Source organism: Chinchilla lanigera, unplaced genomic scaffold, assembly GCF_000276665.1.
Source record: "Chinchilla lanigera isolate Chin_1 unplaced genomic scaffold, ChiLan1.0 scaffold00068, whole genome shotgun sequence".
NCBI lineage: Eukaryota > Metazoa > Chordata > Mammalia > Rodentia > Chinchillidae > Chinchilla > Chinchilla lanigera.
In genome coordinates, this window is record NW_004955469.1 from 3,290,804 (window position 1) to 3,362,892 (window position 72,089).

Genomic DNA, 72,089 nt, shown 5'->3' on the forward strand with positions numbered 1-72,089 from the left:
CAAAAGGTCTTTTCTGGTATCTGTCATCTCAAAAAAAGAAAGTCCTCAGATTGGACCAGAACAACTGGAAGGTGGGCCTCAGTTGATAACAGAAACCACTGGGTCTTACTGTCTCTGAACATGAGTTTAGGGGAGCCTGGGTTTCCATAAGGATACTTTCAGGTAAGAAGGAAACTGTTGGGATGCCTTTGGAGAACATACCTTTCCCCCATACCCTTCTCCAGTTCCCACTGTCCCTTCTTTGCTTCCTGGCCATCGAGAGGTGAGCAACTTTGTTCCACCATGCATTCCCTGCAGTGGTCTTGCCTCAGGCCCACAACAATGGAGCTGAGTAATCATGATCTGAAACCTGCAAAACCATGAGCCAAAAGTTGTTATTCCTTCTTTAAGTTGATTTTCTCAGGTATTTTGTTATAGTGGTAGAAAGGTAAATAACATACAAGGTGACTTGTGTCCATTGTGGGCCTGAGGATATGCAGAGTCCTTCCAAAGACAGTATGTAAGATTGAAGACTATACAATAAGAGCACATGTAGGTCATTTGGTCCAACCCTGTCCTTTTGCAGATGAGGAACTGAAATCCATAGAGCTTATGAACTTGCCTATATTACTGCAGAACCACTAGCTGAGGAGAGCTTGGTAGACCTGGGATGGAGCACAGAGAAAGGAAAACATATGGCCCAGAAAGCCATTTAATGTCCCTCCTGAGCAAGTAGCCGAGGTAGTCAATACCCTGGAATCATAAAGAGCTAAGTTAGTGTTCACAACCTGTCTAAACTCCTCTTGAATATTCTCTGCATTGAAGAGGTATGCTCTTTGTTCTACAGTTTACCTGCTTCATGAGAAATTTCCTTGGCAGTAGAGAGCTTCGCACTTGTGCCACTCAGCAGAAATAGTAATGACTTTTGGAGCTTTTGGTTGTTTTTGATTTTCTTCTGTGTAGGATCACCTTTTACCTGAAGTTCTAGCTCATTCACAATCTCTCTGCAGTAGAAGGCATCATTCTAATCTATAATACTGGTGGTGAATGATAGCAAAAGTTTTAGGACCCTAGAGTTAGATTGAATGAAATCAACTAAAAATCTATACCAGGTCATTGACTATGGTAAAACATACCTCAATGGCTTGACCAGGTTGGGAAGTCATAGGTGAGTTGGAAAGAGAAGCCAGGGTTATTTACTGTGACAGAAATGTCCTAGAAGTAAGGGGGTTGAAAGTTAAGCTGTCATAAGTCAGCAGTGTATATCCAATCATAGCACTGTGCTTGGACAATAGATTTTCAACTTTAACTTTATTCCCATCTGCTTTCTCATTTTATGGTGATGGCCCATCCTGGTAGATACCACCCATGCTTTATTTTCCCCATAATAATTTTTTATGGGACTTTACTCATGGAGATCATCAGAAAAATGGTCTACGATACAGAAATTGACAAAAGATATTGACATGTGCCCTCTTCATGAAGCACTGGATTTTTCTCGTAAACACATGCAGGATTGTCTTATTGTGAAGAGGTGAGCTCCTTTGAGTAATTTCCTATGAACTTTCTGCAGAAGTAGAAGTTCATTTATAAAAAAACTGATCATAATGCATATGATTATTATTTATAGCAGTGGAAATAAATTTTGCCTAGTAGAGAATAAATTGATTTCTGTACTATAGAAAATAAAATCCCAAGCATTAATATTTTTGAGCTTTGGAATATTAGCCAGTTTTATATCTATTATCAAATTCACTTCAGCATTTCAGAGATATTTAAAGATAGCTCAGATATGCGAAATCCATATGTTTGTCATATATATCAGAATTTATAAAAAGTTTTCCTTGTTGCTAAGTGGTCTTAATACATGTAAATAGTGAGGAATTTATTTGATTACTACAAGTACTATTTCTTAAAAGTCATTAGACATTTTTGTTCACTAAAATGCTTTTACCCTTTCTGGCTTAGCATTGTAGGACAAGGTGTGCTTATAAATCTATTGAAGCAATTTGTCCAGATTCATGTGTTCAGAGAGGCTGGACCTGAGTACTGATGGAAGTAGCATTATTATGGGAACAGACAAAACACCACTTCCTTCTGTGGCTATGCCTATGTGGAACTCTATAAACCCCATTAGAGTTTTTATTAGAAAGTATAAAAATTAAGAGCCATCAGGATGGAAGAATAGTATACAAAAAGTATTGTAAGTTAATGAGTACTAGGATGATCAAAAGTGAAAAAAGAATTTATTGTTTGGGCAAAAATTCTGAAGAGCAATGGATTGTAAAGCTCGATAAGTGAAGGTCTTTGAAATTTATTCTGCCAGAAAGTGAGATGATATGGGTGACGTGGAAATAGAGGAATGGTTTAGGAAGATTGTATGACAGTGGTGCATCAGAATGAGTGGGTTTGGAGATGGCTGGCTCGGGGAGGGGAAGGAAAAGGAGCCATGAAAATTTCTAGATGAAAGGGAACCAAGGATGTAGGAGATATTTCAAAAGCTTAGTGACTTTTGGAATACAAAGTGAAAAAGTGTGTGCTACTACAGATGACTCAAAAGTATGAGCCTCAGGAGCTTAGAACAGTGGATGGTGATGGCGTTGGAAGGGAAGACAGACAAAATTTTGTTTTCAGGGATTTTTAGCTTTAAGGCAGATCTTACAATATAATCTTTTATATTGTGGTTGTTTTTAATTTTCAAGGAATTACCCCCTAATTTGCCTTACTTGATAGTCATAATAATCTGTGAGGCAGGTGTGATAATTAAATAACTATTATTCTTATAGAAGAAGAAACTGAAGCTGGGGGAGGCTAAATGATTAAAAGATTTATTCAAGCTTCAGAAAGGTGGTTCAGCTGAGACTGATTGTATTTTGTCAAAGAAGTGGGAAAATACTATACAAGCATCACAGAGATTCAGGGCAATGGGTGCATGCTCCATTGGCAAAGTGAAAGGGTTTCGTGTTTATGAAGAGGAAGGGTCTTGTGGAGATGGTCATTCCTCTTCTACGTGTGTGACATGGGTCCTATGGACATGAAATCATTAAACATTATAGATTCAAGTATCTGGAACTTGACTCTTTGGTGTTAAACCAGGTCAGAAGTAGAGTTCTACCTTAGTAAAAGTAGAGACTATAAAATATAATGTACTGGCCAGTCTCTATTCAGATTATTTTTGGGTGTTTTCTGGTATATACTGTCAGGAGTTCTCCTTTCCTGTTAATGTGGGGAGATTCATTTGCCTAAGTGAGATGAGGAGTGATAGCCAGCACAAGACACAAAAATAGAGATGTATGTGAGAAAGGTATGGAAAGACTTTCCTGGGTGCTGGACCCTCCTCTACCTTCCATATGGTTCCCAGAGATGAGAAGGGATGCTTCTGTTATGGCCATCACTTGTTTGGTACCTTCCAAAAATACTGTTCCCCTCTGTGTGGGCATCTGCACAGGTGGCTTAAGCTTGCCTAGAACACCATGATTGTATCCCAAGAGCAAATGACCCAAGAAAGAGGACCAGGTAGCTGTATCACTTTGTATGACCTAGCCTTGGAGGTCACAAAGCATCATTTCCGCCACAGGCACAGGCCTATTCCAATCTAAGGGTAGAGAATTCTAGGGTTTACCTGATAAAGCACAAGATGCTCAGTAACACTTGAATTTCAGGTAAACAATAAATGTGTTTTTAAATATTAAAATGTCATACAGGATATCTGGATCATACATAGACTAACAAGTTTTTAGAGCTTCCTCAATTTTGTTTTATAGACCTGACAACTTTATTATAGCCTTTGTCTACTGATGGGAGAAAGGTCAAAGTTGCATGATAGTAATAGTATATAGAATTCCAGTATTCTTGTGCCCATGTTTGGAAAATACCCTGCACACCAGTTCCCACTATGTACAACAATTTTTAAGCCTCCCACATTCAAAATATACTCATTCCCAGGACCACTCAAGTCTCATCTTTTAAGACTTGAAATTCAGGATCTCATCCTCTGGATCAAACGCAGGTATAAATGCAGCTCCTTGACATGCTACCATTTTTCAGGTACAGCTCTTTGAATATTATCCCTTTTAGTCTGAAGACCTATGCAGAGAAAAGATGAAATTTTCTGTGCCTTACACATTTGACATACAACGTGAGACAGAGAGGAGACTGTATGTAACTTGTCCAAACATTCTAGGCAAATGTTGCAAGTTCTTTGATTAAGTCACTGTCTTGTTGACTCGGAGTCAATGTCTAGGACTCCACTGTCTCTGGATTCTTGGTTCTTCTGTCTAAGTCTCCTTTCCTTTTTGGTAAGAAATGGCCTGTGTTCAGATTCAAATGATTTTCTAAGCCTGTTTCCTGCCTGTAGTAATTTGGTAATACAGAGGCCTCTTTTCATTTTGTACCATCTATTATTTCAGTCTAAATTGATAAATTCCTTTGAATATGTCATGAGCTTTCTGTGTCAATTTATAATCTTCCCCATTAGACAAAAGTCACAATTAATATCTTTAGATGAGCCTTTCAGCATGGGTCTTAGAGGCACACTATGTGTATCTGTCCCTCTTGATGGTATTAATTCTGATCATTTGATTAAAGTGTTGCCAAATTTTACAATTGTATAATTATTGTTTTTTCTCCTTTTAAACTAATAAGCATCTTGTCTGTAAAAGCATGCAAATATCCTATTCCTTACCAAAATTGGTCCTGGAGTTTACTGTCCATTGATGCTTATTTACTATGGTGGGTTTAAAATATTGATATTCTAACTGTCAGGACTTGCTTGGTCCCTGTTGGTTCCTGACACTCTACTGTAAACAGGAGACTGCTTTCTCTCTTTTCTATTTATTTAAATATTATTGTAATGGATGCATGGAATCTGATATTTTAGTGGTTTAGAGTTGCTGTAGTTAATTATTTGGTTACTCAGCCTGCCTACAATTTACTAGTGAGATGTGGAGAAGGATATTTTATAGTTTACCTTTCAATGTATTACCTGTGTGGGACTTTGAGCCTGACCAAGCCATATGATTGTTTGATTCTGGTGGAAGTCTAGTAAAAGCATTAGTGTAAAAGGAAATTAAAGCAGGACCTTAGTCCCTGTGAAAAGTGTCTGGAACAACACTAGATGCTTTGCTGAGACATGCCTGAAGGAATGATAACATGACGGCTAACTAAGTTAAAGTTTGGTTCCTGTGATAAGCTGTATTGCCCTCAATAATCTTGTTAATGATTTCTCCCATTTCCCCTGTTTCTGCTTTTTGTGTACATCCCAATAAAAGGCTAAAAAAATTGTAACTGAGGCTTTAGTCCTAAAGGCTATAGCCCCTTGATCCCATAACTTTGTCTCTCTTGTTTTTCTTTTCATCTGCCGCACCTTGTCACTCCACACAGAAACCGACATATAACTGACAGTGAGAGTCCCTTCTAGCTGGTTCCTGTGTCCTTATGACATGCTTCCATAATATTTTCAGCACTTTATCAGTTTCTGGTTTACAAATTGTTTCAGGTTTATCTTGTACTGCTCAGTGGGGAGTGGTATTGGAGACCAAGGATAGATGCCACAGCATATGCATTGCTACTGAGGTATCTTTGGTCCTTAGTCCTTCCAGTGGTCAGAGCTAGGAGATATGTATATCCAGAGACATTTACAGATACATATTTTACAAATAAATTGGATAATTCTGATTTCAATGACCACAACTGATTTTGGCCTTTCTGTATTTTGCATTTGTAACTCTCTTCCTCCACATTAAGAATCCTAATTTTCAGCATGATTGACATATTTACTTACATAATGCATTTAGGGTAGTTCCAGAATGGCATTGCCCTTACCACTTCAGCAAGCAAACCTACTTCAAAGAGTTAAGTACTTTTTTACTCTTGGTTCCCTCTTCCCACAGCCTTTAGGAATACAGTGTGACGCTGACTTAGTTATATAGATTGATTCTTTGTCTTCTGTTTTCCCTTTCAACATGCTTTTGGTATTCATTTAAACTATAATGAAGTTCATATATTCTGTTCTTAGGGCCCTCCTCCTGTTTTTATTCTTATTGATTTATTTTTATTCTTGAATCTGTACAATAATGATATGCTTTCAAAAGTCACAAAGTTTTACTCCTCATATCCTTTACATTCCATTTCCCCAACTCTTGTTTTCTGATTAATTCACCTAGTATTTTTTTTTTTGTAATGAGTAGTGGCACGTGTGTTTTCTTAGTTCCCTTGTATCCTTTCACAAAGCTGTGGAACATTCTTCTCAGTCTCTGTCCCTGTCCTTGTCCCATTCCTCCTCTCCTCTCCATTCCTTCCCTCCCCTCCCCTTCCTTCCCTACTCCTCTGCTCTCCTCTCCTCTCCTCTCCTCTCTTCTCCTCTCCTCTCTTCTCCTCCCCTTTCCTTTCCTCCCCTCCTCCTCCGTCCATTCCTTCCATTCTCTTTCTTCTCATCTGTCTGTCTGTCTGTCTTTCTGAAAACATATATTCTCAATATACCATATCATCTTCATTTTGTACAGTTGTGTAAGACTCTATTTTGTAAGTGCCCTATAATTTACTTCCCCAGTTGTCTATGCTTGGACAGATAGGTAGTTTAAAGCAGTTTGTGATTACAAATGATGCTGAGTAGTTTTGTGCATGTGAATTTGTGTATTTTTGTAGATTTCTGGGTAGAGGGGTAAGTACATATATAGTCATGTGAGATGTTGCCAAATTCCCCTCCCTATGGGATTTTTCCTGTTTTGCAGTTGCACCAACCACGTATGAAAGTGCTGCCTCCTTCCCTCACTTTGCTAGCAGTGTATTATCATGTTTTTAATGTTTACCAGTCTATTCAGTGAGAAATGTATCAGCACAATTTTAATTTGCATTTATTATAAGTGAAGTTAATATCTTTTTATATGCTTTAAGATAATCCTTAATATATCTTTTTTGTGAACTGCCCATGTTTTTGCCCATTTTTCTAAGGATTTTTTTATTCTCCAATTTTGAAATTTTTCAAATTAGGCATATTAGCCCTTTACCTGTTATGCCTGTTACAAATATTTTCTCCCAGATTTTTTGCCTCTGAATTTCTGGCTTTTTTTTTGGTTTTTCTCCTGTACCGGGAACCGAACTCACGACCTTGCACTTGCCAGGCAGGCGCTTTTGCCGCTGAGCTAAATCCCCAGCCCCATTTCTGGCTATTGTTAGAAAATATTTCCTTATGATGAAGTTTAAGTAGACTTCACTCATTTTTTTAATGCTTGTGATTTCATTTAGCTGACTTTGGTACTTATCTAATTCCAAAGTATTTTTGTTTTCTTTTTCTTCTGAAGGTTCCTGAGTTTTTGTTATCTTACCTATTCATTTTTTTAAAAAATCATGGTGGTGATGTGTGGAGCAGTTTGTCTGTGGTAATCATCATACAATGTGTATTAAATCATCATGGTGTACACTTTGAATATATTCAGTCTTTGCTAATTCAATATTTTAAAGAAAAAATTATGTGAAATAAAATAAAATGAACTAAAAACAAATAAAAGTATTTTGTCTGGCAACTTTAGTGGCATTTATAAATAGGGTCAGTCAGATTACAGTATTTTATGTACCTTGCTGCTAAAGACAGAAACAACTGAGCTCCCTGTGGTACCCTTGGGAAGAAAAATTGTCCAGCCATTCAGATTCCTAAGCCCATTCTCTACTCCATGTCAGTTCTTTTGGAAATTTGGCTTTGGCTGCTCATACTTTTTTCTTTTGAAGCTATTGAAAATGAAAATATACTACAAAATCACCCAACCTGTTAACTCACTAGTGTTACTAAAACCTGATCAGTAAGGCTCATCCTTGCTCTAGTCTCAGTATATGTCCCTGCCTTACAAATTTATCCATAACACTAGCAGGTGGTTTCTCCTTATATCTTTCCCCCTGGTTTTCCTATTTTTTAGTGGAAAAAGTGAGCCATGATATGTAAAAACCAGATTTTTCAAGGACAAAAGAGATTTAATTTCATGTTCTGAAATGACCCATGTGAATGTTTCCTAAAAAACTTCTCTTTATATTAGTGTAAGATGCAATATAGATTACTTAATTAAATCTGTGTTGTTATAAAGAAAGGCCTAAGTAAAAAAAGCTTTACTTGAAAATATGGTACTTAAGTTGTTTGTGTGAATAAGAAATATTAAAACAATTTGAGATTTCCAGACTAGGACTAGAGATGCTCATTTACTATGAAAATGAAATGTAAAAATCTTATTGATCAGTTAGAAATATTTAAATAATCCTTATTATTAATGTATACATGCATTATATTAGGAGGTCATGAACCTTAATAAGGTCCCCATACTGCTTTCTCTGTTGGCTATGACTGACAAGGCATGATGGACCATTTACTGTACATAGGGCTCTTTTTTTTTTTTTTTTTTTTTTTTTTTTTTGGTTTTTCTCCGGTACCGGGAACCGAACTCACGACCTTGTGCTTGCCAGGCAGGCGCTTTTGCCGCTGAGCTAAATCCCCAGCCCCCATAGGGCTCTTACATGACCAAAAAGTGTCAACTTTTAATAATAAAACTTTATCAGCAATATGACAGGTGAAAAACTCAGATTTTTGGAAAATCCCTCATTCTAGTCTCAATATACGTTCCTGAGCCCAATCTAGGGCAATTGTTGTTCCTGCCACTTGGAACTTTAAAGTCAGCTTCACAGACATTACTTTGAGCAGGTCTGTTCATCAGGGGACTTTATGTAGGCTCCAGCCAAGAAAAACTTAGTTTCCTACCAACTTATTTTGCATCTTCTACTCACTGGACTTTATGGAAATTTTCTATGCTTTGGATTTTGTAAAATGTGTTAGATGAACTGTGGTTAAAGGAGAACACTGATACTTTTATTAGATCAAACATGGTCTCTACTGAAGGTACAGTTTGAAAATTATTGTAATTTTTAATGTTTAAATGTGAAAAACTGAAAATGTCACTATGTTTTTAAAAAGGATAGGGGGAAGATGTTTGCACAAATCCTCCTAGAATTCACAATCTGTAACTGTGTTACTCCATTTCTTTTTTAATTCGCTTCCAGATCTCCAGCAGCTGCATGAGTCTTTGTTGCTATTACTGAGCAGTGTTTACTCAGTCCATGTCTGTGGACTGAAAGAATAGTCAGATAGTAGCAAACAGTATGTGAGGACATCTTGGCAAGCCTCTTGTAAGCTCTGTGGTTATTTAGAGGATAGTCAGTTATCATAAAATTTCTAATTTAAATAGATTTTAATATGGAACAATCACCATTTAAGTTTTTGGTTCTCAGGTGAGAAAGTTATCATTTTCATAGTTGGCTAAAATGTAGAAAGCATAGGCAGTAAAGCTAGGTTATTTTAGAATTAATTCTAAGAATTTGAAATATGTGAGATTCTAAATTATGAGTTGTAATCAAAGGAAACTAAGCATATCGAAAGTCCATGATTTCTGTTATGAGATATCTATGGAAACTTTGGATTCCCTTTCTTTTCTCTGGCTCACAGAGGGTTTTAGATTGCACTCATGGATGTGATTCCTGTCTGAACTCCCAACAGTCTTTTGGGCTGAGTGGCTCAGAAAGATTCTATCCCTTTGAGGGGGGAGAAATCTGAGTATGAGAAGGATTAGTTTATCTTTTAAGGTTTTATAGCATTTTTGCCTTGGTGTGGACTGAAGCATAGACCTTTGGACTCATCACTGATTCACTTAGTGCTCTTTTTCATTATAATATCACAAGTCAATAAAACCCAGCATAAGGAAAAAGAAAAGGAAAAACATCAGTTTTATATGTTGTTACAAATGATAGGCTTATATTAAGAATACTGTAAAATGTAGTAAATTTGGTGAACACTAGGGGGGGAATGGCCTGATGTTTAAAAATACAGATATAAAGTGAAAATGAACTTTGTGGAATAATAAAGCTTTAAGTGGGAATAAATGCATTTGTAAATGACCACATACTGGTTAATGAGTATACTTTCATCTCTTTCTAGAGACTATCAGCATATGCTCCCATGTGCAAAGAAATTACTAATTATTATTTCAAACACTTCGAGTTCTCTTAAGGAAGGTTTCAGTCTTCCTTATTCCAAGGAAATTGATAGCAGTGCTCTAGCTCCCCATTGAGGATTTCTGGTTACTGGGAAATTGCAGAAGGCTGTCTGCTTCCCACAAGAAGGGCTTTCCTTGTAGAGTAGAGAAAGGAGATACTGAGAATGAGGGAGGCATAAGTTGGACTAGGAAGGCATATGGTTGGCTGCCATTATTGTATAAAAACCTCATGGTGTAGAACCTGGCCTATTCCCATCATCCACTGGGGAGTAGGAGCACTTTCTAAGGTCCAAATCTAGCATTGTGTTTTTATTTGTTGTGCCTGAGAGAAAATAAGTAAGTGAAGTTTCCCAGACTGCAAATGTCTGTGCTTCTGCCTGTTGCCAGCCATGCCAGGGCTCATGCAACTTGATCTGTTGGACAAAATCACACATTCTTTTTTCTTGGGCCTTAAGAAATGACTCTAGCATTCAGTTATTTCATCTTTAGTTTCACTTGGGCATATATATGCACAAATACATAAAGTATATCTGTGAAAAGTCAAATATAACAGTAATTAAATCAATTAAAAAATTTGGAGCCATGAAGGAGGGGAGACCCCACCTGCCACCCCTCTGCCATTCAGGGAGCCACTGGGGGAACCTCAGTGAGCCACCAGAGAGGGGAAAGACCCTGCCTATTGCCCCTTCACAATCACAGGAGCCTCTGTCCAGAGGAATCCCGGTGCCTGGTCCATCCCCCTACACCATGGGATGGGCAGCCAGTGCAAGAAGTGCCTGGGACTTGGCAACAAGCTCATCTGGAGGACCCCAGGATAAATCCACTCTAAAAAGAGGAAACACTTTCCATATAAACTCCTAATTTATGATTGGTTATGTTATATAACTATAGACTTTGCTCCTATGGCCTAAAGTACAAAATTAATAGTTATCACAGTTTGTTGATTTCTAAATTGTGCTTGATGCTATCATTAGTGCTAATTGTATTACTGGAGCTAGGATGTCATATCTGTTGTAATCAGTTGCTCTCCTTTCTGTAACAATGTTGGGAAGCTCTGGGGTAATAACCTCACCTTATCCTAAACCAAAAGACTAGGGACAGAGCCAAAAAGAAACCAACATTCCATTCCCAATTAATTGGGAAGATAGGATCTTGGGACAGACACAAACTGGGAATCTCCAACACACAGAAGATATCCCTGAAGAACATACTTTTCCTAGAGAGGCCTTAGCAGTGACATAGCTACCTACTACTAAAACTCACATAGATAATCACCGAAAACAAAATAAACATTTTTTTAAAATAGAAAATGTCAAGGTAAAGAAGCAAAATGCAATTTCAGAACTCTAGCCCACCCAGAACAAGTTCAGAAGACATCAACATACAAGAAACTGAAAGTCACACATGTGAAATTTCTGAAATGATAGCAAATAAAGCAAGGAAACAACTTCAGTAGGCTATAGAGGAAATCAGATCAGAAATAATCTCTCAGTTAAAAAAAAAACCCAAGAAATGAAAACCATAATAAAAGAATTGCTCAGCATATCTAACAGAGACATAGATAAAAAGAGGAGCATAGGAAAATGATGGAAACTTTGAGCAATATAGGAAAAAATTAGAATTCATGAAACAGATTCAAAGAGATATCCAAGAAATTAAAAATTCCATTGAATCTGACAAAACTGCTTGAATGAAACTGAAGACAGACTTTCAGACCTTGAAGACAAGATTGCAGCTAGTGATCATGAAAGGTAAGATCTCTTAAAAATAACAAGAAACCAGGAAATAACAATTCAACAGCTGCAAGATGATGCAAAGAAAAACAACATAAGACTGATAGGTGTCAACAGAAAAGCTGGAGTCAACACATATGCCGTCAAAGACTACTCGCAGAAGTAATAGCAGAGAATTGCCCGTGCATGGGAAAAGAATCTGACATGCAGAGAAGTGAGGCATACAGAGCTCCAATTAGCCATGACCAAAATAAATGTACACCCAGACATACAATAATCAAGTTCCCAGAAATTCAGCAGAAGAACAGAACATTAAAAGCTTTTAAAGAAAAAAACCAGATCACCTATAAAGGAAATCCTATCAGAATCATGGCAGACTTCTCAACACAAACCATCAAGTCAAGAAGAGCCTGGAGTGAGATATTTCAGTCCTGAAAGAAAACAACTTCCAGCCCAGATTGGTGTACCCTGCAAAGCTATTTTTCAAAATTGATGGAGAAATATGATACTTCCTAAAGAAAGATCAATTGAAGAAGTCCATGACCACCAAACCAACCCTACAAAGAGTTCTGAAAGATACTGTATGAAGAGATAAAAATGACCACAATCTTAAAAACAACGATAGAAAAGAACCACCAAGCAAGGTAAGCAATTAAACAGAGGGGGAAAGTATAGAATCAACAGTGGGAAAATAACATGACAAAGTAAGTCAGTATGTATCAATAATAACCATTAATGTAAAAGGCAAAAGATTTATAGGATCTGAAGAGAAACCAGAGTATAATAACCATTAATGTAAATGGCCTAACAGACTGGCAAAGTGGATCAAGAAACAAAACCCAGCAATGTGCTGTATACAAGAAATGCATTTAACTCAAAAGGATTCATAGACTGAAAGTCAAGGGATGGAAAAAAATACTGTATGGGACAGGAATCCAGAAAAAAGCAGAGGTAGTTATCCTGTTAGCAGACAACATGAGCTTCAAACCAATAATGATGAAAAGGTATAAAGAAGGTCACTACACTCTTGTGAGGGGAATTCTGCAAGAGGAAAAGAACAGTCATAAATATATATGCACCAAATGTAGGAGCACACAATTATATAAGACAAATTTTAACAGACATGAAAAATGAAATAAGCAGCAACACAATCATAACAGGGAACTTCAGTACCCCATTGTCACAAAGAGATAGATCAACTAGACAAAAAGCAGCAAAGAAATAACAGAACTAAATCAAACATGTGAACAAATGGACTTAGTAGACTTTTACAGAGTATTCCACCCAGCAACATTAGAATACACATTCTTCTCAGCTGCACATGAGACCTTTTCCAATATAGACTATATACTAGCACATAGAACATGCTTAAGTGAATGCAAAGGAATTGAAATTATCTCATGCATACTATCAGACCATAGTCCAATGAAATTCGAAATTAATGACAAAAGAAATCACAAAAACTCCATAAACACATGGATATTCAATAACACCCTCCTGAACAACCAATGGGTTATAGGTGAAATTCAAGAAAAAATTAAACATTATTTACAATCAAATTAAAATGCAGATACAACCTACTGGAACCTGTGAGATGCAATGAAAGCAATTCTAAGAGGGAAACTTACAGCAGTGGATTCCCGCATTAGGAAAACCAAATGAACATAAATAAATGCTGCACCTCAAGCTTTTAGAAAAAGAAGAGCAAGTCAAGCCCAAAGCCCAAAGAAGGGAGAAAATTATAAAGATCAGAGCAGAAATTAACACAATTGAGACTAAGAAAACAATACAAAGAATAAATGAATCAAAAAGATGCTTCTTTGAAAAAATAAATAAAATTGATAAATCCCTAGCTAACTTTATAAAAAAAAAAAACGGAAAGAAAAAATGCAAATCCATGCAATAAGGAATGAAAAGGATGAAACCCCTACAGATCCTGTAGAAATTCAGAAGACCATCAATACTTACTCTGAAAATCTTTAGTCTCATAGTATGGAAAACACAGAGGAAGTGGACAGATTCCTAGATACATGTGAATTACCAAAGGTGAATCAAGAAGGTATGAAAATCTTAAGTAACCCAATATCAGTCAACAAAATTGAAACATAATAAAAAACTCACCAACAAAGTAATGCCCAGGTCCTGATGGATTCACAGCTGAATTCTACAAGAACTTTAGAGAAGACTGAACGCCAATTCTTCTCAAACTCTTTAATGAAATAGAAAGGAAAGCAGTTCTCCCTAACTCATTCCTGGAAGTAAGTGTTACCCTAATAGCAAAACCAGAGAAAGACTCAACCAAAAGAGAACTATAGGCCAATCTCCCTAATGAACATAGATGCAAAAATGCTCAGTAAAGGACTGGCTAATAGAATACAGTAAATTATCAAGAAGATAACACACCACTTAACCCAGATATTCCCCTTCTAGGTATTTTCCCAGAAGAACTAAAACATCATACTACAGCGATATATGTGCACCCATGTTTATAGCAGCTCAATTTGTAATAGCTAAATCTTGGAGAGAACTCAAATGCCCATCAACTGAGGAATGGATAAAAAAGATGCAGCATTTTTATACAATGAAGTAGTACTCAGCTATAAAGAATGATAAACTTTCTTTTGTGAAGATTTCCGTGATCTTCCACTCTTACTTCTACTTTCAAAACAGAGTCACGCTCCTTTTTCTTAGTGTGCCCTCAGAGCACAGTGCTTCCTTACAGGTTACAATTTAACATTTACACACGCGTGTACATGCACACAAATGTACATTTTAAAGATATTTTGAGCTTTTCAAAGCCAGATTATGTCTTCTTCTCACATGTAGAGCACTGGTTTTAGAAAGCAAGTGATTTATCACATGAACAAATGCAACAGACCCAGAAGAACAATAGGGTTGTGGGTTGTGTTTATGGAAGAGAATGCTAAATGTGTCCCAAATTCAAAGGAGTTTTGTTTTGCCCTGACTCTGTAAGTGGAGATTAACTGCAAATATGCTGAAGTAGGCAGAGTCAGTAGCAGGCATGGAATTGCAGATATTCTGCTATGCAAGATGAGGTCACTGTAATGCTAGACTCTTAAGCTTTGTAAAGCTTTTGGTGACACTATGCTATTTTCTTAACGGAGAAACCACAAGTAAAGGAGATATAGTTGATACCTCAAAAAGGTGAGCTTTCATATCTATCTATCTACTCCTGTGATGAAGAGGTTTAACTTCTTAAATTTGTTCATTCCAATGCTCAACAAATCTTACCTCACACTTGCTCTTTGCCAACCTGTGGCAGGCTCTGAGGACATAACTAAGGTGGGGGACAGTGAGTTGTCCTCACCAAGCATGCTGGTGGGCATAGTGAGTTGCTTTTCCCTTGCCTCTTGTGCTCTTTGTACACGCTTCTTGGAAGGTCCCACATACGTTTGTGATTCCACCTGTACTGCAAACCCTGGTGACTTTATCACTGCTACATCAATATCTAGCATCATGTAGTCGTCTCCTTGTGGATCTCTCTCAAACACTTTAAATGCAACGTGCCCACCACTTACCCCATTGCCTTTCTTTGAGGTCTATTTTTCTTTTGCTGGTTTTAGTAAACATCATTACCAGACACTTATATTTCAAATTCTGGAACTGGCAACTGCAGTCAGCATTTGTTGAGTGCCTATCTTGGAGCTTGGACAGAGAGAATATTTTGATGTACATTTTCTGATCTTTGGCATTTTCTTCTTCATACCAACCCTTCACCCTCATCTCCCCAGATCCAACCTCCTCTCAGTCTGATCAGTTTGGTTCTCACAAAGACTGCTATTCCCTTTTCTCTCATAGATAATAGCAGATAAAAATTTTTCTAAACCTCTTACATTTACTTTTAGGATATCTTTCTTTCTTTCATCTCTATAAAGTATTTTTTAAAGTCTCTGATGCTTCCTCTTTCCTACAGAATAAAGTCTCAGCTTGCTATCCAAAGTCCTGTGTTATTTGTCTCTTACCCATTTGCATAGCTTATTTCCTTTTATGCCTTCTCTTACCCTATGACATCAATCTTCAATAACACAGACTGACCTAAAAAATGAAATGAAACAAAACAAAACAGGCCCCATTATCTCGACTATGCTATCTTGCTTGAGGTATTGATATCCTTAGTGGCCTTTTCTCCTGATCTATACTGTTTGAAATCCCGCTCAGCCTTAAAAATCCAGTTCCATCCCCTACCTTCCAATTTCCCCACATGTCCTAGGACTGTGTACTATAATGTTCACAGCCACTCAGGAGTTTAGTGAAGTGCTAAAAGAAGCAGGCTCTTGCTAGCATCTGTCTTTTGATTCTTCTTCTAATTTCAAATAGGACAGTGGATGATTCATCATCATCCCCATGATCTTGGCTTATTATAACCTAATTCTGTGGATGGAGAACATCCCAAACCAGTTACACCTACAGGAGATCTGCCACTTGATCTAGTTAAAAAGAAAAAAGTTATTTGAGACACATAAATGTCTGTTGTAAACCAAACCAAACCTTGTGGTCAGTATGATAAGACCATTGTGGGAGTTTAAGAGGAAAGGGCAGCAAGGATAACTAGGCTAAAGAGGATTTTGTTGGCGAGAGTACTGGAATGGAATGACTATTCTGGTGATAACATCAAAGAAGGTCCCTGAGTACATTTATGCCATCTGTTGGGGGTACCTTAGGTAATCGTCCCACTTTGCTGAGGTGGTATGAAATAAAATAATCTGGCAATGATTATTGTACAAACACATGATAGCCTGAAGGCAGGAATGTCTGTAGGTAGTGTTAGAACTTCACTCGCTGTCAGATGAGCTGTAATTTGAAAGTCAACAAGATGAGAAGACAGAAAGTAGGGCATAATTTAGGCCAAAATAACAACAAACTTTACATTTTGATAATTATAGCTTACCTCTAGGATTCTATGGAAGATTATTTTGAAACTCTGATTTCCTAGTAAAGCAATGCACACTAAAGGAGTACTAACATTTGAAGTCATTCATAAAATGAGAAATAAAACGGTCCAGTACACTGATACCATTGTTTCTCGTGTGATACAGCTCCTGCTTGTTTCCTCCTCTGGGCTCACAGATGGTGTGAGGCATTTGTCAATCACACACTTCTTCTGACTGTATTTAATTGTATTTTCTCTTGTAGACTGAGCGTTCCTTACTGATCATCACACTGTTTCTCAAATGTTTTACATTTTGCCCAACAATGAGATTCCAAGTTTTGTTTTTCCTTCTGTAGACTCACCTTTATTTAATGAGCAAAGAGTAGAGAGAACATGGGGAAAGACTATAAGCTGTTTTAGTCAGAGTCTTCCCAGGCCGGAAAGGGTCTGTAGAAGTCACAGAAGTGAAGCTCAATGGCCCTCTCTAAAGAAGTGAGCATCTGCTGAAGATCTTTCCAAGGAAGAAAGACCTGTGCTGTTGCCCTAAGTCAGACTGCATAAGGGATTGCTTGTGAGGGCCCAGAACTGCACCAACTCATCAGCTCCAGAGGCCATGTGGCAGAGGGCAGTGAGACCAGCCTTCCTCAAATGTAGAGGGGGCCTGGATTCTTTGGATGAGTGGTTGGGTTGGCTGACTTGGGGAAAGGAGAGCTGTACATGAAGGCGGAGCTGAGGTGCACTGCAGAGTGTCCATACCCACTACTTACTAAGCAGGAGAGGCTGCATCTGGCCTGTGTTTCATAGGCAACACAGCAATGCCCAGGGAACATGGAATGATGCATGTATCTCACTATCATTCTGATGGATGTTAGAAACCTTCTGCCTTCCCCATGCACTGAGGGTCACTCCAAAGCTAATGAGGAGGAGAGGAAGGTAATGCTTTGTGTTATTACGCCCTATATAGAATCTTACTATGAGCTTCACTCCTTTGAGCTCAGGCAGGGTCTCTTGCTGAGGGCATCTCTGCCTGGAAGGGACAATATTGTGTCTTTCCAGAGTGACTTTCTCTGAGAATGGGGTTTAAAGAGAAGGTTGAGAGAAATGAGTCCTAAGGTACAGACACATGACGTGGCCAGCTTGACTTGCAGCCAGTAGTAAAGGTTCTAGTAACTGTGTAAAGGAGGAACAGGGAAGGAAAAAGGAAAAGACTTGAGACATGGGAAAGCATAGTTCTGGGGAGAGATGGAAAAAAACAGAAATCTCTCCTGCTCAGTTGGTTCCTGCCTGACCATAGCCTGGGGAAGGAGCAGACTGAGCTGGACACCTTGCCTCCTTATCCAGAACTGGAGGCTGGCCCAGGAGGTGGCACTCAGAACAGGGAAAAAACTAGAGGCAAAATGGCTTTTCTCTCCAAGGAGAGCTGGAGTCAAGCTCAGAAAGAGTTAGTGGAGAGGGGACGAGCCAGAGAAAACAGATGAACAAAACAGAGCCTCACCCACTGCTTCAAGCCAAGAAAATGAACATAGCATTCTTTCTGAAGTAAAAATGTGGGTATAAATGTCAAAACATGTGACAGCCTTACGGGGGAAATAGATCGTGCTGTACAAAGAAGGCTCTTCCCTCAAAGCCAAAGTACACCTCATTTTTACCTCCTCGAGTAAGCAGCCCTTAAAACAGGTTCCTAACCTCACCCAATGGACCTTTGGGGGGCAGGCAGTTCGTCCTTGTGGGGGGATCTCGTGTGAATTTTAGGGTATTTGACAGCTTCCCTTGACCTACCAGGTGCCAGTAGCTCTCTCTCCCTAGTGATGACAACCAGAACTGTTTCTAGAAATTGCTAGGTGTCCAAAGGGGGCGATAAATTCTTCAACTGGGGGGTACTGACTTAAATGCTCTTAGGGAGGGTGTTTTTTTGTTGCTTTGTTCAACTATTTCCTGATCTGTCTTTTATTCTTTTTATCAGTGAACAAGTTTGTTTGTTGGTGGTCTTGGGGGTTGAACTAAACCTCTAAACCTTGCTTTACATAATTGATTAGTCATTTATTCAAACAAGTTTCCTTCTCTTTAAAATGGTAATGGTGACAAGAAATGACATTTTTAGAGGTCCAAGTTAGACCATACTTGAGCAAATAGTAGATAAACGATGTCTTATTTAACTAATTAGTGTGATACACAGCAGATTTGCAACAGTCTTATGAAAGAAGTTTAGTACACTTCATTCAAACATGGAGTTTGACGTCAGAAAACCTGAAGTCAAGCCTTTGCCCAGCTGCTCAAATTCTCCAAGCCTCCAAATGTGTTTAATGTGGTCAAGCAGTATACAGCTAGTACAGGTGATGTTTTATTTTTCCGCTTTTGTGAATGTAGGAACTCACCCAACCTAGTGAAACTCACTTCAACCTAGTGAAACATTGCTATAAGGAAGCTTTCGGTAGTTTTGTCTGCCTCTGTCAGAATAGTACATAATATCATATGAAGTATATCAAATAAAGGTGGAACTAACTCCTATTAATGAACCCACAGGAAAATACAGTTATGGGAAAATGAAATACTAAAAGCAAAGTAGATACTTTAAAATGGATCAATTTGATGAATCATATTAACTGTATAAATGCTTATTAGAAAATAAATGCTTTTAGCAAGTAATAGAAACAGAAAAAATGCAGAAAAACACAAAACTTTGTAAGAAGCTAACACTGTCCTACTTCACGAGAAATGCTCTGAAAGTGACACATTAAAATAGTGTTAGGTAAAAGTAACATATAGTCAATAAAACAATATTAGGTAAACATAACATATAGTCAATAGACCATTAAGCAAGTTGGTTATATTTAAATTGACTTTACAGGGATTTATTTTAGACCAACTCAATGTAGTTAAATTATTTTCTTAGAAAACTGCATTGCAGAATTGATTCTAGTGTTAGAGGAGTTTTTAGAATAAAATGTAAAAGAATATAGGCAGATATAGAAAAACTAAAATAAAGCAGTGTAAAAGGGTTGGTTTCTGTCCAGAGACTATTGCCTTACAGGCCCAGCCCTTGACAAATTGAGACATGGCCAAGATGGCCCAGCTGAGAGGCTATCTTAGTCTGTTTTCTGTTTTGATAAGAGAATGCTGGAGACTGGGGACTTTAGAAAGCAAAGGGATTCATTTAGCACTTGGTTCTGGAAATCCCCAAGAGCATGGCACCAGCTCCTGCTTGGGTCCTGGTAAGGGGCACAAGCTGCTCCGGTGGAAAAGCAGAAGGGGAAACTGAGAAAGGAGATGAGACAGAGGAGTTGACCCACTATGTAAATGACCTGCTCTGGCAAGGGCTAATGCATGCTAATGTAGACTAGAGAAAGAGCGGAATTCCTCTGGGAAGTCTTACTTAAAATACTGCTTCATCAGAACCGAAATTTCAGCAGGAGTTCTTGTGGGGCTAAATCACATCCAAATCGTACAGAGACCTTCCTCAACCAATTGCACTTCCTCTGTCACTCACTAGCTGCTCATCTCGCTGTTATATATTATTTGTTTATTATCTGTCCATGCACCACAACACACACACACACACACACACACTATTGTATTTTCCAGAACTTTTCCTTCTACTCCATCAGAACTCTTAGGAGATGAATATTATTTAAATAAACAGTTTTAATTATTAATCTAGCAATACTTATTAAATTATAACTATTGATAATCAATTTTGTTATTTGGCACTAGGTGCTGGGCCACTTAAATTCTGATCTCATAGTAGCTTTACACAGGGGTCATATCACATCTTTAGGAAACTTATAGGTCTAGTGGGGAGTTAAACATATTCACAACAAACTTTTTTTAAATAAAAAGAACAAAGAATCTGATGTTCAGAGAGGTTCAGAAACATGGCTGAGATCACACAGCTAATAATTAGCTTGACTGGTATTTAAAGCTGGGTTAATTAAAATCTTTCCAAAATGCCAGGGTGCCCCAATGGGGCAACAACCTTCACCACTATTTCCTAAAATTTTCATCAACCCAAACAGAAACTGCAACCATTAAGCAGTAACTATCACTTTCTCTTGTCCCTAGTAATTTCTGTCTTTATGAATTTGCCTGTTCTAGATGTTTCATGCAAGCAAAATCATACAATACTTATCACTTTCTTTTTTTTTTTTTTTTTTTTGGTTTTTCTCTGGTTCCGGGAACTGAACTCACGACCTTGCGCTTGCCAGGCAGGCACTTTTGCCACTGAGCTAAATCCCCAGCCCCAATACTTATCACTTTCTGCCTGGATAATTTCACTTAGCATTTTTACAAGGCTCATTCATGGTGTAGTATGTATTATAACTTCATTCTTTTTATAGCAGAATAATGTTCCTGTGTGTGTGTGTGCATGTGTGTGTGTGTACATGCCACATTTTAAAATCCACTCATTTTTCAGTGGACATATGTTGTTTCTTCCTTTGGCTTTTGTGAAAAATGCTATTGTGGTACTATGAAAATTGACATATGAATATCATTTTTGAGTGTCTTTTTATTTCATTTTGGCAGTTAGCTATAAGTGGAATTTCTGGCTCAATATGGTAATTTTATATTTACAGTTTTGAGAAACTATCAACATATTTCCTGAGTGGTGGCTCCATTTTATGCTCCTGCTAGCAAAGCATGAGGTGTCTCCATATCTTCACCAAAAGTCATCTTTCTGGACTTGAAGTCCTTTCTGGGCTTCAAGTGCCATTCCCGCCATGTTCAAGAAGCAGAAGGTTACTCCTCGAGGATGTCAGCATGTCTGGGGAAGGCACGTGGTCCAAGTCCAAGTACTCTTTCTTTCAAAGTAGACTTATAGTTTGTGAGAACTGCTGGCATACTGACTTCACCAGTGTGAAAGTTTGAAGGCAAACTAGCTACAGGGCTCATGGTGTCACATTTACATTCTTATATGAGTAACATCAATGTGGAAGAAATGCTCTGAAAGAGCAGAGTTGGAAAAATATTTAACCAAACAATTAGTCCTGCCAACTAAACACTAGGGCATCCTGACCGCAAATTTGGAACTAAAAGAAACAAGTTGTAAACTTCTGAACCCTGGGAATGATTACGTCTGGCAAGGGAAGAGTCAAAGTGAATAGAACCCATGAAGCCAGCTTCAGTGGGTCTTTGAGGTGTGTTTCCAACAGAGAAGGATCAACAGAGTCCAGGGGCTGTGGGGACATCAGCAGGAAGGGAACAGTAGGGCTTACAAGAAAGTGTTAGAGAAAATGTGAAAGGACTTGTACAGAAGTCAAACTCTGCTGGGGACAGTTGAGTACAAAGTGGGGTCTGATGAGGAAGAAGAAGAACAGCTTTGTCTCCTATGAGCTGCCCAGCTAACTATGAATGTGGATGTGAATAACTGAGTGGGGGAATCCACATAGTCTGTTCTATACATTGGTACTTGTCCAACTTAAATGTATTTGAAAGTAATCTTGTTAAAATGCAGATTCTGACAAAGTAGAACTGGGTGGGATTGAGATTTTACATTTTTAATGAGTTCCAGTCTCCCAGTGGGTCAATGCTTGCAGACCCTGCTTTGAGTATTAAGGCAATAAATTAAAGATTAGGTAGAATAAGAATGAAAAAGGGAATAAAGGAGATGGGGGCATGGTCCACAGACTTCAGTGCTGTGCCTTCCTGTAATGCCATGAAATCATTTTGGGGAAGGTCCTTTGACAACCAAATTTCCTTAGTGGGATCATGACAGAATCCCTCTTATAAGAACTTTCAGTAGTGGTTTACTTCACTCAAATCTGTGTGGCAAGGGATGACATAGAGTGTCAGAGTGGTTCATTCTTCCCATTTTGTGGAGAGAAACACTATGGCTTTGGGACATAGCCCACTCATGGCAAAGATATCAGTGTTTCAAAGAAAGTTCTGGAATGGGAGAAGCTGCATGGCATCTAAGTGGGTATCTGAGAAACATAAGCTATCCTGGGGAATGCCTTGAAATAGATATATTTTTGGTCATTCTGATCAGTTCTGTTGCATATTAATGACCTGGAGGTCATGGCATCCTAAGAATACTAGTGCTGCATCATGAAGCAGCTCACACTGAGTGATGTGTTGAGGAGAAGTGGAGATTAAATGAATATCACCACCAAGAAGCTGATTAAAGATGCATGGATATTTAATGGCTCATGAACATTTGTCATATCACTTGCCCCATGAATATTTAGTGGCTACTTTAGTTAGACAAATACCAATGTATAGAACAGACTGTGTGGATTTTCTTGCTCCAGTTACATCCACATATTTAGCACCAACCCATGCATAGTCCATATATGCTCTTCTTCTTTGTCTGTTTCTTACATGATACTTACTTCTATAATTCCTTCTATCCATCCTCATTTACTTGTTTCTCTAATGTTTTCTTGGAGAATTGGTTAATCCCTGTAATCCAAAGATTCACTACTTTCCCTAAGGCAGTTTGTAAAATATTTGAGAAGCAATTAAGGAAACACAAAAAGTGCAAATGTCTTCTCTTCTAAATGGAGATTTCTCTCCCAGCCTTGGACTGGGTCACTGTTTGTTGATCCAGGCAGTAAGGCGGGGGAAGCCAGCAATTTTCTTTCCTGTCCTGGCCTGAAGAAGGCTGCATGTCGACTGTCAGGAGAGTTTCCATGCCTGACAGCACAATGGGGGGGTTCTTGGAGGCTCTTCTGGAAATTCTGGCAGGAGATGCAGTTGGAATCATGATTTCTCAGAAATTGTCCCACTACTGTGACTGGCACCATCCCTGGACACACCCACACTCTTGAGAGCAGCAGAAGGGTGGAGGATGGCACCCCCCACTCAGTTCTGTGAAAAGGGATAACCACAATCAAGATAGAAATTGGAAACAAACAAATCTCATCTTCTGACATTTGTGACATACCCATATCATTAATGGGCAGAAGCAAAAACTTAAATTGCCCTCATAAAATGAAAATAGTCATCGGGATACACTTCATTCCCCTCACTTAATAGGAATCATTAGGCTTTTGTTTTACATGGAAAAGGGGGATCAAAGGCATTAGAGGCCAATAATTTAAAATCAAAACAATGTTTTATTGAGTTTTCATAATTAAAGTAGATCAAGGACTTTTCAAAGTTCAGAAACAAAACTGAATAAATTTAAGATGTAGTGTAGAAGGGAAGAAAGTTAAAATGCTAGATGTTCTATACATAAAATAAGTTTCTTCCCCCCTTCTTTGAATCTTGTGTTTGATAGAAAAACATAGATGAATCATTTTCATTAGCTAAGCATATTCTAATGTTCTGTTAGTTAAATGGAACTCTTATTACAGTCCCTTGTGGAATAATTTAAGCTAGTATTCTTTATGTGGCTCTGCATATAAACATCTAACTTGAGTTTAACCAAGATCCAAATCAAACAAAATTAGTTAATTTCATCTTTCAGTGAGACATTGTTCAACTAGTGCACAGGTGTACTCTTGGAAAGAAGCCAGCTATAAAGTACTTGAAACTGAGTGTAGAAAATTTACCAGAATTTACTAATGACCATCAGTTCTAGTTTTAATTACTTAAAGAGCAATTTATTCAAATAGCCAGGAGGGGTTTTGATCTCAGCTGAAAATGTTTGGATAGGCTCCATTTTACTTTTTCCTTATTCTAGAATTTAAATCTTTTTGTGTTTTATTTCCTGTACTATATTGCTTTTTGGAACATGCTGATACATACAAAGTTCTTACGAGTTGAAATATGGGCAAACATGAAAACCTCACTCACTGTCTAGGTACTCTTGATTCACATATCCAGAGTATTTGGTATAAATGATATCCATACCTTTTTGTTCTGCAAATGAACATGAAAATCTCTAAGGATTAGATTTTTTTTTTGCAGAGGTTCCAATAATAATACTTGATTACACAAGGAACTGACGTAGTAATAGCTCCAAATAATAATAATGTTTAGTACTTAAGCATTTGTCATTATCAAAGTGTTTTAATGGCTTAATGGTCATAAAACTGCTGTTTAGTTGTAATCACAAGCAGTTCATTATTTTCACTTCATAACCTTGAACTCTAACCATTAAGAGTGTTTGCCTCCTCCTTTATCACTGGATGAGTTGTGGAAAATCCTTCCTTCACCATTTCATTATGTCTCACATCAACCATGAAGCTAGCAGAAAGCTAGTTTGCTTTAAACATTTTATTTCTTTATGTGATAAATATTAGTTCAAGTATTTTAACTTCACAAAAATATCTGGTGAGACCCTTTTATAGTACATGTGAAATGCAACTCCAAGGCCTCTTCCTTCTAATTTTAGAATATTGGATTTGAGAATGTCCTTATAAATTATTGCAGAAAACCTTCTTGCTTATAGCTTAAAAATAAGATGAACTTTTAAGATTTAAAAGCATATGAACTTCATATAGATTAGAGTTTGGAATTAAAATATTTTCCAGATTTAGGAGAAAAATGCTTATTTTTAAAAAATAAAACTGAGTTATTAATTGATTTTAAAAATCAACTTAAGAAAAGAATAGTATGCAGTCATTGTTTCTGAAGTCTACTGTTGTCGTCTCTGAATTTAAAGCTCTAGTTGAGGTTAGGTTTCGAAAATCTCAAGGAGTAGTTATTGTATTAGCTGGGAGAGGAGAGGTTTTACTCAGCTCATACATTCTTCTCAGCATCTCAATGGCTTAGCATAGCAAGGGTTCCCCTGTGCTGTATGTTAGTTGTGAGTCAACAAAAGCCTGAGTGGGAGAGGTGCCTCTGCTCTCAGGATCCAGCTGATGCTTGCTTCACTATCTTGGAGCTACACCTATGTAGCATTCTGCATTTGCTGATGCGGAAGTCAGGAGCACAAAGAAATCCAGTCTACTCTTCTGCAGTTGATTCTGAAAGTAACAGTTGTCATTTCTGACCAGAAAGCATTGGGCAGAAGTGGACCAGAAGAAGGGCAAATGGACCATGTGTTGAGCATTACTAACCTTAATATAGTAATCTTGATAATATTTTGTATATGTTATATACTTGTATATGCATACATACATTAGGTGTTACTATAGTATTTTATATATACATAACATGTATTTCATATATATGGAACTTACTTTACTTACAATTACCATGAAAATTGAATGTGAAGTAAAAATGCACTTTTACCTTCTAATTTTTCTTGATCATTTGAGAGAAGCAATCCCATCGGCAGTCCATCTGCTCCAGCAGATAATACAAAGACTGATTTTTATCAAGCACACAGGATAAAAATACCGTATGGTTTCTGTCATATGAGAAATCCAAAGCATAAATAAAGAGCAAAATAAAAGATAAATAAACGGAAATGGGGAGATAGAGCTACTACAAATGGGGAGGGAACCAGAAGATGAATGGGGGGAAGGCAGAAGGGAAACAGGGACATAAAAGTAGAATTAAGATGTGTCATGTACATGCACCAAATACCCTCAGTGAAAGCAGTCATTATGTAATGCAAGCATGGACTAATAAATGAGTTAAAAAATAAAAAAAGAAAAAAGGTCTGCTCTGGGGAACGCTTTGTCTCATCCCTGTGAGCCTCTCAAATGAAGAGCTTATCCTATGTCCTTTGCATAATCAGTCAAAACCCACATTGCATACTGAGCAAATGCCACTGTGTGCATTTAGTGGCAATAAGTATGTTCCATTGCTGTGTAACCTGACTACCACCTTTTCCTTGGAAATACGACCAAACTCCCTAAATCTTTAGGTTCTGACTACCACCTGAACCCCTCACTAGACTACTCTTGGTGAGCTCATTAACAGCCCCCTGATCCTTTAATCCCATGGATTCAGGTCTTATCTAACTTTGTGGCAATGTGACACATGGCACACTCTTACTTTCTGAATGACTGCACTGTGGCCTTTCACCTCTTTCTTTCCCTGCCCATCTGCCTACATCAACTCTGCCTCCTAAAATCCACTTTTGTCTTTAGATTCTGCAGCTTTTTTGGGAATCCATCTTTGACTCTCTGCTCTTCTCACCACATGCTGAGTATCCTTCAGGACCAGACCCAGTGGTACAGAGAATAGTAGGACACCCCTCTGCTGAGGCTGAATGTCCCAACTGCAAGGACTATCACAGCTGAGAGAGGCTCCAGTAAACTTCACACTACCAGAATCCTCCCTAAGGAGTTTCTCAGGTCACACATACTAAGAGCTGCAGATGACTAGAGTGTCCAGTCCACAGAGGAGCTGAGCAAGTTGGGAGATTTGATGATAGCATGCTAGGAGATAAGTTAATTTTGAAGTTCTTAAAGAACAACAAAGAAATCCCCAGATAATTACAGGCAAACCAGATGGCCTGCAAATGTGGAGTGATACATTGTGCTCCCATCTTCGTACCATCTTCCAAACTTTTCTGACCCCTCTGTGGGAAGCCTCAGCTGCTAGCCCCATATGCCACTTCAATAGAAAACAACTGGGTGCTTTCTTTAGAAAGCACAGTGTGAGTGAGGGAGATCTTTCAACACCCTAGAGGGAAGGAAAAGAGGCTTATGGACAGGTGTGGACAGGTATAGGGGCTCCATTTGCCTCTTTTCTAAACTGATGTTAACACAGTCATGGCATGGCCAGGAATACACAGGCCCTGTCTCACATTGGGTGTCAGAGATTGTTCTAGAATGAGATAATCCCCTGGGGTTGGCTAGCTCAGGGCCTGGTGCTTGCAGAACCAACAATAGCTACCCAGTGCCAGAATTTGGTGGCTGTAATCAGCCAACTGTGGTAGTGACTGCTGGCACCTTAGAGGGTTAAGATAGGGTTTAATATAATTATTATTATAAAACATGGTAATATTAGGTCCCATGAAGAATGAGAACATCAAAACACTTGGGAATAACTGCTAATCCTCTCCAGGAAATGCCATAATTTTCCTCTCTGGACAATTTCTACATATCTTTCAACACACATCTTAAGTGTCTCACTGTTTAGGAGCTTCTCCCATCCCTGGCAGACTGAATTGTGCTGTCTCTTCCTCTTGCTTCCTTTGTGTGCTTTTCTGTTGTCTTGTTTTGTACATGTGTCACAATCATGAACCCCTCCATCTCATCTGTTGGACTGCATACCCTGAGAGCAGTACATCTATTTCTGGTGCCTACTATTGTGGCTGGCATCTATCTAGAAAGCCTTCAGGAAATTTTAGATAAATAAACAAGTGATGAATGAGTGAAAATTTGAAGTCAGAGGTTCTCAGAGCCATTCTGAGAAATTAGTGCCTAAAGATGGATGCACCTTCTTAAGTGTATGTGGAGCCAGAGATATGAAGGTCCTTTAAGAGAGATATGGGGGTTTGTGTAGCTGAAGAATTGAAGAATCAACACACTTATTTCATGAGGTGCTCCACATGAAACACTAGGATGACATAAAACATCGGGCCCTCCTTAGCCAGTGTATGGGTGGACACACCTAAGTAGGGTTTGGAACAGGCAAACTTGGGATTGTTTTGTTCTGAATAATTTTACTACTATTTTTCTCCTAAGAGACTGGTCACCTTTGGAGGGAATACTCATAGCAGCATCCTTATAATGTAATGAAATTACCATGGAAAGTTCAGAAAATGATTTTAGACCTTTGTCAATGCTAATGATTAACACTGGTTCGCTCATTACCTGTCTGAACAAAATCTCAGGAAAGCCCACGCAACACTCCCTGTCCATAGTTTCATGTGGTCAGCATGGTGGTCCACACACAGAGCAAGCATTATACTTTCCGATGGCTATCAAGCCAGTGTACTACTTAAAAAAAAAAAACAAAAAAAACAAAAAAACAAAAACCAAAACTCTTCCCATGGTCTGGTAGGGAATTTGGCCCATTTTCTACATAAAAGATAAAAGCTCAGCCAAGGGGAGAAGGCCTTCAGGTTGTGAGTGTTGTGGGGCTGAAGGAAAAACAAATGGATGGAGAAAAGAGCAAAGCTCCACTGAAGTGAAATCTCATCTCCCTGGTTCTGAGGGTTGAGGGTTTGTCCTGGAGCAGTGGAAAGAAATAGGCCCTGGTTCCTTCAAGCTTCGCTCCTTGAGTTGGCAGATCTGGAGCTGGTGCAACCTCACAGATTCTGCATTATTTCACTAGGCTGTTGACAAATAAACACATGGCAGCAATTCACAGCTAGGCACAGAATCCTTTGTCTTTCAAAGGCCTGGTAGCCCCTGTGTGTTCTGTGAAAAATTATCCTAGTCCCTCATTGACATCTAACCTACCTGTACAGTTTCCAAAATTCCTTGGTCATGCTTTCAGAAGGTTTTGACTGCTGTTCCTTCTACACAGCTTTGCACGGTGCTTATTGCTCTCTATTCTTCTGTGCTGGGGCAGAAACAGGATGACATCTGAGCAGAACTCTAGCTGCATTGTCCTTGAGATAGGAGCCACACGCTCTAGTGCTCAAGTCAACCTGTCATCCAGGAGCCCTTTCTGCAGCAACAGAGCTAGCTCTCCTTTATCAGTTTTGAGTGTAAAACCAGAACCTCTGCATCCCATTGTAAAGTGTCAGTGCATTTGTGTTTCTCCGTCTCCCTCCCTCCTCAACATCTGTAACGAACTCACTCAGTGCACACCCCTTCCTTCATTGATGAGAGTCTGACATCCCCAGATATATACAGTACAGTGAATGGATCTGTCTGTCTCTCTGCTCTTAGAATGTTACTAGTTGTGTATCCTTAGTAGTATGAAAAAATGGTTAATCAAATAATTTTTCATGTTTTTGGTTCACATGAGAAATTTTGGTAGAGAAATATTTGGTAGATGTTAGCATTAGTGACAGTAGGTTGAGGGCTGAGTCATCCAGTGCCATCCTTATCCAAAAGACTAAAGTCCTTCCCATATGTAGCAGAGGAGACTTACTGAGAAGCTAACAAAATGTATGCTTCATGTTCTCTTACTTGCATGAGGCCCCTTCCAAGCCCTTGTGCCTAACCTTTTTTTTATACTAGAATACTGTTTTCTGTAAGTCTGTAAAAACATAAAATTTAAGACAATTATTATGGAAGCTTATTTACATAATTCTACTTAAGCTAGAACATTTAAAATGTACTTCAAACTGCACATCATCATTTGAAAGCACATTCAATATGTCTTCCTGACATAAGGTGAACAAATTAAGAGAAAGTGGTTCTAACCAGTCCCTGGTAGTATAATTAATAGCAAAACTTGAGTTCTTTTGATGATAGCACCCACTGGAAGCTACAAACACTGGTATTCCCACCTTTCTGATGGTGCCAATGAAGCCAAAGCCACTCTCTGGGTGTCTCCTTGCTACTCCCCCACCTCACTCCCTGTTTAAGGCATAGAAGCTTTTGGCAAACTCAATTATTATGTCTTAATTCACTGATAAATTATAAAATTATTCAATTTCAATTTTTCAGGGACCTACCAGTCTCAGTTAAGGAATTATATCTATTTCTCAAAGACATTCTGCAACACTTTATATCTTAGCATCTAATACATAGTCAAAGCAAAATACATATTTGGTGGTGAAATGATACCAAGCTGCTACAAATGCTTATTGAACTGAAATGAACTCTTGTGGGATGTTGCATGGAAGCAGTTCCTCTCTGAGCCTAAGCAGTAGTATTTCAAGATCTCAGCCGCTCCATTAAAGCAGCACAACAATGGACCAGTTTGTTAACTGCTTAAAAGTCTCACATATGAACATCTACACTCCCATTAGAGCAAAAATGTCATCAACGTCATCTGTCTCTTTAACTTGTCCTGGTGTATTTTGTTTATGTACGTCTTTGTCCATGAATTAGTTTGACTTTCACTGCTTCCTTTAACACTTCCGTGGCTCTGATTCTCCTTAGTTTGTGTGGCAGGATTTGAAAGTCTGCTACTCAGCAGCTGCTTACCACGGTCAGTTCTCTGAACTGTGCAGTGTGGGAGACTCCACTTAGTACGTGCCCGCAGCACTCTTCAGAGGTTCTTGAGGGAACTGCTGAATTTCCTTTAAAAGAGCTGACTGCCACTATCTCTGTGGTTTCCTTTTTCTTAGTAAAAATTTATTCTGTGATCTTCTTTGTCTCAGATGATGCTTTGAAGTTTTGGTACCTAAGCCATGAAGAAGGCAGTTGCAAATAGATGTTTTTATGCATTCTAGCTTCTTTGGCAGACTATAACCTTGAGCTTCTACATGTTTAAGCCAGTTACTTTTCAGAAGGTTGTTAGCCAGAAAGGTGGCCTGAGCCTTGAGTTTTTTGGTCCTGCACCATACAGTTGCCACTTGGATTTCTTCAGAAAGTTGTATGAAAGTTTTGGCCTCTTGGAATCTTTGCACAAAACTTTTGGCATGGAGAGATCCTATCATTTTGTGAGAAGAATGGTTTTCTTTAGTTTGGATTGAGAACATACAGACTCAAAGCTGGTCTCCTGAATAGCTTTGTGTTTCAGCTGCTTGCAGAAAGACTTCACATCAAATCCTGATGACTTTTCTTTGAGGACTTTCTTATTCTTTACTGGCTGTCCAAGATCCATACTATTCTGTACATTGATTATTATTTGTTTAGCCTTTTAGGAAATTCTAAGTAAAGTGTCTTCACTGGAGTGTGGTGATTGTTCTTTTTTCAAAAATAGTTTATTTAGCAACTTAGTTACTCCTTTAACTGCAAAAGCTATAGGCTTTTTTTTTTTCTTAAAGATTTCAAGATAGGGTTGTCCTAGAAATTTGGTAATATCAGCCGGAAAGGTAAAAATCTTTGAAGTAAGGCATGGGTTGAATCTTAGAGATCTCTTGAAGCAATACAATGACTCAGATAAAGAAATCAATCTTCTTAAAATATCTTTATAGAGAACCCATAACCTGCTCACCAGCCCAACCATGACAAGATTTAAAATAATGAACTTTTGAAATCCTAGGTGTTTCACAGTTAAAAGAAATGCCTTGCAGCAGCAATCCAAAAAATGGAGTAACATCTTGCAGTCTCCTAAAACCTTCATCAATGCCAATTCCACCATTGGTTGGGTGGAGATAACACATGCTTTGGTAGCTACACTCTGATCTTCATTGGAAAAAAACCAACTCAGGTAGGTCTTCAATTGAACCCTTCAAATTCATATTTTTCAGATGTTTTAAATATTGTTCAAACCTGTTTGAGGGCCAAATGGGGTTTGTGGCAGCCCATTCTGTTGTGGTTGCTGTAAAGGATTGAACATAACACATCTGTTTCTGCATCTAACGTTTGGCTCCTCGGAGACTGTGTGACAAGATGGCATTCTTTAATTACAGCTGCTGTACAAAGTTCTTGGTCCGCCGTCCATCAGCCAGGCCCCGCGTTACCCCTGCAGGCTACAGGGCAACTGTGGAACCAAAGCCACTCATGACCCTGCACCCCTTCCCAGCGTTCCTTGTGCCTAATCTTATATTCCTATTTTTAAGGTCATTTTTCTTGAAGAGATCTCTCTCTCCATCTCAGCTGAAAAGGTTTCAAATGTCACTATGTGCTAGACATTGTTCCAAGTGCTGAGAATATAGCAACGAATAAAACATAAAAAATTCCTTGCCTTCTTGTAGTATATATTTTAATGGAGAAACACAGCTAGTAAAAGAAACGTCAGCATATATAAAATATATAAATTTGTACATGATATGTGTGGCAAAGGATAGCCATATTGGGAAAGTGAAAGGTGAGTAAATATGAAGGAAGTCAGGTGGCATCTGAAGACAAGGGTCCTACTACAGGAAGCAGCAAGTACAAAAGTCCTAAGGTGGAAGATGACTTTTTTTGAGATGTAATTCACATATTATAAAATTTACAAACAGTGATATTCACAAAGATGTTCAGTCATCACCACTATAAATTCCAGAACACTTTCTCATGGAAGAAACCTTGTAACAACATTATTCATAATAGGTAAAAAGTGGCAGCCACCCATATGCCAGTCAGATAATGCTTGGATAAATAAAATGTAGGGTATCCACATATTAAAATATTAATCTGAAATAAAAGAAAGGAAGTGCCGATACATGGTATAATATGAGTAAAAATCAAAACATAGTGCTAAATTTAGGAAACCTGTAGTAAAGAATCACATGTTGTATGATTCTATTTTTATAAGATGTTCAGAAGGTGCCAGTCCATGAAGACATAAAATAGAGTAGTGGTTGATTAGGACTGAAGGAGAAGAAGGGGTGGAGAGTGATGATGGAGGGACTCAGGGTTCATTTTGGAGTAACAAAAATGTTCTAAAATTGTGGTGATGCGCACACAGCTCTATGAATATACTAAGAACTACTGAATGAATTGTACACTTTAAATATTGTCCATTTTATGAAAAGTGACTTACTATCTCAGTAAAGCTGTTTCAAACTACAGAAATGCTACACTATTATCAATCATTCCCCATTCTTTCACCTTTTCCCAGACACTGGTAACCACTAACCTGCTTTTTAAAAGTTTAAATTTTGATCACCTCCAATTTATGTATTTTTTCAGCACTTTAGATATGTCATCCCACTGCCTTCTGTTCACCATTTTTTAGAAAATTCACAAGCTATATAATTTTCTACATTGAAAATCCAATAGAATCTAGATTACAATCATTACCAGTAGTAGGAAAGTTCAGCAGATTTGACCCGTTCTAAGATAAATATACAAAATTCAATCTAGGCATCGGCAACAATTAGAAAATGTAGACTTAAAAACCTACCATTTTGACAAATACATACAGTTGTACAACCTTGGTCACTCTCCAAACTTTACGGAACCTATGTAGTTATTCCCTGCCCTTGCCGCTATCCTCTCATACTGCTGATATAATTTCTGTCTCTATAGTTTTTTACCGAAGAAACTCAAGTGGTCTTTGCTGTTTATTTTTCACTTTTAATACACATTTTCACAGTTATTAGTAGGTTGTTACTTTTTATTTCTGGGTAGTATTTTGTTATATATATGTACCACTGTCTCTTTTAAAACCAAATTACCAGTTGCTGGACATTTCAATTGTGGTTATTATGAATGAAACTGCTATATATACTTATTTTAAGTGTTTATATGAACACATATTTTCATGTCTTTTGAATAGATATGTAGGGGTGGGAACTGCAGGGCTACAGGGTACAAGTATGTCTAAATTTCTAAGAAACTGTCCAACTGTTTTCCAAGATGATTCTACTATTGTGCATCACCATCAGCAATATATGAAAAGTTCAGTTGTTTCTCATCTTTGCTAGCATTTTGCACTCTCAGGTCTGTTTTAAAAAATTTATTTTTTAGAGCAATTGTAGGTTTATAGTAAAATCAAGGGAAAATCACAGAGATATCCTATATATTTTCTCCTCCAACACATGCATACCTGCTTGCAGTACTGTCATTTGCCACTAGAACGGTACATTTGTTACCACTGATGAACCTGTATCAACCCTTCATTATCACCCAAAGATACTACCTTACATTATGTTCACTCTTGGTGTTGTATATTCTATGGCCTTGAACTAATGTAAAGTGATATTCATCTACTTTTATAATGTAATACAGAGTTTTTTCACTGCTCTAAAACTCCTCTGTGTACTACTTCCATGGTTTTTGACAAGAAGTCAGCTGTTTATCTTGTTGGGTCTCTTGACCATGATGAGTCTTTTTTCTTTTTATTTCTCTCTTGTTGTCTTTGGGCCAGGGATGTAGCTCAGCAGCACAGAACCTGCCTGGCAAGTGCAAGGTCCTGATTTTGATTCCTGGTACAAAAAAATAAAAAATAAAAAAAGAAAGCTTCTCTTGTTGTCTTTGTTTTTTTTTTTTTTGACAATTTAACTATAATTTGACTAGTATTTGTCTCTGTAGATTTCTTTCAGTTTAACATGCTTGGAGTTATTTCTTCTATTATTCTTTCTGTCCATATCAGGCACTATGAGTATGTCTGATAGTGTACTACATGTCCTTAAAAATCTGTTCTTTTTTTCATCTTTTAGTGTTTCTTAGATTAAATGAACTCTACTGTTTAACTCAAGTTCACTAGTTCTTTTTTCTGCTTGATAAACTCTGCTATTGAATCTCTAGTGAATTTTTAAATTTCTGTTCCATATTTTTCACTTCCAGAATTTTCTATTCGGTTCTTGAAAATAATCTCTTCCTCTACTGATATATTTCAGGAAAAATTTGTATCATACTTTTTTTGTTCTTAAAACATAGTTTCCTTTAGTTCTCTTATTTATAATGACTGATTTAAAGTTTTGTCTAGTAAATATAATGCCTCAACTTCCTCTATTAAGTGTTTTTCTACGCATATATGGGCCATTTTTTTTGTATGTGTCATAAGACTTTGTTAAAAGCTGAGCAAATGAAACACTATAATGTGGCAATTCTGTAAACCAGGTCATCTCCTCTTCCCATGGCTTGCTGCTGCTCTTTCTTTTTGTGGTTGTTTATTTCTGTAAGAACTTTTCTGAGCTAATTCTGTAAAATTTGTATTCTTTTTTGTGTGTAGCCACTGAATTCTATGGTTGGTTAGCTTAAATGTCAGCTAGAAATTTGGATAGAGATTTCCTTATGTGTCTGGAAATAATAATCTTCCCTGTCTTTGCCTGGGGGGCTTTGTGTATGTGCTGGGAAATGTCTCCAACATTCTTTCAGGTAGTGTAAAACTCTGTCTTTGCCTTTGCTTCATGCTTTTCCAGAGTCCAAGGTCAGCTCAAGGTGAGAGTTTAGAGCCTTTCCTGGTCTTCCTTGAACATATTAATATAGCCTTAAACATACACCTGCCCTTTTAGATTTTCTGGAATATGTCATAACTTTTCAAAGCCTCTGTGAACTCTTCATTACTGATTTTTCCCTTTAAAGCTTTTTGATTAGCATATTGTTTTCCTCACCTATTATCCATTGATGTAAATCTGCAAAGTTAGTCAGTTACTTATAACTGGTTTTGATAAATACTCTCAGTGAAAAGTCTTTTCACTTTGTAAGATATAAAAAGCTCAAAGTCAGGCTTGCAAATAGGATTTTTTTTTTTTTTTGTCTTTTACCACCATACAGGTCAAATAACCATAGTTCTCTGGGAATCAAAAGAAATCCATCTCCATTCTGCTGTCTCCAGTGGTTGCCAGACCGATGTTTTCCAGTGTGACTTTAGTCTGTTGTTTAGTCTGATTGAGTCATGTGTGCTAGCAGAACAATTTAGAATGTCCAAAATCTCTCTGTTCTGTTGTGAGGACACCCCACCCACCACAGGGTCAAACTGCCAGCTCCTAGCCAGCTCTGCACCTTGGTTCCTCTCAGCAGAGAACCACAGAGGTGACTCCCAAAAGCCTGACCTGATCAAGGCCAAGGCCAACTACGAGGAGCAGAGGGAAGCCCAGAAGAGCTGGCTGCTACAGGAAGAAATAATGGATGGTCCAGCAGAGTTAGCCCCCCGCCAAGCCCACAGGTGGTATAAACTAAACTGAAATAAAACAAAACAAAACCAACCAATCAAACAAACAAAGCAGAGTGAATATGAGGTTTTACCCCAACAGTGAACTCTTTACAGTGGGATAGAGTTGGAGAAGAAATCCAGTGCAGCACCTGCTATGCTATCAGAGTCTAATCTGTGCTATCTTGAGAGGGGGTTGATTGTGTGGGACTGAGTCACAGAGCACCTACACTAGTTTCACCCCAGGACTAAAGTGTTTCTCTGCCACAGACACAGGGTGAGAGAAAGCCATGGGAGATGGGGGAGAGGGACAGGGCTAGAAATAGATCCCTCCAGATATCCTGAGAAGTTCAAATTTAGAGGACCCAGAACCTGTACTCTGTGGTAGGAGGCCAGGTTCCAGTGATGGCTGGGTCTGAAGGCGATGGCATTAAATGCAGCAGTTGGCTTGAGTCCTGCCTCTCTGCCTACATCCAGTTGACGCCAGAGGTCTAGTTGCATCTCTGTACCAACGTAAGCAGGAAAGTGTCTTGGCTCAGACAGTTTCCATGGTCTGGGGTTTGCAGATAGGAGACGCTCTTGAGCAGAGGGGTCACCTCACAAACACACAGGCTGTCAAGTGGGGCAAAGGGGAATACTACTTGCTGGATTCCAGAGAATACAGGTCCAGAAAGAAGATGACTCATTTGAAAATACAGAGGATTTTTTTCTTTTGACCCATCTTGTTTTCCTTATCTATTGGTTTTCTGTCTCATTTTACTTTCTTGGTAGTGTTTGAAGTTTTATCTTCTATATTCTTTTTTTCCTTTATTACTACTATCTTCGATTGATTGGAGCTTCTTCTTTCTCTTTTCTTTTCTGGCTGTGTCTGTCTTTTTATTTTGTTTCCTTATTATTTTTTCCTTTTAGTTTACTCTATTTTTTCTCATTTCTCATTTTCCTTGTTTTTTTTTTTTTCCTGTTATTTTTATCCAATACTACTAATTTCCTTTTCCTTCTTCATGGGGTCCTTTATTTCACTTTTATCACTTTCTTCTCTTCTTTCATCACTTACCTTTTCAACTACTTTTTCCATGCTTCCAGTCCCCCAAACTGCTTACCTTACCAGTATAACCATTAAACTTTATGGATCTATAGACAATTAGTCAACTATATCTTGCTATGGTTGAACACTGTTCTAATGTTGATGAGGTAAAGTTGTTCAACTAAGTAGTTGTAGGTCAATATCTGGTTTGTCTTAGTGGTTATCCTGCAGTCACAGATCTCTTTTCTGTTGTTAAAGGTAGTACATTATGGGTTCTTAAATATCGAATTTATGTATAAGGCTATTGTTGTTGCTGGTTTTGCTGCTATCACTAAGGTGACACTAAAGTTGTTGCTGATTTTCTCTGTGATTTTCTCTGTGTGCCAATATCTGGATTGCTTGGGCGTCATAAACAATACTTTGTCCCATTTCCAAAAACTGGGTACTGGGCCAAATAAGCTGCAATCTCCCTTCTTAAATAAACAGGTTGGATCCTGAGACAGAGGCAGAGGTCAATAGATAACCATGTTCAGAGAATATTTCTGATAAGTAGACATTAACTAAAGAAGTACATCCTTTTTTTTTTTTTTTTTTTTTTTTTCTCTGGTACCGGGAACTGAACTCATGACCTTGTGCTTGCCAGGCAGGCACTTTGCCGCTGAGCTAAATCCCCAGTCCCAGCTAAATCCCCAGCCCCTCCATTTATGATTTTAAAAAACACCCTGATTCAATGAGGGCCTTATCTCAATCTGATAAAAGCCATTTATGACCAACCTACTATCAACATCATGTTAAATGAGGAAAAGCTGAAAGCCTTTTCTTTAAAATCAGGAACAAGACAAGGATGTGTTCAACATGATTGAGTAGAGGCGCAGCCAGAGGCCATTCCCAAGTATCTAGATTGTTCTCTGAGACTGCGACCCAGGGAAGATTCTGAGTAGATGGTGACACAGCTTGATTTGTGTTGTAAGAGTTACTGTAGTTCTGGGTAGAGATTGTACTGCAGATAACTTGGGGAAGAATAGAACAGAGCCAGAGCTCTCTCAGAGAAAACCCAAGTCCTTTCCCTGGCCTATTTATACTGGGCCATTCATATTGTGTCTCTGGCTAGCTTATTGGGTCCACATTTTATTTCTTTTCTTTTTCTTTATATTCTCTTCCTGCCATCCTCCCTCCCTCCATTTCTTCCTTTTTTTGGCCCTCCTCTCCTTCTCCTCTTTCTCCTTCTCCCTCTTTTGTTTTCGGTTTTCATTACTAGAGGTTGAGCCCAGGTCCTTGTGCACACTAGGCAAGTGTTCCACCATTGAGCTACATCCCCAATACTTCTTTATATTTTAAATTTTGAGACAAGGTCTCACTAAGTTATGCAGGCTGATCTGGAACCTGTGATTCTCCTGCCTCAGCCTCCTGAGTAGCTGGGATTACAAGTGTGTGCTGCCATGCCTGGCCTCTTCTCTCCTTTTAAATTTAGCCTCATTTATACCAAATGCCTTATTTTTCCTTCGATTTATGTCCTTGCCCCAGAGACTTTGCACCTGCTGTTCTTTCTGCCTGGAATACTCTTCTTCCAGATGTGTGTGTGGCCCATTTTCTTGAGATCATTGTTCAAATGTCATTGTACCTAGGGACTTCCCTCCTGTTTTATGTGAAGAGGCAAATCCTGTCCTTAACCTTTAATCCTCTTCCCCTACTTCTTATTTCTTTGGAGCCCCTATTACAATTTGACATTTTTGCATATTCATTTGTTATCTTATGCTAAATATTAGTGTACAAGAAATACATTAAAAAATCTGAGAGTTAAATAAAAGATGTCAGGGGGTTGGGGGAAATGGCATTAGGAGAAACCTTACATTTGTAGTTTTTTCTCCTTCGTAGCAGCAGAGAAGCCTGAGAGCCATCAGAGGCTAACAACACTGGGGAGGCCAGCCCTGCTGCATGGCCTGGTGGCCTCCTTACCATTGTGAGCAGTTCCTCTGGGCAAAAGAGCATCTACTGAGATGATAAATTATAAAAAGATGGCCCATTCCTCTGGACCGGCACAGCCCCGGACCAGAGGATTTGACAGGCAGGATATGGGCTGCCTTCCAAACCAACAAGTCCCCTTGGCCAAGCACTTTTGTGCCTCTCTTTGGCTACCTTTTGTTACAACACCAGGTTGTATTTTAGATAAGATGAGAGAACCTGCAGGAAGGACTGATTCTATATTCAATAATCATGGGTGGTTAGAGAACTCAAAACCCCAGACCACAAAGTAATCAGCTGCTGACTCTGCATCTGAGTATCTGGTTTCTTTGGCTGAAAGCATCTCCACTTCTTGGGTAACATGCTAAAACTTAAGAACGAAGCTTTCAGAAAGCTCTTTGCTCAAAGGTGACTTGCAACTCTAAATGGTTTTCACATGTCTGTGTATTTTGGCTTTTCAAGGTAAATGCCAGGGGACATACACTCTACAGGGAACACACAGCTTCACAACTCAACACCCAAGATTAAAAAGTAATAAAAGAGAGCAGGAAAAAGAATCAAAATGTAAAGCTAGCTCCTGGTAACACAGATCTTATCTCAGGCCAAAGCTGCTTCCTTTCAAAAGTGGTTGCCTAAATGTAATATTTTAAAATACTTTTCACACTGGATATTGTGACCAGCCGTACATCAGGAGGACTGTGTGTATCCACAGACAGTTAAGCTAAGGACGCATGCCATCACAGAGGAAAACCCACAAAGACACATATGGAATGATAAGCCTTCTAAAAATGGGAGGTGTAATCAAAATCTATGGTGAATGTGTAAATTTTAAAAAATAAAAGACACACTGTCAATAATCCTCCCTGAAAATATTGTCTCATTTTGATAATCTTTGTCCCATTGTTCTTGCTACTTATTGAAGCAATTCTGGGTCTTTTTCTGTTGTCTTTACAAGGTGGGACCCAAAAATACAGTGATTGTGCCACAGAGTGCCATCCAATGGAAAGATGGGTCACCCAAACTTCAAGTCCTCAGTCTCCTATGTACCAGATCTGCTACTATGTGACTTCTGGCCCTTTCCCAATGTCAGAACGACCACAAGAGGGAAATGTTTTCAGTGGATTCACAATATCAAGGCTGCCACAAGGGTGCAAGTACAGACACTTATGAAAGAGGGCCTCCAGAGCTGCTTTAGGAAGTGGCAAAAATGATGCTTAAGTGTGTTCAAAGTGAGGGGGAGTATTTTGAGGATTAATAAAAATATGCCTTTTACTGTAACAATTAGAAAAATTTTAAACATTCATTGTATTTTTAAATCATACTCTGCCCCTCCTTGCTTTTGCTAAGCAGTCATTGTGGAAGTTGCCAAAATCACCTAATTCATGGATTCTAGGATTTGGTTGGCACTGTGGAAATGAAATGTCAACCTTTGGCGCTTTCCAGTGTCAGCTTTGAGAGGCACTGGTGACATGGCCCCAGGACTCAGGTCTCCTGTGAGGAAATTCTCCTGCCAGTGAGAACTCAGGCATTAATCTGAAGTTCTTAAGGCAGGAAGATGATTTGCTTTCAGGGGAGAGGTTATCTGGACCAGAGCCCACCCTCTCACCCGGCCTCCCATAAGAGCCTGTTCCAGGCCTCCAACAATTTCTTCCACCTCAGCTCACGCCTCAGTACACATCAGGCTGTGTGGACGTGGGCCAAACATATATTGTGTTGAGCAGCTGAGTCTGTAGATTCATTTCTTATCAAAGTGCGTTAGGATTGCATGGACTGTTAACTTTCTGAGACCCTAGAAGTAAAGCTAATTAGTTCTTCTTTCCACTAGCTCTTCTTTCAGCATATTTTCACCCAACTCCAAGGGTGCCCAAGAACTTGAAGAGGAGGTTCCCATAGGAAGGAACAGCCTGAGAGGGGGGTTTTCAGAAAGTGGGAAAGATGTACAGTCCTTGGCTTCTATACAGACATGCAAGGAGAAAAGAACAGAGGTGGAGAAATTTCTTCCCTAATTCCATTTCGCAAAAGTCCTCCATCTGTCCTGCTTATCCTCAGCTTCTTCTCTGTTCACAAGTATTTAGCACACATGGAGAATCTTGTACATCAAATCCTGTAAGAATTTGATGTATAAAATGATAATATTTTGAAATATTAACTTATATGGATGACACACTCTTACAGCTCAGTATTTTTCCTTTTCTCTCCACTCAGCCAATTTAAACTCAGCCTCTTAGGAAAAAGATGGGGACGTGAATGCAGAGAAAACAGAACCACCTGGACATATAACCCCAGAAGCTGATACTCTTAGGGGAATAGTGAAGGTGTTAGGTGGAGATAAGAGAGGAGGGGCATCCTCTGGCAGCAGAGATTTTCACTCCTGTCCATTTTAGAGAGGCACCTATGGGTGCAGGATTGGTAGATAGCTCTATGATCAACCTGTTGGCACTGGGCAGATTCCCCCATGCTATTATGATGTTAAAATAAACCCTGTACCCTCAAAAGTGACATACATATACAAAACTAAGAATGGTCAGATCTCAAGAGTTTTATGCCTGCATAAGAGATGGCCTACCTAGGATTTGTGTAGGCAGAGAAGAGAGAAGCAGATGAGATAGGGTGCTGTTGGACGATTCTATTTCCCCATCCAAGCCCTTGGCATTGTGTGAGCTTTCCAGAATAGAGACACAATCCTGGGTCTAACAGAAGTGACACAGGGAATGCTCAAGGTTAGGCTCTTGTCCCGCACCCCTGCGGAGTGGGATGCAAACCTGAGGTATAGGACATGTGGACTGCAAACCCGGTGGTGAACTAGGAGAGTGTGGCTGTCCCAACCCCACTGGAGGAAAGAAATAAGGACCAGGTCCTTTTCTCATCTGTCCTTTCAATCTGCCCCACCCTTCCCTCTATCTTCTTTCTGTGATTCTGTGCGTACCCATGTTCTGTGTCAGAAACCAGTGGGTATCCATGAACTGCTGGCTGGAGGAAGGGCTGCAAGGCTGAGCCCAGATGTCACTGAAGGTAAACTAATTGGAGGGAGAGGATCTGGGAGACTGATCCGGCTTGGGTCTTCAAAACTCCTTCATCCTGTGGTCAGAGCATGATGGGCTCAACATTTCAATGTAGATCAAGGATCTTCCAGGCCTCTGTTACCTCAGTCATCCCATCCATGGATAATCCAGCCCCACCTCTGGAATCCAGAAAGCTTCCTTGCTCCCTGGAGTCCAGGTCACTCTCTGGCTTGTGAATAAGAGTCAGACTTTATGCCCCCAGGGTGGGGACACACTGGCTGTGACTAGGGTGTGCAGAAGTGTACTCAGGCCTGGAGCAGGCAGCAGAGATCCTGGTCCCTGCCCCAGTACAGCTTGTAGTATGACCAGAGTGTACCCTTAAACTCTCTGAGCCCTGAGTTTTCTTGGGAAGTGAGGGGATTCAACTAGAATAATCTGTAAGATTTATTTCCCTCTTCAGTGTCTATGACTTTGTGACAATTTCTGACGTTTCCTGATTTGGGATGTGTCTTTTATCTGACTGGCTTTTTGAGCAGTAATAACATAAACCTCTTCCATTTAACAAGGCTTTCCAAGTTAAAATGCTATCTCCACATTAATTAGCCCACATAAGCCCCACAATTCAGGGCCCGCCATCATGGATATCCCTCTCCTCTCCAGCGCTGCCTTTCTATTCTTTATTCACCTTAGGGGCTTTTATTCAGAGAGATGGGTTCTCTGCATGTTGTCTGGACTGGCTTTGAACCCCTGGGCTCAAGTCATCCTTCTGCCTCAGCCTCCCAAGTAGCTGGCACTATAGGGGTGCACCACAGTGCCTAGCTTACATGGAGAGCTTGTGGGTTTGCCCAGTGCAAGCTCCCAGCCTTGGCTGTGCAAGGACACCCTGTTCTCTCTTAGAGTTTTCTCATATACACTTCAATGCACGTTTATAGTGACCAAAGCAAATGACTTTGACCACACTTCAAATATCACTCCATGCCTCTGCTTACATGAAGAATCTTTATTGTGTTTCTGATTAAAAATGTCATATACCCATGTATTTATACAAAATGTAGGTTACTAGAAAGCTTCTCAGAACACATACTACCAGAGAAAAAGCATAGTTAAGGTTGGGTGCACAGTCTGCCAACTTTTTCTTCATGGAAATATGTGATGTTCTTCCACACACATTTTTCCTCTAAGCCTGCTGCCTCCTAAACTAGATATTAAGTCAGTTGTGCTTTTATGCAGTTGACTCAAGGCCGAGTAGGAGATAACTTCCTTAACAAGAAGCAGGAGACAGATAGCACAAGAGCAATCTTTCCTACCTACTTTTTAGTGATTTTAGCTTTCTCTTCTCTCTCCTCTGCTGTCTTCATTGCTTGAAACTTCTCTGTTGCCAAACCAAGCTGCAGAAGCAGGTGGAGAGGAGTCAAACACCAGCCCAGCCCTGTGTCCAAACAGTGGGAAGGCCAGATGTTGGTGACAGGATCTTGGCTCATGGTGGAGGCGACTGGAAATAACAAAGTGAGGGCTGTGGAGGAAGGGGCACCATGGGCAGAGAGCCTGGGGGCTGTTCGCTGCCAATACCTGGCATAGCTGTGTAAGAAGCCACAGGGGAAGTGCTTGCTTCTGAGGAGGAGCAGTGCAAGGCTGTCCTGTAACCCTCAGCCTGTACTGGACTCAGGAGGAGTGCATAACAGCCCTGGCTGAACTGCCTGGAGAATCACCAACATTCCACAGGTCTTTTTCCTGGGTTTGTTGAGCTTGATTGCAGCAAGGGGCTGGCTAGGAACGTCCCAGTTTCCTACTGCTAGGTCACAGGCACTCAGTTTCTCTACCTGTTTCTGTAACTTGACGGGATGGGAGAAGGTGTGGGTATCTTTCTTTTCCACAGATGTGTGATGCTGGTTGGATGTTCAGGAGCCTTTTATTCACCTGGTCAGACCTCATCAGACTGCTGGAGTTATGAGCCAGCTCTGGCTAAAGGTACACTCAAGCTATGGTGGCCAGGTCAGGACAGAGGGTCCAGACTCTGTTACTATTTGTAAAAGCAGTTGACATCTGTGGAATGCCAACCCAGCCTTGGGAGACCAGGACACATTGTGCTTTTCTGATTATCTGAGTCCACATAGGCCCTCTTTCCTTTTGCCTGGGGGTGAGCAATATGATGGTCAGCTATTGACTTTCCTTAATTTTACTAATAACCTCCAGTTCAAGATCATATATTGCATTTAGTTGCCGAGTCTCTCAAGCCTGCTGCACACTAAAACAGCCCCTTTACCTGAAGCCCCCTCCTCTGGACTCTCATTCCATGGAAACTTGGAAGAGTCTCAGTGAATCGTTTTGCAGAATGTCTCTCCATTTGGGGGTGTCTGATTATGTATGCCTCTTTGCCAAGGATATTCACAATTGTGTGTATTTCTTAGTGTAGCATTGTGGTGGCCACAGGGCAACAGTTTCACACGTAACTGGGTCAGGTCAGTTAAGGACCCACACATATGCTGTGATGCACAGGGTACGTGACCAATGGTTACTGTCTTGCTCACTCACCCTCACACCCTGTGTTTACAGAATACCTACCAGGCTCTCTGTTCCCTTTGCATAGAGTTGTGCAATTGCCACACTTGGATCTTGTGGTAGAAATGAGGACTGCTCAGGGCCACTCTCCCGGGCCTGGCTTCTCCTGGGCCTGGGTCTCTCATCTCACCCACGCAGACAAAGCTCTGGGGGAAAGAGGCCATGTGAGCAAGTGTGGCAACTACTGGCAGAATTTGTCTTGTCAGGCTGCCTCTTGGGCCCTGAACAACTAGGCTGCACGGCACTTTCCGGCTTGTCTTGTTTTTATTTTATTATGATCTTTCTGCCATTTTTTCAACTCTGTTCTAGTGCGCCAGAACCAAGGAAAGAGGTATTGGGTATGAGGCACTGTGATGTGAAGGTGTGAGACCGCAGACCTGCTGGAAGACCATCAGAGAAAAGGCTGATGTCCTGGGGAATGAGCAGAGCATGGCTGATAAGGGAGAAATATCCAGAGCTGGACTGAGTGGAATCAAAGCCTATACCCTTTCACAAGCTATGGGAACTTGGGAAAGTTTCTTTGTTGTTGTTGTTCAGAAATTTTAAAAATTGTACTAAAATATATAACAAAATTTGTCATTTTAATCCCTGTAAGTGTAAAATCCAGGGAGCATTAATTATATCACAATGTTGCACAACACCAACGATACCTATTTTAAAAAATTTCCAGGAGTCCAAATAGATATTTTGTACTCATTAAGCAATAACTCCCTAATCTTCCTTTCCCAAGCCACAGTTACCTTTAATCTACTTTCTGTCCCCATAAATCAGTCTATTATTGATATTTCATATAATTGGAGTCATACAGTGTTTGTTTTTTGTGTCCAGCATATCTCCCTCAGTGTGATGTTTTCATGGTTTACCCGTGCTGTAGCATTTAGCAGATCTTTATTTCCTTGTGTGGATAAACAGTATTTTAGCTAAACACATCTTGTTTATTTGCCTGTTGTACATGTCACATCATCTTGTGTATTCATCTGTTGATAGACGTGGGTTATGAATGATGGTGCAATGAAACTGGCATGCAAGTAGCTTTGACAAAGTTTCTTCACCTCTCTGCCACTCAGTTTTCCCAAAGCGTTGCTGTGAAGATTCAGTGAATTAATGCATATTTAGCTTTTAGGGTGGTGACTAGTCAGGAAAGACACAACAGATGCTGGTTATTAGTATTATTACTCCAAAATCCATGTCAGTTCTTGTTTTCCAGTTTTTCTAGATTTTTAGGACCTTACCTGCTGTAAGAAACACTTCAGTGAGAAACGCTTCCATTTCTGTCCTTTCCACACCTAAGTATTTTTTTTTTAGATTTTTTTTTTTATTTCAAAGAGGAAAAAAACAATAAAAACAATGAGATAGAATTTCAAAACAAGATAATAGGAAATTAACCTATTATCTTAAGTAAAAATACTTAATGCCTAAGTATTTTTATAAACATTAATATCTGTATTCTGTTTCTTTCACTCCTACATATGTCCAACGCCTTCTTCTTCCCTGCTTTCTTTTCCTGCGTCTCTGAAATCAGAGGGAGCACTGAGATGTTGCATTTTACTTCTCCAGGATCAGCCTTCTGGGGAAGGGTGGGAGAGAAGAGCGTCAGGAGAAAGAGGGCTCCCGGTGGGCCGGGGATGGGGCGATGTGAATGTGGTTGTGGGCACAGGTCACACGTCTGTCAGGGCTGGGTAATGAATGTACCCATGCAATCAGCTGTAGTTTCTACTTTCTTGATGGTAATGAAGAGCACACTTGTTGTCTGTGCTGTAATTACTAGTGCCAAATACCTTAGAAACCTTTCCTTAAGCTGTGAACATATAAGGCTTGTTATTGGCACTTAACAGATGAGGACAAGACAAGTTACAACAATGAACTCTGTGGTGACTCTGATAGTAATGACAAGTAGGAAGACAGTTCTAATCTACCCGCAGGCTGTACTGTTGCTCACCACTGGCACTGATGGCAAGCAAGCAACTGACCTTTCTGTCTGTGCTGCCAACACAGGAGACTTGTCCTTCCTTAGATTCAGGTGTGCTTTATGTGTTCTTTCCTCTCGAGCTTGATCAGTAGGATTCATAAACTTTCCCCTTTTGGTGGATGATGTTGACCTTTACTCTGTATTGACAGTGTATGTGATGTAGTGTCTTTAAACAAAACAAAACACTTCTGTTAGATTCCCAGAACTTCCGGGGATGGGGAGGGGATGATCCCCAGACTCTACTTCACAGAAATATTCACCTCTGCTGCTCGGTCCAGAAATATTTTTAATATTACATTTTATTTAGCTGAGTATACTAAAAATAGCACTTTAATATATAATCAACATAAAATAATTATGAGATACTGTACACTTTTTCTTGCATTGTCCTTGAAACCAAGTGTGTGTCTCACACTCATCTCACTTCTCAATCAGAGGACACAATTGAGTGTCCAAAACCTCAAAGGGCTCCTGTACAGACACCAGAAGAATGGGTTTTGCATGCCTCACCGAAGCTTTCTTTCTTTTAAACACAATTCCTGAGTGTGTGGTTGTACACAATGCAGAAAGTGGCCACTGTCTTCGTACTGCTGAGGGAGTTCATGCCAAGGTGCCTGCAGTTTTACACAGCACTGCGGTTGCACCATCAGTACAAATATCAGTTGACACAGAAAAAGGCAAGCACTTATGGTCGTGGTTGTTACAAGATGGTCTCACCGCTTAGATCTCTTTCAGGGTTGTGGTAAACTGGGGCTCCGTGGACTACACTTTGGGAACTGAGGGGCTGGAATTGAGTAGGATCAAACTCTGATGTCTTGGATTTGGGGTTTTGCTGCTTAAGTGAAAGGAACACAGTCTGGAGCTGGGACATTATTTCAAGAATAATGTTCCCAGCAATTCGTTTTTGACCCATGGAAGATTGAGCTATAGCCATAACCTAGCAGGGTAGGAAAATGAACTGGGCTACTTTCAGAGTGCAGGTTTAAAGTCAGTTTTGTTTTATGGGGTATCTGTACATCCCCGTTCAAGAGAAACTGTACAGCGGACAGCGAGTAGCTCAGGAAACAATTAAGAATGTTGCTGTAGCTCCCACATCAAAGCAGTGAGCAGGACAGACGTCTGTCAGCACCACTGCCAGTGAGATAAGCTGATGGCCAGTGGGTGGGAGGGTTGCTGTTATAGCAACAGGCCACGCAGCAGAGGCCACGCAGCAGGGGCCACGCAGATGGGGCCTGGTGACAGCAGCAGGCAGAGGCCAAGGGAAGCCCCGCCCAGCTCCCAACCTGTGGATCACAGAATAGAACCAGCCTCTCTTCTCTCTACATCCCGGTCTCCTGCTGGGTGTCAGCAGAGTGATATGACAGCCCAGGGCTTCCCTCTTAGCCTGTGCTGCAGGCCAGGGAGAAGTGTCCCTACCGGCTGGTGCCAACCTTGTTCTTGTCAAAGTTTCTGGGAAGACCTGACATCTATAGCTTCCTGATATCACCTCCTCCTCACACTTTATTAGGTGACCAGGTCACAGTGTTGCTCCTGCAGACCCTGGAAGGTAACAGTGCTGCTTTTCTTGGAGAACCTGTCTGGGAGATGAGAGCAGCACTGGGCCACACGGCAGGCAGCAGCAGTCTGGTCCCCTGCTGGGCTGCGTTTGCTCCCACACGGACATGCAGCAGGCTGCCTTCCCACCCAATCAGCTGCGCACAGCCATTAGACTCCGTTTGAAGTTTTGTTTTCTTCTTTTCTTCTTATCTCAATGGGCAATCGCTCCCAGGACATTTTGTAACAAATAACATTTTCTATTCTGCCCAGAACACCGACCTTTGGCCTGCAGCCTGGCTGTCTGACAGCCTGGCCTATCCCTCCCCACAATCCAAGCCACACTCTCTTTTTGTTTGTAAAGAATGTCATTATTTACTTGTGAGGGCATCAGGTGGGCTGCGTTGGAGTTCAGCCACACTGTGATATATCAGGACCTATCTTCTGGTTTCCATTTTCCTCCTCTCTATGCTATTTTTCCTGCTGTAAGAATCTGCTTATGCCGTGAGGTCTGACATTCCAGGTGCTGTGCTGACATCTCTGACCCCTCGCAGGGGCCCAGAGGCTTAGCTCTGAGTCCCCTGCTCTCCCGCACTCCATGCAAGAAGCTCTCCACCCCCATGCAAGAAGCTCTCCATCTGGCTAGCTCCCCTCTCAGCTGGATCAGCTCTACCCCAAATGGTCTTCACCCTAGTGGATTTCACCTGCCTTCCCCCTCAGCAGTGGAATTATTCAAACAAGTCAATTGAAGGGATCAGGGCACACCCGCCCTTCTGCCCCTGTAGCAAGCCCCTCCAGCTCTTCTGCTCCACTCTGCTCTGAAGCACAGCCCCCACGTGGTGTGTGGTGTCCTCTCTCCTGTTCTGTGAGCATATGTGCCTCACTAGCTACTGTTTGTATTCAGGGTCAGGAGACCTCTCCTTTCCCAAGGAGCTGAGTAGCAGAAGCCCAGAGCAGCACTCTGTTCTCTGCTGCACCTCTAGACTTTTCCCTGGACACGTGGGTAGCCATTCACAACTCAGCGTTCTTTTCTCTTGGACAAGGCATGGTGATTTAAAGCTCACTGTTTCACCTCAGCACTGCTCCCCAGTTCCTGCCCACACCACTCACTGTTCCTAGAGGGCAATGTTTTCTTCTAACTAGGGCTGTGGGGGTGGGGGTGGGGGTTCTCTAGTGATCAGAGTGCAGGGCCCTGAAACAACATAGCTACAATCCCAGCTCTCTTCCAGCTCTAAGGTGCACTCTAGGGAGTGCCCCGAGGTCCCGAGCAGAATGTGCTCCCAATGCTATGAAAGTTGTCGTGTTCACTTACCAACCCCTGCCTACCCTGTGTACACCACTACCCTCTCATCCATCAGTGCTTCCTAGCTGCTTCTGGAGTGGGCGCGTTGCACTTAGATCCTTGCCTTAGCTCCTGCTCAGTTTTGCACTCATCATCACACTTTGGGAAGGCCACAGGCTGCTACATGTAGATGAAGCTCAAGGTGATTGCCTATTGCAGGAAATCTCAACATGAGCTCTTTATGACAAGTTACAGATAATTCTCCCTGGTGACAAACACTGAGGTTGTATGTAGCTAGAAGCAGTGCTGGGCTGGGCTGGGCTGTATTACCTGACTGGCTCTTGCAGTGAATGGGAGAGACGGGTGAGCCAGGCTCTCTGGGGTGCATGCATGACCCTAGGACTGCAGGAGCTCAGAGAATCCCACACTTAATCTCTGTGTTGGCGGACTTCACTCTAAAGTGGCTGCATGACTTTATACTCCCAGCAGCAATATAGGAGAGTTGACTTTCTCTGGATTGTAGGCTGGGTTCTTAAAAACAGGCACTAAGACAATACTGATGGGCAAAAAGATGATTCTGAAAGATCAGCCCCAGGGAGGGAAGAGGGGAAGAAGGACTTAAACTAAGCTGGTGGGGTGGCCAGGGTGGCTGAACCTGCCAGGAGCTCTGGGGTATGTGTTGCCTGTTACAGCAGCCTGCTTTGTGCTGACATGGCCAGTCTTCAAGTTCCTTCTCTTCCCACGGCAGTCTGGGCTGGCCCCCAGCTACCTTACCTACCTTTCCCTGTCTACTAGGAGTCAGGGAAACCTCAGTGAGGAAGTAGCAGGGACCCACAGACATCCCCAGGAGAGGAAGGTTGCACAGGCATTCCAGGCAAAAGAAGCCACCGGAGCAAAGGCAGGGGCTGTGGAAGCCCTGGAGGTGTTCAGGGGTGGAGGAGAGACTGAGGGTGGTGAGTCGGGGAGGAAGGGATGAGAGTTGGGATGGAGATGACAATTTGGGGTAGATGAGGGCTTGGGGTGCACCTCTCATCTCAGAAGGTGCTTCTGAACACCCTTCTTCTGTGGGAACTGGGGCACAACCCTCCCCACCAATCTGACATGGGAAAGTGGTATCTCCCTGTTACTTTAATTTGCATGTCTTCAATCATGGGTGAGCATGAATAGCTCTGTATGTGTGCATTAATAAAGCTGATATTTAGCCAGTAGGAACTTCCAGTTAGCACAGCAGTCCCTGAGCTCTCAGGATCCCTGTCCATTGGACAGGCCAATTTAACTCCTCTACTGGGACCTCCAGAGCTCTCATAATTCACATGGCTGCCTAGCTATAGGGAACCTTTGTTATCGCTGTGATCAGCCAGCACTAGCACTGGGCCATACCTGTTATTCACTGCTCAGAACATCCTCTCTGTGAACTGCTGGTCTATAATATTCCCCCAGATTTCTGCCAGCTTTCTAAACCTCATTCTCAATTCACCTGGCAAATGACATTTCACATTCCAGGACTTTGGTGGTGGGAAGCATGGGATGAAGGGTTGGGACAGATACCACCTCACTCCCCCACCCGCCCCCACCAAATCAGCAGGCCCAGTTCCAGGGACCAATCAGACTCAGTGTCTCCGAGAAGAGAGATGGAGATGAGAGTTGTGCTCAGTTGGGAGGGGGCCTCGTGCGCGTGCACTGCTTGCCAGAGCCCAGTCCTCTTTGCCATCCCTTCCCTGGGCTTGGCCTATGGATTCCTCCTTACCTGCTGTGGCAAAGAGGGGAGGGGCTGCTGGCCCCGCTCCCACACAGGCAGACTCTAGCTCTGCTCCCTTCTCTCACAGGGCCCTACTGGCTTATCTTCTGTTTCTGGCTGTCTTACCTGAGCCCCACTGTGCACCCTTCATTTCTAAAACACAAATCCACATGCATCCCTTGAAGGTCCCCATTACCAATAGCATAAAACCCCTTCACCCAGCATCTAGTGGGGGTGGAGATGAGAGGTGTACACCAATCCCTTATCTACCCCAGACTGTCATCTCCTTCCCAAATCTCATCCCTTCCTCCCCAACTCACCACCCTCAGTCTCTCCTCCACCCCTGAACACCTCCAGGGCTTCCACAGCCCCTGCCTTTGCTCCAGTGGCTTCTTTTGCCTGAAATGCCTGTGCAACCTTCCTCTCCTGGGGGTGTCTGCGGGTCCCTGCTACTTCCTCACTGAGGTTTCCCTGGCTCCTAGTAGATAAAACGAGTGACTTCCTTTACAGGACTTTCCCAACAGGTGAGACGTGGAGCGAAGTGAAGCGACTTTCCAGGGGAGGGAAATAAAGCTCAGTCTTCCAGGTGAGGGACCCCGGGGTGGAGAGAAGGCTGAAGGTTTGGCCCAGCAGGGGTTAGTTCAGCAAATTGGAAGGCAAAGCATGCATGTTGGGAACCTCATAGGGTGGCCAAAAATGGAACCAAAAAAATAAGCAGAAGCCTTATAGCCAAAGTGTGATTTAACTTCTGGCACTGGGGAGCCACTGAGTGGGCTTAGCAACAACAAACCTGCAACCTCCTAGTTCAGCCTCACCCTGAGGAGTTGATACTTTCAGCAGATTATAGTGCTGGAGGTTTTTCTAGAATCCTCTCTCATGGTTTGCTTCCACTGACCCTGGGCAGAGGGACTGGATTCCTCAGCTCCTACAAACTGTCTGTTTTGGTAATAGTTTTCCTCCAAGAGTTCTGGGACTTCTGGTTCAAGGTCAGCTGGAAACAGGTGAGCCTTGCATGCATGTCTGTGGCTGTAGACCATGTTGACATTGCCCTTTGTTGAGTGGAGTCATCTCTCAGGGCAAGCAGTGGGCATGGAGACCCTCTGGCAAAGCGGAGGTCAACTCTGAGGCTGAGACTCAACTCCTTTTGTGTTTCCACTGAATGTACTTTTTGCTTCAAATGACTTTCAAAGCTCTGGCTCTAACAAGAAGATGGGGTACCAGCAGGAAGGGAGACAACAGCAGTGCCCCTGCCTGAGCCCAGAAAGCCCCAAAGGGAAGAGCTGGTGCCAGGGGCCACACAAAAGTCTGTGTTTTCATTAGTAAGCAACTTTCAGAGCAGAGGGTTTTGGGGAAAAAAAGATGGTGTGGTAAGAAGTTTGATAATAGGTGCCATGTGCAGGGAAGGCGATGTTACCCAGCAAAGAAATAGAAAACATGGTTTATATTTTCAGCATTTGAAGACAGAAATGAAAACTGAATATTTGCTGCACCTGTGAAAACATATTTGATCATGATGGCAAGTCCAGCATTCTTAGTGCAGGATTCATATTTCATAACTCGTGTTCAAACAAGAAAAATGATTATAATGTTAAGTATTTCCTGAGTTTATTTTGATGGATGACAGAATAAGTACTGTATCTTTCACTCATTAAAATACAGATTGGTGTAATTTAATAAATGAACTTAATACACAGATGTTCCAGGCTGTTTTAGCAGGGTGTATATTAATCAACTTCTTTATATATGATCCTCTTTTATATTTTTTAAAGAAACTTGCAGGAGCCAAGAATTTATTAGATTTGCATGCTGTGGGACGAGTATCGGATATCAGGTACACACAGGAGTGTATTAAGATAAAACGGAGCCAGAGTCTGCAGAGCGGCCAGGCTGCACAAGCATTGCCCCTGGGCTCCCACATAGCTCTCAGGGTTGACTCAGCCCCAGTTCTGTGCCAGGTTCAGGTCTCTGCGGAGCTTGCTTGCTGCCATTGTTGAGACACTCAGAGGTGCGCTGGTGGCCACTTTAGTGGCCCCAGCTGGTCAGTGTCTCTACACCCAAAAGAGGCTTGATGCCACGTGGGGGCCTCCAGGACACTTTTCATGCTCCTGGGCTTCCCTCAGAGCCTGTTAGGAATTACATTGTCCCTTCCCTCCAATCCTCTCTGAAGCATGTTTGAGGCTGATGCTTTATTCTGCCTGAACTTGTTTCACATAAAGGTCTTGCTAACAAGACCACAAACCCTGAAGGTAGGGGCTACACCTTCTTCATCCTCCACAGCTCCAGCATTGTGACTGTGGTTGGTCTGTACTGAGCCATGTATGAGAATTCCAGGACCAGCCTGTTCTGAGACCTGCTGTTGGGAGAGCAAACAAGGCTTGGTTCAGCCTTCCTGGGGAGCAGGTGCAGGATGGCAGGGCTCAGAAGCGTGAGGGCATGGCGCTAACTCACTGCTCTGCCTGTGGATGAGCCCTGTGGTGGAGAGAGGGTGAGAACAGAGAGTCTTCTTCCCTTGGCAAATGGTCCCTGGCTAGCAGTGGTGGTGGGGAGGGGAGAGGAGGTGGCTTAGGATGGGTAGCACATTTCTGCAAGCTTCTCTGTCCATACAGAGCCCTTAGTTTGCCTCTTAGCCCAGCTTGCATACTCCTGGTTGTTCCGGAAATACAATGATATACTGGACACGGTGGGCCAGCATCCCTGCAGGCTCATCTCTCTGCAGGGCCTTTCTCCCCATTCTTCCCACTGCCCAGCCAGAGTCTGCAGGTCTAGCTGAGTGGCACTTGTGGGTCCAGGTACTGCCCAAAACACAGGTACTAGTGTCCCTTGGCTCCCTCCAAGGCTGGATACTCCCTGGTGGCTGCAGTTTGATCCAGCCTATTCCCCCTGCATCCCCCTGCACCCCTTGAGGGCTCATCAATCACATGGGCAAGTCCTGCAGGTGGGTAGTGGCTCTGCTGTCACATGCCTGTTTGCAATAAGCTCTGGCCATAATCATTAATCATTCACTGAGGCTGTGGTTAGCGGCCCTCAGTCAAGTGGATGGTTTCAGGTTTTCCAGACTAAGTGGCTCTCCGACAAGCATCCTCCCCAGCTCTTTCATGTCCAGCCATTTGATGTTCTGTGCATGTGGAGCTGGCCATCAGAGCCAGCTTTGTTCTGGAGGGGTGCACTGGATGCTGCCCTTGGGCCAGCACAGGAGGGTTCTGAACCAAGCCCCAGGTCTGCTCAGGAGCCAGGGTCTGGCTGTGAGCCTCTCTCAAGGATATCCTGAGTGCTCAGTGCTCTGTCACACCATGGGGATCTGAGAAGAGAAAGGACTCGCTCTGCCCCGGTCCTCTGTTTATGAACAGTGCTCATGCACAACAGGTGCCAGTAAGACTACTTTTTTTTGGATGAAAAGGACTGAACAGCCCTTCTGTCTGTGGATTGTCTATGAAGGTAGATGCTTGGGGCCTTGGTGATCGAGGAGATAACCTAGGGGATCACAGGAACAAAGGTTACAAGCGAGAGCAACTCTGGGTGTGCAGGTTGCTGATCATAGCTGCAATGTTCTCTCCTCATCCTTCCAGATCCACCTCAGATGCCAGCTCCTCCTTGCAGCTTTCTCAGACTGCTGAAGGCTGCATGAGTTACACTTCCCCCTGGAGCCCCAACACTGGAGAATTTTTGATGACTTCACTCCGTCTTTCTTTCTTTTCTTTTTTTTTTTTGAGGCCTGGAACTCCCTGTTTGTATAACCACTTCAGTTTCCCTTCTATAGAAGGGAAAAAACACTGCAAAGAGTTTAGAGTGGCAATAGATAGAATAAGTGAAATGATGCACCTAATGAGCCTGTTACAAAGACTGGCATGGAGTAGATGCTCAGGCATGACTGGGCTCTTTCCTTCATCTGGTCATATTCTACCTACCTCGTTCTCTGCCACTTACATGTAAGTCTACAGGCATGAGACCCAGAAGGTGGACTCCTTGTTTCTGGTCTTCGAACTAGCACAGTAACTGGTGTGGAACACAGGCTCCTACCACTGGGACCACCTCCAAACCTCCCTGAAGATGCTCCTCTCTAAGGAGAAGGGGCAAAGCTGAATGGATGAGTTGGGAGTCAAGTTTGTTTGTTTGTTTTCCTTGTGAATGCTCCAATGAGGCCAGGAACTTTCTGAAGTCATGCAATTCTCCTATGCCCAGAGAAGGATTTGAATATAATATCCTCTTGCTGGAAGGAAAATTAGAGATAATTAGTCCAGTGCTTTCAAATTTGTAAGTAACTGGAACTGTTTTTCAAATGAAATTTTATATGGAACCTTAAAGAGCAAAAGCAGACTAGCCATTATTTTGTGAAAATATGCCTAGTTATCATTGATTAATACTAAATTAATAAAATCAAGCATTTATTTTATACTTTAAACAAATATATTTATTTTATACTTTAAAATTTGTGAAAATACATAGAAAAAATCACCTGGAATACATTTTATCTCAAGCTTTTAAATGTATTTGTTCTACAGTCACAAACTTATAACAAAAATGTACAGTGAGGCTGTTTTGATTAGCACAAAAATTTAGAAGAGTTGGCATTGTTATAAACCTTACCTTGTTTCAGCTTCAGAATCCAATTCTCTTGTGTATTTTATTTTATTTTTACTATTGTGGTTACTGTGGTTAGAATGTGTCCCGTAAGTTTTATGTGTTTGATATTCCACAAATTTGTATGTTAATGATATTTGGAGATGGGGGAACCTTTGGAAAATAATTAGGGTAAGCTGATGTCATGAGGGTCGAGCCCGTGGGGTGGCATTAATGGCTTTGTAAAGAAGACAGAAGTGAGCTAGAACGCTTGCTGGGTGTTTCCATGTGATGTTCTGGGCAATGTTCTGATGGAGCATGCAGCCAAAAGGTGCTGATGCTGTGCTCTTAGACTCCCTGCCTCCAAATCCACCGCGGGAATAAATGCTCATTTCTTATAAATTATCCACTCTCAGATATTTTGTTGTAGCAATAGAAAATAGACATTCATTCACAGGGTTGAGTAGATGCAAATGGTCAGTGTTTTGTGACAGTTCATCCTTCCATCTCTATGCCTTTCAATCAATAAGAAAAATGGCAGGAGGAGCTTTGTACTGAGGCTGCCATAAAAATGGATAGACCTGAGGGGCTGGATTGTTGCCAGCTTTCACAGTGTTAAGGATGGCTCTCCCATCCATTCTACTTTTCCATCACAGTAAAATCTATGGTTTCAAATATTTTCTTTTCTTTTTTTTATTTTAAAGAGAAAAAGCCAATAAAAACAATGATACAGAGCTTCAAAACAAGATAATAGAAGATTAACAATGGGTAATATATTTTGTGTTGTTATTTTCAAAGTAGTTGCTCAGACTACAAGATATAGGCATCAAAGATTAATCAAACAATATCAACATAAACTGTTCTTTTAAATGAACTCATAGAAATTAGTAGTATGTTTACCTTAGCTATCATGTATATATTCTTTTCTCTTTTTTTTGTCTTTTTGAGACAGGGTCTTGCTATGCAATTCAGGCTGGCCTTGAACTCACTTTGTAGCTGTATTGTTTGTGTCTGGATGTCCCCCTAAAGCCTCATGCTGTCATGGAGTGGGCTTCTAGAGATTTTAATTGACTAATGGTCCAGTGTTGGGATTACGTGTGTGAGTGCTACACCCTCCCTGGGGCGGGTGGCTTGCATACAATTTAATGGAGGGAAAGGGGCTGCTTGCTGCCACTCTTCCCTTTTGCTTTTGTTGCTTTTGCTGTTTTCTGCCTCCATGAACAGTTGCCCTGGGCTATGTGCCACTCTGTCTTAGAGCCAGCTGAGTATAGACTGAAACCTCCACAAACTATATGCTAAATAAACCTTTCCTCCCTTAAATTTGGGAGCCAGGTATTTTATCTCACACACAAGAGAGAGGTAACCAAGACAATAGCCCAGGCTGGTCTTGAACTCACAATGATCCTCCTGTCTCAGCCTCCCAAGTGCTGGAATTATAGGTGTGTACCACCACACCTGGCTATATGTATATTCTTTTCCCTTTCTTCTTTTCTCCTTTCCTCCATCCCAGTTCTTTCCTTATGAGCAGTTTCTTCCCATTTCACAATATCTATTGTACATTTTTTATCTTATTTACTCTTTAAGTTTCGTACACTAGGGAGACAAAATGATGTCTACACATTTGTGTCTGGTTTATTTCATTTATGAGTATGTTCTCAAGGTGCATCCATTTACCTATAAAAGCCTCAAGCTTATGCTTCTTTACAGCTGAGTAGTACTCCATCATATAAAATGTGATAATATTTTTATGGCATTCCTCAGGTTGATGGACAATCCATTCCTCAGGTTGATGGACATTTGGGTTGTTTCCAAGATTTAGCTATCATAAATTGTGCTGTGATAAACATGGGTGCACATTTATCGCAGTGGTGTGATGCTTTAATTCTTCTGGGAAAATACCCAGAAGGGTAATAGCTGGGTTGAATGGGACCTTTAATCCTAGTTTTTTGAGGAATCTCCACACTGATTTCCACAGTAGTTGTATCTGTTTCCCAGCAACAGTGGAGAAGGGTCCTTTTTTCTCCCTGCAGCCCCACTAGCATTTGTTATTTGTTGATTTCTTGATGATAGCCATTCTTTCTGGGGTGAGATTAAATCTCAGTGTTGTTTTAATTTGCATTTCTAAGATGACCAATGATATTGAACATTTTTACATGTATGTATTTTCTGTTTGTATTTCTTCATCTGAGAAGTGTGTATACATCTCAGATTCCCATTTTTGGGGTGGGTCTTTGAATTTTGTAGGCCTGATTTTTTAATTCTTTATATGTTCTAGACAGGAGTCCTTTGTCTGAGGGGCAATTGGCTAAAATTTTTCCCATCTGGGGGTTTTCTTTTCACTCTTTTCTTTTCACAAGAAATTGGTGATTTCTTTTGATATGGAACAGCTTTTTAATAAGATGAGATCACAGTTGTTGACTCTTTGAAGCATTTCCCATGTAGTTCGGGTTTTGTTCATGAACTCTGTGCCTACCCCTATGTGTTCAGGATTTCTTGCTAATTTGTCTTCCAGTAAATTGTGTTCCTGTTTTAATATTGGATCTTTGGTCCATTTTGACTTTAGTTTAGTGCACAGTGGTAGACCCTGGTCTAGTTTTAGTCTTTGGCATGTAGAAACCAGTTTTTCCAGCACTGTTTATTAAAGAGGCTATCTTTCTTGTAGGGAACATGTTTGGCCCCTTTGTCAAAGATAAGGTGGCTGAGTGTGTTTGTAGTTGTGTGTGCATCTTTTAATCTGTTCCACTAATCCTCAGTCTGTTTTTTGTGAGTACCATGTTGATTTTATCACAGTAGCTTTGTAGTATAATTTTAAGTCAGGAATTGTGATGTCTCCTCCCTTGCCTTTGTTGCCCAGGATTGCCTTTGCTATTCTATATCTCTTCTGTTTCCAAATGAATTTTAGAAATATTTTCTCTAGATCTGTGAGACATGCTAATGGTAATTTGATTGGGATTGCATTAAATCTGTATAACAGTTTTGGGAGTATGGCCATTTTCACAATGTTGGTTTTTCCTATCCATGAGCAAGGGAAAGCTTTCATTTTCTGATATCTGCTTCAATCTCTTCTTTCAGAGCACTGTAATTTTCAATATATAGATCTTTTACTTCCTTTATTAGTATTTCATTTTTTTGGATGCTGTTGTGAAGGGTGTGGTTTCCATAATTTCTCTCTCAGTGAGTTTGGTGTTTGTGTACAGGAATGCAATTGATTTTTTAGTGTTGACTTTATATCCAGCTACGCTACCGAATTTGCTTATCAATTATAGAAGTCTTTTGGTGGAGTTTTTGGGGTCTTTTATGTAAAGTATCATGTCACCTGTAAATAATGATAATTTAACTTCTCCTTTCCTATCCTTATTCCTTTTATTTCTTGCTCTTGCCTAATTCTCTGGCTAATGTTTCCAGAACTACATTGAATAGGAGTGATGATAGTGAACATACTTGTCTTGTTCTTGATTTTGGAGTGATAGCTTTCATTTTGTCCATTTAGTATGATGTTGGCTGTTGGTTTGTCATAGATGGCTTTGGTCAGATTGAGGTAAAGACCATCTATTCTGATTTTCTCTAGGGTTTTTGTCATGAATGAGTGTTGGACTTTATCAAAAGCTTTTTCTGCATCTAATGAGATGATCATGTGATTTTTGTCTTTGGCTCTGTTGATATGGTGTATTAGATTTATTGATTTGTGTATGTTGAACCATCCCTGCATCCCTGGGATGAATTGCATTTGGTCACAGTGTATAATCTTCTTGATGATTTGTTGCATTCTGCGTGCTAGCATTGTTTTGCAAGATTTTTACATCTATGTTCATTAGGGAGATTGGCCTATAGTTCTCTTTTTTGGTTGGGTCTTTCTCTGGTTTTGTATCAGTTCTTGCCTCCAGAAAAGAATTAGTGAGGATTGCTGCCCTTTCAATGTCATTAAAGTTTTTGAGGTATATTGGCATTAAATCTTCTCTAAATTTCTTATAGAATTCAGCCATGAATCCATCAAGACCTGGGTTTTTCTTTGTTGGTAAGTTTTTAATTACAGTTTCAACTCCATTAACTGATATTGGGTTATTCAGAATTTTTATGTCTTCTTGATTCAGCTTTGGTAATTCATACATTTCTAGGAATCTGTCCATTTCTTCTGTGTTTTCCTTCCTATGTGAGTAAAGATTTTTGAAGTAGGTACTGATGATGTTCTGAATTTCCATACTATCTGTAGTAATTTCATACCTTTTGTTTCTCATTGCATGAATTTGAGTTTTTTCTTTCCTTTTTTTTGGTAAGGTTGGCTAGAGGTTTATCAAGTTTATTTATTCTTTCAAAGAACCAAGTCTTCAATTCATTAATATTGTTTTCTTAGTCTCAATTGCATTAATTTCCATTCTGATCTTTGTACTTTCCTCCCTTGTATGGGCTTTGGGCTTGACTTGCTCTTCTTTTTCTAGAAGCTTGAGGTGAAGCCTTAGGTTGTTTATTTGTTTTCCTGATATGAGAATTCACTGCTATAAATTTCTCACAGGTAGGAAATTGCATTGCGTCCCACAGGTTCCAATATGTTGTATTTGTATTTTTGTTTGATTGTAGATATTGTTTAATTTCTTCTTTAATTTCATCTGTAACCCACTGGTTGTTCAGGAGGGTGTTATTTAATTTCCATGTGTTTATGGACTTCTGTGGTTTATTTTGCTGTTAATTGCTAATTTCATTTCACGATGGCCTGATAATATGCATGGGATAATTTTGATTCCTTGGCATTTACTTAAGCATATTCTATGGGCTAGTATATGGTCTATTTTAGAGAACATGCTGTGTGCAGCTGAGGAGAATGTGTATTCTAATATTGTTGGTTGCAACACTCTGTAAATGTCTACTAAGTCCATTTTTTCACACATTTCTTTCAATTCTATTATTTCTTTGCTGATTTTTTTTGTCTAGTTGATCAATCTGTTTGTGACAATGAGGTATTAAGGTCCCCCATTACAACTCTGTTATTGCCTATTTGATTTTTTATATCTATTAATATTTGTCTTATATAGTTGGGTGCTTCCATATTTGGTGCACACACACACACACACACACACACGCATATGATTGTTTTCTCTTCCTTTTGAAGTTTTCCCTTAACAAATATTTCGTGACTTTCTTTATCTCTTTTGATCATTTTTGGATTGAAGTTCACATTATCTGCAAACAGAATAGCTACCTGTGTTTTTTCTGGGTTCTTGTTGCATGGAATATTGTTTTCTATCCTTTGACTTTCAGTCTATGAATTTCCTTTTGAATTAGATGTTTCTTGTACACAGCATATTTTTGGACCTTTTTTCTTGATCCATTCCGCCCATCTGTTTCTTTTGATTGGCGAATTGAGGCCATTTACATTGAGGGTTATAACTGATATATATTGCCTTATCTTTGTCATGTTATTTTCTTCTGTTGGTTCCCTGTTTTTCCCCTCTGTTTAATTGCTTCCCATTCCTGGTGGTTTCTTTATGTTGTTGTTTTTGGAATTGTGGTCATTTTTATCTCTGTCTAGAAAATCTTTCAGTACTCTTTGTAGGGTTGGTGTGGTAGTCATGAATTCCTTCAGTTGTTCTTTGTTATGGAAGTATCTTATTTCTGCATTAATTTTGAAAGACAGTTTTGCAGGTTATATCAATCTGGGTTGAAAGTTGTTTTCTTTTAGGACTTGAAATATTTTATTCCAAGCTTTTCTTGACTTGATGGTTTGTGTTGAGAAGTCTGCCATGATTCTGATGGGCTTTCTTTATAGGTGATCTGTTTCTTTTCTCTAGCAGCTTTTAATATTCTTTTCTTTTGCTGAATTTCTGGGATCTTGATTATTGTATGCCTGGGTGTGGATTTATTTTGATTGTGGCTAGTTGGAGTTCCACATGCTTCACTTACTTGTATGCCAGAGTCTTTCCCCAGGCTTGGGAAATTTTCTGCTATGACTCCTGCAAATAGTTATTTTAATGTTGTTTATGTTGGCTTCTGCTTTTTCATTGACACCAATTATTCTGATATTATTTTGCTTTGTGCTGTCTTGCAGCTATTGAATTGCTATTTCCTGATCTTTTGTTACTTGTCTTACAGCTATTGAATTGCTATTTCCTGATCTTTTGTTACTTTCATGATTGCTGGCTATCTTCAAGGTCTGAAAGTGTCTTCATTTAGTTCAAGTGGTTCTTCAGCTTTCAATGGAAATTCTAATTTCCTGGATATCTGTTTGAATCCATTTCATGCACTTTATTTCTTTCCTACATTGATCATGTACAGTTTCTGTCCTTTTCCTATCATCATCTATTTTTTATCTACTTCTACTCTCGATTTCCTGAGCAATTCCTTTATAATTGTTGACATTTCTTTTTTTACCTGAAAGGTTATTTCTGTTCTAATTTCCTCTGTAGCTTCATGGATTTGCTTCTTTACTTGAGTTGCCTCCTTTTCCAAAATTTCAGGTGTGTTTTCCATTTTCTTCTATCTTATTGTCTCTTTGACTTGTGCTGGGGTGGGCTAGATGTCTGAGATTGTATCTTGCTTCTGTGTCTTGTCATTTTCTATTTCAAAAATTTTTATTTTGTTTTCTGTGTGGATCCATGTAAATTTTTGCAGTAGATAGCTATATCATTACTATCAAGTCCTTTCTAGGAACAGCCTGTTCCTCAGGGATGTCTTCTGAGTGTAGGAGGTTCTTGGTTTGTGTCTCTTGTAAGATCCTACCTTCCTAGTTAATTAAGAGTGAGATGTTGGTATCTGTTTGGCTCAGTCCCCAGTTCTTTGGTGCTGGGCTGTAGTGAGGTTATTAACCGAGTTTCCCAGTATTGTTTCAGAAGGGACAACTGAGTACAACAGATTTGACATCCTAGCTAAAGTAGTATAATTAGCAATAACAGTAGCATCAAGCATAGTTTAGAAACTGATAAAATGTGGTAGCTATTTATTTTGTGCCTTAAATCATAGGAGCAAAATCTATAATTATATAACAGAACCAACTGTAAATTGGGAGCTTGTATTCAGTGTTTCCTCTTGGTACAGTGCTTTTATCCTGTGATGGGGAGATTTAAGAATATTAATGCATAAAACAAAGATAACTGAAAAGAAAGTAGAAGCAGGGTTGGAGGACAGATGATGATCATGCAAACTTTGGGAAACTAGAGGAGAAGGCAGAAGAAAAAGAATCAGGGAGTGAGAAAGGGATTGTCTGACCTTGATCTGTGTGTGTGTGGGATGGGATTAGTTTTCTGTGGCTGGAGTTCTCTCCAGCCATTTAGAAAATAGAGGGAAAAAATAAAAGAAATGAAATGAGAAAATAAAAATAAAACCAAACCAAACCAAACCAAACAAAATGACCCCAAAAAACCAAAAACCAAAAAAATAACAAAGAAAGAGAATAGGGATGGCCTCACTCATGTGCTTCTATTCCATGTGTCTTTGTTCCTATGCATAATGCTGGTTCACCTAATTTGCCACCTGTTGGATCATATTGTTATTGTTGCTTTGGACTTTTCATGCCATTAGTTCGACCTGTCCATCCTATGTGCCCTAGTTGGGACCCTACTGTGTCACTGGCATTCCCTCTGGTTTCTGGGCTTTCTTGAGCAGTTTACCTTGGTCTTGGCAGCAGTGAGGCAATGGGCCCTTCTCTGGGCCTTCTAGTGCAGTTTACCTGGGTGCCTGTGGCAGAGATGGTGATGGGAGGGGCCGCCCTCCTCTGCATTGTTCACTCTTCAAATATTTTCTAAGTAGAAACTGTTTAAATAAGTCATATCTGAAATCCATAAAGTATCTTCTTGGGTATACCAGATTGAATGAATATGAATTTCTGATTGAGTCCACCATTGTAGATCACAAATGAGTCAGCTGATCCCTGGGGTGTGACAAGAACATATCAAGCCACACAGAGAACTGGTGGGGTGGGGCAAGAACTCAGGCCTCCTGCATCCCACTCTAGGCCTCTCTAGACTATATTTCTCTTCTCTTTCTCTAGTTTGTATTAGAAAAAGGTGATTTTTTTCACTTTAGACAGTTAAATTCCTGCCCTCCTTACTACATCCCAATGGTGAACACAAACTGGACTACTTTTTGGAATTACCAGTACAAGGAAATTTCCATCAGCATCTTCTCATCTCACCAAGAGCATTTTGCCCTGGTGATAGATAATTGAAATTGATTTGGTCAGCAGGGCCTATACAGTAATACTGGCTTTATGCTTGTTATTCTGTCAGAAGAGCAAAAAATGAAGCTGGTAATTTGTGTTAACTAAGCACCTTCATTATAAGAACTCAAAGGAAAGGGTGGGGATCAGAACATTTTTCATACAGCTGTCCCGGATCTTGAGGATGATTTGTGCTGTTAAGGAGAAATTCTAATAATGCTGAGCGTATGGAAAAGTTTAAGGCAGAGTTGATGGGTCATTTTCCAAGTGTTTGGGTTGCATATCAAATGTTGTGCAGCTTCCCTTCTCAAACTCCTGCTTTTACTGGCTGGGCCTTGTCTCACTGTGTCTCTTGCAGGCTGCAGAAGTGACCTCCACAGGTTCTTGGCTCACAGATGGCAAATCTTGGCACCCACTCCCAGACAGCATTTTAAGGGTGATTCTTCCTGTCTCGGGGCACCCCTGCATGGGACTGTTCTTGCCTGTAGGAAGAATAGCCTTACAGTCCCCCATAGGTCTTTCCATCCCAGGACATTCTTTTCCACCTGTTCACCATGAAGCTCTGGGGCCCCTTCTCAAGAATCCAGAATGGGGCAGGAGTGCTGATATCCTGGGAGAAGGAGCTGAAGTCCTGACAGGCATGTGGGGATAAGTGCCCAGCATTATCTCTTCCTTGAAAGAAGACATTTCTCCAAATGTAGAAATCATGAGTGCCCCAGTGCAGCACCTGGGACTGTAGGACAGAACTCCCAAAACAAGAGGAGAGGGAACACTAAAGCCAAGTTTGAGGGGCTCAGATGGACTGGGCCATCGAACTTACTGCAACCCGTGGAGAAGGCAGGCGACAAAAGAGCCCAAGTGACAGGCATTTTGGGTGGAGACTGTCTTCTGCTTCTTGGCACCAGGGAAGCCCTTTGATAACCCTTAACTAGTAAAGGTGATAGATGATTCTCCAACTTCCAACAGAGATCCTGTCTTTATAAAAGGCCCAGCTTTCTTAAAGAGACAAAGGACTGACATACACAGAAAGTGATTTACCCATATACCTCCAAGAATGCATCCATTCTGTAAAGCAATATTCCAATTGGGTCTCAAAGGTGATCAAGCAAAAATAAAGAGATTATATTTTCCATGTTAAAGAGTAGGATATTGCTGATGTGTAAATGACCCTTTCGAAATGATGCTGCATTGCTTCTGGATGCAAGGACCTGCAGAGGAGGGAGAGGTATGTGAGTTTTCTCCTCTTCAGCTCTGTGTGCCACATGTGGCCTTGAGTTTAGCTGGTCCATTATGACTAAAGCCACACAGCCAAGTGATGTGCTGTAACCAAACTTAAAGAAAAATTCTGTCCTCTGGGACCAACACATGCATCATTACAGCTGCTTCTGACCACAGCTGTAGGCAACCAGCCCCTCCCGATCCCTGCAATTTCCTTGGCTAATTGGGAACATCTTCTCTATATGGCCACATCTCTCAGGCATTTGGACAGGAGGGCAAAGCTAAATGCCTTACCCTTTATTGGATGCAGAATCTTTTTTCTAAGGAGTTTGCACATAAAGAGTTAAAGCCAAGCCTGACAAAACAGCAGAGGTCAAGATGTTTGCTGAGTCTTTTTGAAAAAAATCACTCTTTTTTTTGGAGCCTTGGTTGACCTTTATGTGTGAGGGGATGGAAATATCCCCAGAAAATCTCAAAAACCTCAGAGGAAGCTGCTGACAAAAGTCCAGAGAACTGGGGTTTTGTTTGTATTCTTCAGGCAGAGAACAACAGATGGACTTTGACATATTTCAGACAGATGAGTAAAATCATAAAAGGTTGGCTTCTTACTTTTGTGGGAATGCTTTCTCTCTGGTGGTACTGCAAGCCTGAGTTGAGGTGCTTCAAGACACTGTGGTAGAGTCCTGGCCGTGTGGCATTTTAAAGACATAAAGAGCAGCCACCTGAGGGCAGGAGCCCTGTTTGTTGGGAAAACGACCCAGGGTCCACTCACAGTTGTCTCATAGGCAAGTCAGGGTCATGACAAAGCCTCACCTACACTCCTAAGTGAAGACTGGGTGGAATATTGGGAAGTGGGACACACTTTTTAAGCAAACAGAAGCCTATGACTACCCAGCTGCAAGAAAGAGGAGGGCAGGATGGAGATGGGTGAGGAAGTGCAAGGGTGGACATGAGAATGAGAGAAAGGGAGTGTAAGAGAACTTGGGCTAACTCCAGAGAGAAAGTCATTTTTTCTGTCTCTGTACGGGCATAGTCTTCACTTGAAGATGGTCTCTTATGCCACCCTCTCTTCCCCCATAGAGACCCTTGGTCCTATAGGAATGAAAAGCAGCTGATGAAACACACCCCTTATGGTAATCTCCTCAGGGTTCCATGAGCACGTGACCAGAGGCAGAATGGGGAAGACCCAGGAAGTCAGCAGTAGCCTTCCCATTCCTGAAGTTGCTGCTGCCCATCTCCTCTTGTGGTATGTGCAGAGGATGCTGGAACATCTGCAGAGAGCAGCAGCTTCATCACACAGGAAATAAATGGTAGGAATCAGGAAAGTTGGGTTACTGTTTGAAGGGGACTAAAGTCATGAAAGCTGATGAAGCCTGTGCAGTCTGGGCCCATGATCCTGAGAGCACTAGTCCTTGGTATTACACTGCCTTGGTTACAAAGCAAGATCACAAACATCAGTCTCTCATGGACTGCCAAAGCAGAAGTCTTGAAGCTCCTGGAACCATGTTTGGGCTGATTTCAGGGCTGTAAGTATTTTTGAGGTCCCTAAAATTGATGGCCTGGATATCTGGTTAATGGAGGTGTTCAGCAACAATCAGTTCCTCCTTTTCTCTTCCTTCTACTCCCAGAAGATGTCCAGACTGTGGTCCAGTTAACTCCCCAACAGAGGTCAGAACTGGAGCTCTCCAAGGTGCTGATGGCCCAGGCCAACACCCCCAGAGGGCATATTACACTACAAATGTGCCTTGAAGCCTACCGAGGTCACCTGGTGGGGGGGGGGGGCTTTCTTTGTTTCCATTCTTATGAGTAGGAGGGTTCTCTATTAGACTTGTGTGGAGGAAGATGCTGCTGAGGTGGTGCAGATTGGCAGCGAGGAGTTACCAGAGATTTAGCAGAATGATAATGTAAGGAGCATGTGCCCCAATAATTCTTGGAGGAACATGGCTGGGGAAAAGCCTTGGCCATAGCTACCCTAGAGTCAGCTATGTTCACACCAGTATGGATAAATAGGAAAATGCTACTTTTAGCCAAAGTCTAACCATAAATGAGTTGGGTGGGTGTGGCTACTCAGGGCCTCCTCTTCATAGAAAGTGGATTAGGTAAGTTTCCCCAGTAGCTATAGTGGCCCAGATGTCCCTCCTTCTCATCCTGCTCACCACTTGGGGGTGGAGGAACAGGGGGTGTTGCTATCTTCTCAGGAATTTGTCTACATTCATATATAATTGAATTGGCTCAGTCTAACCTGCTATTTTCAGGTTCTCCAGCCTAATTCTCACTTCAGGCTTCTTTTCTCTGAAATTCCATATTTTGGACACTTTTTTTGTTCTCCCTGTTATTTTCTCACATATTTAATTCTTGTGTTGAATCCAGGAGTCCTCTGGCAGATAACTGATGCCTCACCTCCTCCTGTCTCCCTTCAGCCTCAGAGGTATGGGAATCTATAAGATAAGAAAGTTCTTATTTCCATTTCAAGGTTGGAAAATGTCAAATGGAGAGAAATGGAATTTCTTGCCCAAAGGAACTTTCAGAGAAAGTCTAGTGCTGCTGGAAATGGGGGTTCCTGCAGAGCCACACCATTCCCCATCTGTGTCTGAGTCCTCAGTGCATTTTTCAAGCTTAGTGTGTGAAGTATCTCCAACCTAATAAGAAGAAGGTGCCCTGGCTGGTTCCCAGCTGGGGAGGGAGTGATCAGATACACACGCCTTTGTAGCCAGGTTCAGGTTCTGGAATGCTTTACTGGAAACCACACAATCTCAGGAGAGATTCATTACCTCCAATGCTGAGTTTGGACTAGGTCAAGACCGGGGCCCTGGATGCCTGAAAGAGACAATGTCTGCCTTGATTAGTGACTTCCTGTGTGGTGGCTGTGGATTTAGTCAGGTTTGGCCTGGGCATGTCTGGTTGAAATTCAGAACTCCCCACCTCATCTCTCCCCATCCATCCTTTTTCTTTATCCCATAAGTATCTTGCACATCTGCCCCTCTGAGAGCTTCTCACAGCAGGAGGGTGGCAATTTAGTCCTTGGATGTCAAGATGGAAGTCCCAGGGCGAGGAGCACAGAGAGAGGAACTCTTCTGTCCAGAAGCAGGGACAGAGTTTGGCTGCCCCACTGTCCACTGAGGCCAGGGTGAGCATTGGACCAGGAATCAGATAACTTGTGACCCTGTCCTGATTCTGCTACTGCTCCTTTTCTAACAAGTCACAAAGTCAGAAGACAGGGGTGCCATGCTCTGGGGGCTCATCTTTCCAATTCTCCAACTTTAGAGTTGAAGGGCCTTCAGTAAGTCACAGCACAGGCCCAGGTCCCAGAGTGGAGCAATGTCAGAACCACAACTAGAAACCAAATGTCTCAACAAATGTACTTCCCAGCGTTGCCTCTGTCCCTCCTTTATGCCTCTGTATTTAAGTTTCCTCTCTCATGACATGAGAATCAGTAACATTTACCTCTCAGGACTGTTGTAAAAATAAAATACAGCCATGACTACAAAAGATCCTAAAAGGGTGAAAGTGTTGGACTTCCGCGTAACTCATGGATTCCAGGGGTGGCAAGAATTTATATGGCCTGGAAGCAGCTACAGGCTGCAACCCCACATTTAGAGCAGCCCAGTAAGAACATAAGTGTGAATGCAGGGTGCATATATTGGATGCCAGGAATAAAGCCCAGGTGGTTCTCATAAGCATGTCCTTAATTGTTGTTCTAATACCAGAATACTTGCTGCCCCCATCTCTTTGGGTGTCCTGCTGTGCTTGCCTCCTGGTAATTACAGAACCTTCACACTGATCCAGAAATTAAAGGACAGAATGTGGCCCCATAGGAGGTCTCTTAGGACCCTGCTCCAGCCCTGTGGCCAGTCAGCAACAATTCCAATTGACCAATGCTCGTGCTTTAGCCTACATTTTGAATGTCACTGTTTTGATGATTTCAAACATCATTTGTTTATTTCTTGATATGAAACAAACTACCCAGTGATTTGATTATGTATTTTTATCTCCCTAAGTGGACCAGGCTCATTTGCATGGTCCCTGGGGGTCTCACATGGGAAGTCTCCTCCCTACCCTTCCCTGGCTGCTCCTTCTCCTATGTTCCTACCTCTCCTTTGGAGAAAAGAATAGGCAGCAGGGCCTCACCCTTGCACACCACAGTTCCCCACAGTGACATGGGACCCAATTTGCACCAACTACCACACAGTGCTCATTTCTTGCCCAAACCTTAGGAGTGAGAGAGAGGCCAGTGGGAGCTTCTGGGAGTCTGCCAGCATGGAGAGGGAGTAGTAAGGCAGGAGTGATGCTGCAGAGATCCTTGGGCAGGAATTCCTGACCGAGGGGCAAGTTCTGAGAAGATGCCTGGCTATAGCATGTGTCCTGAGAGTATCTAAAGGGCCCTGCCTTCCCTAACCATGCCCCAGCCCCCAGTCTTTGGGCCTTCACTCCTGCCGAGGGCTCCTGTCTGGCTGAGGTATTCTGGATGTGTGCTGCTGCTGTTCAGAAGTCTTCCCCTTTCTATTTGCTGGGCCTCGCCAGGGCTTGGAGTCATCTCCAGCCATCACTAGTGCCCTCAGCCGTTGCCCTGGCCTTGTTTCCATTCCTGGTGTGATGTGTATTGGTGCAGCTGCGGCCCATGTCCTTGCCACACATTTCCTCCATGCCCTGGGCAAACCCTTGCCATGCTGTCCCAGGGACAAGAATTTCTGTGCTTTTCTGTTCAACTGAGGAAAAAGTAAGCAACTCTTGGTCTCTCACACACACCCCTTGTGTTTTTTAACTGAAGGAAAAATCTGCTCCTCATAAAGAAAAACAAAGGGTGATAAATTATAGGAACTTATAAACATATTCACAGTGATCCACACTTTCTTCTGGATAATTGAATTAGAGAGACATCAGCTAGCATCTGCAGCTTCCACAGAATTGGCCGCCTCCCCCGGTTGCTTTTTATTTTTGGTGTGATCTCACAAAAGCCAGAGTCAGTTCAAAGGTCTCCATAGTCTGTAGGCCAGCACGTGTTGTAATCTTGTCCACCATTTCATCACTTGGTCTGAGTTAGGAGCTTCGTTAAAGTGATCTGTCTCTCTTAGATTTGCAAATGACCAGTTACCTTCTAACAAAATGTGGCCTCCATAGATGACAGGGAAGAATTTAATTTCTGAGTGCAAGATGGAAAGGTTTTGATACTTGTGAAAGTCAAAACAAGTGAGCAAGGTAACAGAGGATGCTGCACCAAGCCAGGCCAGTGCTCCTGGGTCCTGTTCTCGCAGCTGTTTCTGGGTGCTGTAAGGAATGGAATTTTTGCAGACGGTGCTTGTATTGCAAGGTTGTGGGCTGTTTGTAGTTTGCATTGAAGCCACCACCATATTTTAATGTAATTGGATGACTGGTTAGGGAAAAAACTGGAAAACATCCAGAAATAACTCTTCTTTGCCGACTATCTTAATCTTCCACTCTAACCAATTATTCATTGGTTAACTGGCACTTTGCCAAAGAAGAGGCCTCAGGAGACCGGCAGCTTTACTCATCTGAGAAGCCCTGTGACTTGGCTCTGTCAAACTTCCTGTCTCTGCAGACCTTGTCTTTATCTCTTCAAGTAATAGAAGAAGTCTGGTTTTCAAAGCTAAGCTCAGTGTAGTTCACTGGCTTGGAGTACTCAGTGGAATCGGGTAGCATGACCTGAAGAGCTGGATGCTGTTGGTTTGAGAACCCAGAAGGAAGGTGGCTTGAAAGGTGGTGCTAAGAATCACTAAGGTGTCTATCCCATGAAAATGGTGGCTCTTTAGTTCAATCAGCAGCCCTGCCTGGTTCTGTGGGTGCAAGGATTTCGGACTGCAGCCATGTCCATTTGTTGATGCGCTGGGTGTGGCTGCTTTTGTGTCACAACAGCACAGCCAAGGAGTTATGAAAGAGACTTTACATCCACAAAGCCTAAAATATTTACTATCTGACTGTTGATAGCAAAAGTTTGCAGACAAGTGGTCTAGAGGTAGGGGCACCTTTTTCTAATTTGCAAAAAGCTCTGCCTGCCTGCCAATTGGAGTCACATCCAGGTGATAAGGGCTGTCTTTTTCTAATTTGAATGAAGCTGCCTTATGGGTCAGCAAGGCCCTAAGGGGGAGATCCCAGTCCAGCCTCTGTAGGCAGAAGCCTCAGGAGCCAAGACTTCTGGGCCCTCAGCCCAACACATCCAGGTTGCTGGGCCTTAGAGATAGCTGCAGGCACAGGCTCCTTGCTTAGAAGGGCTGTTCAGGGCCCCAAGGGCTGGCTATAGCAGCTCCCACAGGTAAAACAAAAGCTTTCCTTGTTCCTTTTTCATATAGCCGTAAGAGAGAAGGTTTGGTTTGGGATCTTTGTTGCTGGCCACTCCATAAAAAAATGTGAGCTGTCTCATGACATCGTCAACCACTTGTTTGCACAGCAGAGCTGATTGACACGGTTTATTTTACTGTGGCTTTTCTTTTAATCTAAAGTGAAACATGAACTGGAAAATTCATGGAGTTCCCTTCACCTTTTGCAACCCAGAACCTGCAGGGGAGGTGCTGTTGGTTCTTTCCGGTGCTCAGGGACTGTTTTCACATGTGTGCATACTGTATGCCCTGTTTAGATGGAGTCACACCCACTTAGAAGTTCTGGTCAGTTCTGGCAGGACCTGTTGTCTTCCTTGAGAAATCAGTGGACAACAGCATGGATGATATATAGAACATAAGGCTGGAAGGGAACCCCAAATTCTCCTGTCTTTTGAGAACTATAATCCCTTTATTGAATGGCTAAGAAGAATGCCCAGGAAGGCAGAGCATCTTCCCCAAGGTCTTATAGGACTTGGTAGTGACTCTGGTCTGTGTCCCTTGAGAAGAATTTGGGACCCAGGGAAGAGACCCTTGTGGCAGGAAGGAGTGTCCATTGTGGTCCATATCTCAGGGATCAGGGGCCTGGTCAGAATCATCATGTTTATAATTTTGGCATGCCCGACATGTGACCTTTCACCCAGCTCTTCTCACTGATAATCTCACTTGGTCTTCACCACGGTCCACTGAGGTTGACATCGGTTCCTGCGTTCCATCACCTGGAATATGTGGTTTAAAGACCACTTAGAAAAGTTCTATCTGGATGGGAAGAGATGATAAAACTGATGGCCTGTACATGGTAAAGGGACAATACATTGG

The 72,089-nt window shown here is 41.0% G+C and overlaps 1 long non-coding RNA gene and 1 pseudogene across 1 annotated transcript; one reads left to right on the forward strand and one right to left on the reverse strand.

Moving 5' to 3' along the window:
* Positions 1-21,207: 21,207 nt before the first annotated feature.
* Positions 21,208-37,026, reverse strand: LOC102028177 (annotated as a pseudogene).
* Positions 37,027-42,514: 5,488 nt separating this feature from the next.
* On the forward strand, positions 42,515-45,423 carry LOC106150262. The gene is made up of 2 exons (XR_001236989.1): positions 42,515-43,907; positions 44,808-45,423. It is a non-coding gene; the product is annotated as an uncharacterized LOC106150262 (long non-coding RNA).
* Positions 45,424-72,089: the final 26,666 nt, after the last annotated feature.